Consider the following 57,004-nt stretch of genomic DNA (forward strand, 5'->3'; position numbering starts at 1 on the left):
GTCCACACGTGGTTTTAAATAAAGTTTCAAAGAGGTTAATCTAAGCGCTTTGTGGAGTTGTATGTAGCACCACGTGTCGACACGTGGTGCTAAAGGAAGTTTCAAAGAAGCTAGTTTAAGCATTTTGTGGAGCTACTTGTAGCACCACGTGTCGACACGTGGTGCTAAAGGAAGTTTCAAAGAGATTAGTTTAAATGTTGTGGAGTTGCATGTAGCACTATGTGTCAACACATGGTGCTAAAGAAAGTTTCAAAGATGTTAATTTAAGCGGTTTGTGGAGTTGCTCGTAGCACCATGTGGTGCTAAAGGAATTTTCAAAAAGTCTAGTTTAAGCTGCTTGTAGCACCACGTTGTCGCGGGGTAATTTGTGCGGTTAGTGATCCGGGTCAGCACATGGCTGCTTGCTGTGAGAAATAGTTAGAGAGAGATGCACAACACAAGAGAATATGGAACAAAAGACGCTTATGGAAACCTTAAACTGAAATATTGAATAAACTCAAAAAATGAATACAAAAGACTTGACCGTCGCAATAGGCCCATTGTGCTCTTAAAGCCGTCGAGATCTTGAGCGGAAGCACAAACACCAAAGCCTTATTTGCTTCAGTTTCCTTCCCTTGCTCTTCTTGACCACCTTCACGTGCATTCACTTTGCCGTCGCTTGTTTTGGTCTTCTTTTAACTCAAACAATTCTCTGAAACTGCTAAAAACTTCTTAAAGCCAACTTCTCTATGAAATAGCTCTCGTTTCTAAAACACCTTCACCAAGGTATGATTGTCTCCATCTTCAAACACATCCCCAATCACACACAACTTCGGTTGTGGACTGTCAAACCGTTGCCGTATCCACTGAAAACACTGAAGCTCGGCCACTTCAGTGCCTCGGCAACCTCTTGCAACTCGTACTCGACAGCAACACCCTCGTCAAAAGCTTGTTCGATGACTGATCTCCCTGCACGCTCCGTGTCTACTGATAACGACCATCTTACGATGCTGCTCTTGGCCCTCCACTCCTAGTGCTCGACAGCTGCGGATCCTTGCTTCATGGCAGCCCACTCTCACTGATCAATCTCTTCCTCTTCTCCTCGCGGGCTCGTCCCCGGCTCTCTGATGGTTTTTTTCTGCAACTGACATTCTTCTTTTCAACAGCGCGCCATCTTGATTACCTCCCCAACTCGCGCTCGCTCTCCTTGCACGACGGAGGTTCCTACTGCTCGACCTCGCCAAAGCTTCCTTCTCTCGCTGCTCTCGGCCCTTGGGTCTCGTCAACCTGCACACCCTCGTCCGCCAAAAGCTCCTCCCCTTTGCTCGACAGTGCCTTGCTTTCTTCTCTCTCTCCAGACGGCGCTCTGCCTCCTTGCCGGGTCCCCTCAGGCTCCCCTCTGCCCTCACGTGCCGACCCCTTCTCGACTTCTGCAATTGACGCTCCTCCCTGGCTGCCTTGTCTGCTCCTACCAGGCTCCCGGCTCACGGCCCTCCTCTCCTCGCTGCCTTCTGCACGTCACGCGCTTTTTTTTGTTTCTTATAAACGGCCAACACACCTTATGTAATTAGCTTTGATTTTTTCGATTAATAACAACATGCGGCCATTCATATTGGCCCTCCTGCATGGCCGACACACTTGCTCTCAGCAGCAGATGCGAGCTCCTCAAAGCTGAAGCTCCACAGCCCTGGCCTCGGCATGAAGCCAGCTATGTTTCTCTCCTCGCTCCTCGATGACGACCACACCGTCTTGCTTCTTATTACTTTAAGCGGTTGGTCACACGGGTCTTGAACATCGATTAAAATATTGCCGATCTCCACCTTCAAGGCACACGTATAGGTTAATGCATTGGAGATAAGTCGTCCCTTCCATCCAATAGCTCCAAGCTTTATTAAGCCATGTCGCCAAACTGACCTCGGTGGGCAACAAGCTCCTCAAACACATTTTAAGATTCTTTGAAGTACATCACATTGGAATACTTGAGAGCTGAAACATCACATAGCACTTCTGTTGGTTTACATGTCAACCAAATCTTCGCCAAGCACAACCCGATCGTTCATGAGTGATTAAACTCCTCTTGCATCGGCATAAGTGATACTGTCAGTCGAGGTCAAAGCCCATAGCATAATCTTCACTCTAGAAACTTTTAACATTGACGACTTCAGACTTCAAGTTATGATATAAAAAACCATTCCCACGCCATATGATGGCCATTGCAAGCTTTCCATCGTGCGAAAATGCGATACTTCCAACCATATTCCGAGCACTCATAAAAAACACTGATTATGTGACTCCTGCATGAAATTCTCCATTTAGACGTACAACAGCATGACATCGACCCCCTCTGAACCTGCACATCCTCTGGTATGTGCCAACCATCCTCAAAATTTGTAAGTATAAAACTAGTTGGCATACAAGCAGTGGTCCATTGTAAGCCTGCTACCAATAACCTTAAAATTTTTGACCACACAATCATAAGCCTCCAGGATCAAAGGGAAAACTCAAAAAAATTTCATCAATCAAGTAGTTCCATCCAATAAAGTATAAGCATGATCCAATGCAAAGTCGGTAAATCTCTTGCCATAACCTGTAAGCATGATGAACACCACCAGGGTCATATGGTCTATATATCAACTGCCATAATCCATTCTCATAAACCTGTCCTCCTGGATCAAATGTCTTAAGAGGATATTGCCCAATCACTAGAGCTGCATAAAATCCACATGAGCATATATTATCGGTCTCAATCGACATCAAAAACCTTGGTGTAAGCTTGTTCTTCCTAGATCAATTAGCAATCGATGACATTTTGCACCTAGAAGAACCCAACCATATTCAATCTGCTTCTTAAGGACCTCAAAATCTCTTGGGTCGAATACCATAGCAAGCACATAGCATCTATGAGCCTCGTAGTAAAGTAAAACTTCCCTTAAATCATTATGCAATACCCAGTTCTCGTAAACATCTGACAGCTTTTGCTCAGCAAGCATATAGGAACACTGCATACCTTTTACCGGTAACCATAATAGCACTGACATAAGCATAAGTAGAAAGAGTATGTGGATCCAACCATAGCTAGAACCTCGTCGAAGAAACTGAAGAAGCATGTGCATCCTTTGCTTAATCGATAGTGATTCACCCCCTCTGACTTCATAGTTATCACGAACCTCTGAAAATCTTGCATCAGTGTCAGAGTCATCATACTTGGAACTCTAGCCTGCTGACCATGAAAAAGAGTTGTAACTTGTGAATTTGCATCCACTTTTGGATCAGTAGAGCAGTGAATACTCTCATAATCTGTCAAAGAATTGTGGGTTGCTTCCTCTTGTAGCTCGTGAGAAATAACAGAAGAAGAAACTTCGCGTCCGTTATCTTGTACTTCAGTCATGTCAGAAATGTCAAGCACACAAAGAACATCATCTAAGCAATCTTCAAAGATCTCTTCATCCTGATCCGCTTCACACACTTCTATGGTAGCCAAAGATCCATCGATACTCTGTGAAGACTCTTCATGCACCTCCACGGAATAGGTATAGCAGTAGAGAAATCATCCATAATATGTTGCTCATACATAACACAATCAAATAAAACAACATCAATAATGGCATTCTCTTCTCTCAACCCTGACAAGGAAGCATCACTAGTCGCATCATCATCTTGCTCTGTGATATCAAAGCCTGTAAACATAGCGTCAGCATCAATTGTAGACTCATGTATACCCTCATGCACATCCATAATTTCTTGTACTTCATTTTTTATACTGTATAAATGTTTTTATCAATGCAATCATCTTCAAGAAACCTGTTGTTTTGCTTGGATTCACATGCTTCCATTGTGCTGAGAGGACCATCAACACCTTGTAAAGGATCATCTTGAACTTCTTGAGAACAATCCATGCTGCAAAGATTACTAGTATGTGGAACACTAACAACACAATTTTCTCCTTCGTCTAATTCTTCACAAGAATCAATGATAGAGGCAGCTACCATGTGAACAAGCTTTGAAAATTTTTCATCAATAGCTTTAGTCTGAAATTCATTATTTACCTATGCTAGATTTCCTGAAGCATGATCCTCTGGGACAAAATCTGGTACTTGCAAAGCTGCATCTGCTTTAGCTTTACTTCTTGCATGAATCTGCTCCCAAAATTCATCATAGTTGATTGTCTACAATTGAGCTCCATCACCTTTACTGAAAGTAACTTGCTTCTGTTGATTCATCTTCTCTATTTCCAAGACTATGTGCCGGTTACCCACTTGTACAATCGCTTCTTCAAATTTAGCCCAATTGCCTACGTACTTGTCGATAAGCTTCTGTATCTGATCACGCAATTCTGGAGCTACTAACCGGTCAAACTCCTTGATCATATGCTTAGTTGGAATACCCATAAGCTCCATCTGTGACGTGTAGCATGCAAAATATCCATCACTATCGTAGCCATCAAAAATACCTCTTTCAAAAGAGACTTTATACAATGCTTCTTCCATTGCTTCATCTCGTTGGGCTAATCCTCGTAAAAACTCTTCTCGGTCCAAACCAAATTGCTCATAAGTAACCTGCTGTTGTTGCTGTTGCCGCCGCTGCAAGAAAGCATCAAATAGTTGCATCATTTGCTGCATCATTTCTACTTGAGACGTCGTCGTCATCCTCTCTGCCAAAATTTCTCACCCCGGCTCACTTTACGTAGGGTTCACCAAAGATGTCGCGGGGTAATTTGTGCAGTTAGTGAGTCGGGTCAACACAGGGCTACTTGCTGTGGGAAACAGTTAGAGAGAGATGCACAACACAAGAGAATATAGTACAAAAGACGCTTATGAAAACCTTAAACTAAAATATTGAATAAACTCAAAAGCTGAATACAAAAGACTTGACCGTCGCAATAGGCCCATTGTGCTCTTAAAGCCGTCGAGATCTTGAGCGGAAGCACAAACACCAAAGCCTTGTTCGCTTCAGTTTCCTTCCCTTGCTCATCTCGACCACCTTCATGTGCACTCACTTTGCCGTTGCTTATTTTGGTCTTCTTTTAACTCAAACAATTATCCGAAACTACTAAAAACTTCTTAAAGCCAACTTTTGTATGACATAGCTCTCGTTTCTAAAACACCTTCACCAAGGTATGATTGTCTCCATCTTCAAACACATCCCCAATTACACAAAACTTCGGTTGTGGATTGCCAAACCGCTGCCCTATCCACTGAAAACACTGAAGCTAGGTCACTTCAGTGCCTCGGCAACCTCTTGCAACTCATACTCGGCAGCAACACCCTTGTCAAAAGCTTGTTCGATGACAGATCTCCCTGCACGCTGTGTGTCTGTTGATAACGACCATCTCACGATGCTGCTCTTGGCCCTCCGCTCCTAGTGCTCGACAACTGCGTATCCTTGCTTCTTGGCAGCCCACTCTCACTGATCAACCTCCTCCTCTTCTCCTCGCGGGCTCATCCCTGGCTCTCCGACGGCTTTTTTCTGCAACTGACGTTCTTCTTTTCAACAGCGCGCCAGCTTGATTACCTCCCCAACTCGCGCTCGCTCTCCTTGCACGGCGGAGGTTCCTACTGCTCGACCTCGCCAAAGCTTCCTTCTCTCGCTGCTCTCGGCCCTTTGGTCTCGTCAACCTGCACACACTCGTCCGCCAAAAGCTCCTTCCCTTTGCTCGACAATGCCTTGCTTTCTTCTCTCTCTCTAGACGGCGCTCTGCCTCCTTGCCGGGTCCCCTCAGGCTCGCCTCTGCCCTCACGTGCCGACCCCTTCTCGACTTTTGCAATTGACGCTCCTCCCTCGCTGCCTTGTCTGCTCTTGCCAGGCTCGCGGCTCATGGCCCTCCTCTCCTCGCTGCAGTCCATGACCTTCTGCACGTCATGCGCTTTTTTTTGTTTCTTATAAACGGCCAGCACACCTTATATAATTAGCTTTGATTTTTTCGATTAATAACAACATGCGGCCATTCATATTGGCCCTCCTGCATGGCCGACACACTTGCTCTTAGCAGTAGTTGCGAGCTTCTCAAATCTGAAGCTCCACAGCCCTAGCCTCGGCATGAAGCCTAGGTTTCTCTCCTCGCTCCTCGACGACGACCACACCATCTTGCTTCTTATTACTTTAAGCGGTTGGTCACACTTGTCTTGAACGTCGATTAAAATATTGCCGATCTCCACCTTCAAGGCACACGTATAGGTGAATGCATTGGAGATAAGGGTCCCTTGCATCCAATAGCTCCAAGCTTTATTAAGCCATGTCGCCAAACTAACCTCAGTGGGCAACAAGCTCCTCAAACACATTTTAAGATTCTTTGAAGTACATCACATTGGAATACTTGAGAGATGAAACATCACATAGCACTTCTGTCGGTTTACATGTCAACCAAATCTTCGCCAAGCACAACCTGATCGTTCATGAGTGATTAAATTGCTCTTGCATCGGCATTAGTGATACCGCCAGTCGAGGTCAAAGCCCATAGCATAATCTTTACTCCAGAAACTTCTGACATTGACGACTTCAGACTCCAAGTTATGATATAAAAAACCATTCCCACGCCATATGATGGCCATTACAAGCTTTCCATCGTGCGGAAATGCTATGCTTCCAACCATATTCCGAGCACTCATAAAAAACACCGATTATGTGACTGATGCATGAAATTCTCCATTTAGACGTACGGCAGCACGACAACGTGTCGACACGTGGTGCTATAGGAAGTTTCAAAGAGGCTAATTTAAGCACTTTGTGGAGTTGCATGTAGCACCACGTGTTGACACGTGGTGCTAAAGAAACTTTCAAAGAGGCTAATTTAAGCGCTTTGTGGAGCTGCTTGTAGTACCACGTGTGGACACGTGGTGCTACAGGAAGTTTCAAAGAGGCTAATTTAAGCGCTTTGCGGAGTTGCCTATAGCACCACGTGTCGACACGTGGTGCTAAAGAAAGTTTCAAAGAGGCTAATTTAAACCATTTGCAAAGTTGCTTGTAGTACCATGTGTCGGCACGTGGTGCTAAAGAAGTTTCAAAGTGGCTAATTTAAGTGCTTTGTGGAGCTGCTTATAGCATCAAATGACGACACATGGTGCTAAAGGTTGTTTGAAAGAGGTTAGTTTAAGCGCTTTGTGGAGCTGCTTGTAGCACCACTGTCGACACGTGGAGCTACAAGAAGTTTCAAAGAGTCTAATTTAAGCGCTTTGTGGAGTTGCATGTAGCACCACATGTCGACACGATGTGCTAAAGAAAGTTTCAAAGAGGCTAATTTAAGCTCTTTGTGGAGTTGCTTGTAGCACCACATGTCGACACGTGGTGCTACAGGAAGTAGGTTAATTTAAGCGCTTTGTGGAGTTGCCTGTAGCACCACGTGTCGACATGTGGTGCTAGAGAAAGTTTCAAAGAGGTTAATTTAAACGCTTTGTGGAGCTGCTTGTAGCACCACATGTCGACACGTGATGCTAAAGGAAGTTTCAAAGAGGCTAATTTAAGTGCTTTGTGGAGTTGTATGTAGCACCACGTGTCGACACTTGGTACTAAAGGAAGTTTCAAAGAGGCTAGTTTAAGTACTTTGTAGCACCACGTGTCCACACATGGTGCTATAGGAATATCCAAAGCGGTACCGTGTGTCGACACGTGGTGCTAAAGAAAGTTTTAAAGAGGCTAATTTAAGCGCTTTGTGGAGTTGCATGTAGCACCACGTGGCGACACATGGTGCTCAAGGAATTTTCAAAGAGGCTAATCTAAGCACTTTGTGGAGTTGCTTATAGAACCACGTGGCGACACGTGGTGCTAAAGGAATTTTCAAAGAGGTTAGTTGAAGCGCTTTGTGGAGCTGCTTGTAGCACCACGGGAAGTTTCAAAGAAGCTAGTTTAAGCGCTTTGTGGAGTTGCATGTAACACCACGTGTCAACATGTGGTGCTAAAGAAAGTTTCAAAGAGGCTGATTTAAGCGCTTTGTGGAGCTGCTTGTAGCACCACGTGTCGACACGTGGTGCTACAAGAAGTTTCAAAGAGGATAATTTAAGTGCTTTGTGGAGTTGTCTGTAGCACCACATGTCGACACGTGGTGCTAAAGAAGTTTCAAAGAGTCTAATTGAAGCGGTTTGTGGAGATGCTTGTAGCACCACGTGTCGACACATGGTGCTAAAGGAAGTTTCAAAGAGGCTAATTTAAGTGCTTTGTGGAGTTGCATGTAACACCACGTCTCGACACGTGGTGCTAAAGTAAGTTTCAAAGAGGCTAGTTTAAGTACTTTGTGGAGCTGCATGTAGCACCACATGTCGGCACATGGTGCTATAAGAATATCCAAAGGGGATTTAAGCCATTTGCAAAGTTTCTTGTAGCACCACGTGTGGACACGTAGTGTTATTAGAAGCTTCATAAGGGCTAATTTAAATGCTTTATGAAACTTCTTGTAGCACCACGTGTTGGCACATGCTACTCTAGGAAGCTTCAAGAGGTTAATTTTAGTGCTTTGTGGATCTATCTGTAGCACCACGTGTCGACATGTGGTGCTAAAAAGAGTTTCAAAGAGACTAATTTAAGCATTTTTGGAGCTGCCTGTACCATCATGTGTCGGTATGTGGTACTACAGGAATATTCAAAGAGACTTTAAGCCATCTGTAGAGTTTCTTATAGCACCATGTGTTGGCACGTAGTGCTATTGGAAGCTTCATAAGGGCTAATTTAAGCAATTTATGGAGCTGCTGATAGCACCATATGTTAGCACATGGTGCTATAAGAAGCTTCAAAGAGGCTAATTTAAGTGATTTGTGAAGGCACCGTGTGTCAACACGTGGTGCTAAAATAAGTTTCAGAGCAGTTAATTTAAGCACTTTGTGAAATTTTCTATACCACCGCGTGTTGGCACGTGGTGCTGTAGGAATATTCAAAGGCAGATGCTTGTAGCACCATGTGTCGGCATATGATATTTTAGGAATCTTCAAAGGGGCTTTAAGTCTTTTGCAAAGTTGCTTGTAGCACCATGTGTCAGCATGTGGTGCCATAGAAAGCTTCATAAGGTCTAATTTAAGCACTTTATGGAGCTGCATGTAGCACCATGTATCGTCATGTGGTGCTATAGGAAGCTTCAAAGGGACTAATTTAAGCGCTTTGTAGAGTTGCCTATAGCACCACGTGTCGGCACTTAGTGCTATAGGAAGCTTCAAAGGGGCTCATTTAAGCAATTTGTGGAGATTCTTGTAGCACCACGTGTTTGCCCATGGTGCTATAGCACCACATGTCGTCACATGGTGATGTAGAAATCTTCAGAGGGACTAATTTGTGAGTGCGTGATGCTTGCATGCACGATGCATAAAGGGGAAGAGGAGAGATGACATGGGGAGTGGATGGGTGACCTCTCAAAAGTGAAGTGAGAGTACTCCTTATTTCTTGTATACGTTCAATCAATAAGGTGAAACAATGGGCATCCAGTGTTTGGCTCGGGGTAAGGCACCCGCCTTTACCCTACCTTAATAAAGCCCCTACAAAGCTTCATACAACACCAAATGCCAACACACGGTACTACAAGCATCTTTGAAAGGGTATAATTTCCTCTTCCAAGATATTTGGCCCTTTTGGACTAGAGAAGAATTGGGCAAAACAAACTCCTATGTAGTTCCATGTATCACCATGTGACAACATCTGGTGGCAAGGGTTTAATTCTCCCTTTGCAAGGGCTTGATATTGGTTCTTAGACACTTGGGTCATTGTGGACAAGACAAGAATAAGGGAAAAAAGAAAAAAACATTTCACCCGTCACAATATAGAGTGCAATACATATCACAAATTGGGTCCTAACCATTTAGAAATTTGCTAGGGTTTTAGGTTGCTCGAAAAATATTGCTCGGGCTATGGTAAGACTCGTTGAGAGATGGATATAGCCTTCTTAATCTTTTGAAAAGATTCTTGCAGGTCACGGCTATACTCATCGGGAGCGAAGATCTTCCCATGTACTTTAAGTAGCAAGGGACTTTTAGGTCCTCCCTCTATTATTTTAAAAGGTGCTTTTCCCGTAGAAGTATGTATAGTATTATTGTAGGCATACTCTATAAGAGGTAAGTACTTTTCCCAATAGTCAGGGTCAGTAGCATACTCATCTATCATAGAAGATAGATCATTGTGAGTAGCTATAGACACCATCGTGAAAGTGTATTAGCCACTTCATTGTGCTTACCAACAATGTGAGCAATATGGAAATTAAATTATGAAAGAAAATTTTCCCACCTCATTTGTTTGTTGGAAAGCTTGGTTTGCGTCATGAAGTACTTGAGACTTTGGTGGTCAGTTTGTAGAATAAATGGAGTCCCCAATAAATAATGCTTCCATGTGTCTAGGGCATGTAGAACAACTAAAAGCTCTTTCTCATAAATGCCTAAGGCACCTTCATCTGTATTGAACCTTTGGCTCTCATATGCTATGGCATGTCCTTCTTGAAGCAAAACTGCTCCAAGGAAATCACCACAAGCATCACATTGGACCTCAAATGGCTTTGAGAGATCCGGAAGCATGAGGGCTGGTTGGGAGGTAAGCTTCTCTTTGAGCTTGACAAAAGCATTTTGCTCCTTAGCAATCCATAAATACTTAACGTTGTTCTTAGTTAAGTCATGTAGTGAACCTGCTATTTGAGAAAATTTTGCTATGAAGCGTCTATAGTATGCACGCAGCTCATTTAGTTTTCTTGGATTAGGCCATGCTTTTATTACCTCTAACTTCGAGGGATCGATATGGATACCATCTTGAGAGATAATACGACCTAGGTATTGAATCTCTCGAAGAAAAAATTTGCTTTTCTTTTAGTTGAGAAAAAGCTTGTTCTCCCTCAGTGCTCGAAAAATCACTTGGAGATGCTGCTTATGTTCCTCCAAAGTCTTGGAGTAGATGATGATATCATCAAAGAACACTCCAATGACTTTGCAGTAGGGTCTAAAGATTTTGTCCATTAGACGATTGAACGTAGCTGGTGCATTAGTCAAGCCAAAAGGCATGATTAGATATTCATAAAGACCAAACATTGTGCGAAACGGGGTCTTTAGGATATCTTTATCCACTGTCCTTATTTAATGATAGCCACTTTTAAGGTCAATCCTACTAAAGTAGGTAGAGCCTTGTAGCTTATCAAACAAATCTTCTACCCGAGGCACTGTAAATCTATTTTTGATAGTGATATGGTTTAGTGTTCGATAGTCCACACACACACATACGGTATGTACCATCTTTCTTTTGCACTAAAAGGATTGGAGAACAAAAGGGAGAGGAGCTAGGCCTCGCCATCCCTTTGTCAACCAATTCTTGTACTTGCCTCATGATATCCTCTTGTTGAGCTTGAGAAACTTAATAAGGAGGCTTGTTAGACGGTGAGCCTCCTGGTAGTAGCTCAATTCGATGGTCATCATCTCCTCGTTTTGGAGGTAAGTCCATAGGGATATCATCGATGAAGACATCTTGGAATCCTTTTAGAAAATTAGACAAGTCTAACTCTTCTTGATTCCTACCATTTACATTTGATGGAACATTAGGATCTTTTAGGGATTCTTTGAAAAAAATCATGTATGCAGAAACCGAGCTCTTCATTGATTTATCAAAACCAAGAGGATTTACAAGTGGTATAGTATGACCACACTCACTAGCATTTATATACATGTTCTTTCCCCTGCAGGTGAAGTAGATTCTCCTTTCAGGGAGCTTCATGTTGGCAACCATGTGATCAAACCATGGCACCCGTAGGATAGCATCCTCATGTTGGAGAGGAGAGATGAAAAAGTCTTCTTTGTCGACATAGCTTTGGACATGAAGTCTCAACTTCCCAATCAAGGGAGTAACGGAGGCTTGTTGTCCCTTGAAAGCTGTGTCAGTCGTTACAATATCTCCCATCTCAAAAGCTTGAATGCCCAACTTGGTGTCCAACTTCGTTGATATGAAGTTGTGAGTAGAGCCAGGGTCAAAACAGGATGAAGACATCATGCTCCCTTACCTTTCCCCAAGAATAGGAGAGAGATGATCCTTTGCAATGAGCATCCTCTTTTGGAGCTTCGATGGTGGAAGCCCTAGGAGTCTCATTGCAAGCATTTTTCTTGGGGCAAGAACAATAGCCATGTCCTTGCTTCCCACACCTAAAACACTTATGGTCCTTGCGAAAAGCTTCACGCTCTTCAGGAGAGAGTTTTTTTTTGCCTTTGTGAACTCCCTTCTCCTTGGACCAATTGTTGTTGAAGTGCCTTGGGAAGAATTTAGGGAATTGGTTTTCCCCTTTGCATCATTTTTGTCTTTGTTTTCCATGGCCTTGACATTTCATCTAGTCCCTTGTTGGAAATTGATGCGTGAAGCAACCATGGTGTGATGGATTACTTTGGTGATAGAACCAGACCGTTGAGAGTTGCCGTATTCGGCCAACTCTTTAGGTAATCCCGCTCAGAATTGTTGAGGTCTATTATTTGGAAGACAGTAGCCTTGATATGTAAATCCCAAAACTTCTCTACATATTTGTGGATAGACTCATGAGAGAGAAGCTTCAAACTGCACCATTTGGTGAGCACTTTGTCCTTTGCATGGCTTGCAAGGAATTGCTTCATGATGGAAACTCGTAGAGTTTTCCATGTCTTTGGGGCTTTGCCGTTGCCACGAAGGCTAGCCCACCATTGACGAGCCGATTTTTGGAAGTGCATAGCTACATGTGTGTAGCTTGGAGGACTCTGTGAAGCCCTTGTCTCCAAAGGCTGCATCAAATTGCTAGATGAAGGCCAACACTTTGTCGGTAGCACCAAAGGTGCCATCATAGGTGAGAAAAGAGATACTCTTTCCTCCCTCTTTGAACTTTTTTAACTTTTTTGACCTTCGCCATGCGGGGTATGATTTGTGATGTCCTCCCCTCTTGTATTCTCTAGGAGAGTAGTCATAGCTTTTCCCGGGGGATTCACCATTGAAAACTTACCGCACCATGTAAGTGCAGGGGAGGGGGTTTTTTTAACAAGTTACATAAGTGTATAAGTTAGGGGCAGGCCCTCAATAATTTATCTCCCAAGCTTAAAAATAAGGGAGGAGGTATCATATTTATTTGGGACGGTGGGGGAGGGGAGGGGGAAGAAGTGAAAAAAGGGAAAAATGAGAGGAAGTTTTTGTGTTTCAAAATCATGGCTTCCCAAAAGGGTCTGCCCTCGAACTTGTGAGTCAATAGCTACAAAGATACATGCAAGAACTAACATTGCTTTGTATCAATTGGTTGTTTTGTGATTATAATTCATTTTTTGAGGGATGAAAGTTATAAAGAGTTTGAATAGATGCAAATTTACATAAAGAACCTAACACAACTTTATAACCATGTTTTTTGAGTAATTTAGATGGGTTTGAATTGGACAAGTAGCCAGAGTGCAGGTTGGTTGAGCACACAATTTGAAAGTCAAACCTGAGACACATTGAGGGTACATCTAGTTATCAACAAAAGTGGTTCCTTAGTACGTTGCCAGTCACTATGCTACATACTCTTTGACTAGTTTTTACTTAGTTAGATCATGTGAGACCTAGATTTTATTTGTAAGATAGGGGTATGATAGTTTTCTTCATTGATTGTTGTATAAACATAGAAAGGGGGGTCATATTCCCTAATATGAGTCGTATATAGGGGTTTTATCAAAGTTATCCGCTCGCAAGTGGCGTTCCGTTTTGTATATAGAGTGAATCCCCCGCGTAGCTTTTGTAGGAAGAGAAGGAAGGTGAAGAAGAAGGACAAGAGGGTGACCTCTTTCTTGCCCTTTTCTTCCTTTGTTTCCTCTCTTCCCTTTTGAAGTGACGAGGAGAAGGATTGTGAGTTGAACGTTTCCTCTTGGGAGGACTTGGCGATCGTCTAGACCACCATCTTTGTGGAGTGACATCTTCAGAGGAACTTAAAGTTTCATTGCTTTCTTGCTCTTTGGATTCCTCCTCTCGTATGGGAGAGAGTCTTCTTTTGGGGGTCTCTTCAAGAGGCCTCCTAAGCTCTCTCTCCTCTTAGAGAGGAAGGGAAATCCCATAAGCGTGAAGTTGTTGAGTAACTTCAGCTTGCAAAGCAGGGTTTCCCATAGCTTGATGCAACCATGGAGGCATTATCATTAGCACTTTCATGTACAAAATCAAAGCTATCTGTGTTCATTCTATTCTCTTGGTTATTGTCAGCCATGTTAACAAAATTTGTGTACTTACTATTGTATGCTTTGGCAATTCAAGACCTTAGTTGCTACTCCTCTTAGCCTTTGAAAATTAGCACTTAAGTATCTACACCCATGGCTCGAAGTGGTTAATTATAGAGAGTAGTGGAGTGGGTCTTATATTGCAGAATTTTCGAGGGCTAGCTCCTTTCAGACTTCTTATGGCTCAATAATGGTAAAGCCGTAGGAAAGTCTAAAAAGACCCCATTATGAAGTCCAAAGCTCCCTAGGTGTGGACCATATCCCACTTACCCTAATATAATTAACAAAATCAACCATTTATAGGCTACTTAAGGACCTCTCTTCTTCAGCAAGAAAAGAGAAACCAAATGCTATGATACCAATGTAATGGAAATGGCCTATTAACTTTGAGAGTAGCGGAAACTAGAGAAGTAATTTTAGGAAATTACTTTGTGAGCATAGCGGATGAACTCAATTGATGGTAGCAACATAAACACAACATTTAGTTAACTTGGCATAAACAATACTTTTGCAAGAGAGAGAGTTTAGAGAACATGACAACAATTGAGGACCGGATTTATGTGGAGCCGGTGGTCTCCCCACCAATAGGCATTTATATTATAGTTTCTCTTATCAGGAGAGACTTATTACAATACAATATTTGTGTTCCTTGTGACCTAGGTGATGCAATGAAGATGGAAAGATTCATGCATCACGAGCATAACATAAACTTCATGGAAAGCATTAACTATCTCAAGCCTCAGTCTCAAGACCTCAAACACCTTCGGAGGTGGAGAGAGATAGCAGAGAATAAGGGTAGGGAAGAGGAAGAAGAAACATTTCATAGGAGAAAGAATTAGTTCCTCACTTATCATCACTCTTCTTGCTAGCATACATAATAGCATAGTAATGAAGATGGAGAAGATGGCAAGCTTAAGCATTGAAGCATGGCTCTTGGTTGGATTTGCATTCCATAGCCAAGAATGTTGGTGTAGGCTCTCAACCTCTCTACTTGCTTGGAGAAGGAGAGGGAGCTCTTGCACTTTGCACAATGCACAATCAATGTGTGTGTGTGTGTGTGTGGGAGAGTATACCCCCCAAGCATGCCCCTAGCTTCCTTGGTCGACCCCCATTTGTAGCTCATGCTTAAAGCTCAGTAGACTCCTCCAAGCCTAGCCAATCACAAGTAGGAGGCATTACAAGCAACAAGGGTAGTCTTGGGACAAGTATCCTCCTTTCCCCTTTGAGAGAGAGGACTTGATAAATGCAAAAACAATTAAATAAATTTTCTAAATTATCATTGGACCCCTTGGGTGGCCAACCAATAGGCTTTAGGCACACCATGAGGAGGAACTTCACAAGTGTCCCTTTTGCTTTCTTTGTACCAAGCTTGCCTTGAGTGAGGGTGTGCGTGTTCTCTCTCATCACCCCTCTTGTAGGGCTCGCCCCCTCCTTGTAGGGATCATTCTTGACTTTTGCACACCTTATCCCCAAGCACCTTAGTCAGCAAGCATGACAAAGCACCTCAAGCTTGGGTGGTGTTCCCACAAGCACCTTAAGCTCCCTAGTCGGCAAGCACGACAAACACCTCAAGCACCTTAGTCATCAAACACGACAAGCACCTCAAGCACATTAAGCTTGGGCCGGGTTCCCACCTCAAGCACAACCCTAGCTTACCTAAGGTCAAAGGACTTTTAACACTAACTATTGGAGGTCTTCAATGAAGTTAACCCTAAGGCCCCACTGGTTAGCCTTGCTCTTTGATAGACCATCTCTCATTTGGGCCCCTTTTACCATTGGCCCCGTGTTGAGATAGATCTATAAGAACATGTTTATATCCTAACCCTTGTTCCCATTTATTTTTCCCATTAAATGATCAATTTAATATGAGAAAATCATTTAGGTTGGTTAGATATTAGATTTTATGACAATGTTCAAAAAATGTAAAGGCTGAGTTGGTCGAAGTAGAGATGGACTAATCAGTACTAGTGAGAGTGACCACTAGGTGTCTGCCCTATCCGTTTCACCATCTGCTCTTTAAGGCGGTGCAGGACAGAGCAAAGCGTTTTGGATCGAAACAAAGGGGAAGGCTGAGAGGTTTAATTGCATTAAAGCTCCCATTATGTATTAGGTAGTGCAAACTATGCAGCAGAAAGTGGATGCAACTGCAGTCTCCAATCCGCAAGATGATGCCAAAGAGCAGTCAAGTCCATCCACGGTGCCCAAAGGGAAAGGCACTTTACGCAAGAGGGCTTAAGTACAAAAGGACTCCATTGAAGAGCTAGTAACATTACCATTCTCAGAATCACAGGTTAAAATCTTTGAATTCAGGGCCGCAACTCCAACAAATGTGAGCGTGAACACTTTCGTGGCCACCTCTACCTTTACAATACCTATTGTTAGTGTTGCAGGCACACAAACACACACTCCAGTTGTGTCGGCAGTCCCACCTACTCCTACTCCTAATGCAGGGGCACCTAGGAGTAGTACAGGAGCACCTAGCTCTGGGAAACCTTGCTAAACCTAAGCTCACCCCATATGAAAAAGTTGCACAAGGAATCATAGGAGGATACATAACGGCCGAAGAACAAGTCATTTATTCTAAGGAAGGTCGATGTTATCACTGTCACGTCAAGGGTCATATACAGAAAATGTGTCCTAAGAACCCATCCAACAAACCTAAAGAACCCACAGAACCCACATCCTCTATTAATGCCATAAATGGGAACACTCGTGACGTGTCCCAAGTTTCTCATAATCCTCTCATTGATGAGTCTCTCATGAAGTGTTATGGTCACGTGAATGGTCAACACATGGTAGTCTTGTTCATCAAGTTGTAGACTGTTCCATCTAGACCTTTGTAACGTCTTTGACCTAGTTCTCCAATTAGATTAGCTTATATTGGCTGATCTGTTGGATCTGGCAATTTTGGCTCTCGATTATAGATCTGACCACTATAATCCATGTACAATGACCCTGATTACATATGCACCAAATGTATGTTTTGTTGGCTTGTGCAGATTTCTGGATAAACACTTGGGTTGATTTTTTGCATTCTATCTGCACTTCATCTTTGAGCTTGCACTACCTGGCTCCATTGAAATCTGTGAACATCTGGGAGTTCTCTGAATCTGGCTTTACTCTACTCAATAGGATCTTGGCTCCTGTGCTGCTTTTGTTGCTCATCAAGTATCTATGGCCTTCTGAATTTGCATATAAGACTTTATCTCCATTATAGCCATATAGTTGTAAAATTTGCTCCGTTGTAGTTGTACATGTGTTGCCACTGCTACTGGTTTGCTCTGTTGTACTTGAATTCTCAGCTTGATTTGAGTCCATGTTGACTAGTTCTGTAAAAACTATCTCCTAGCAGATCTTGGTATCGATTACCAGAATTTCTCTTGCTTGGTTTTGATAAAATTGCTTATGACAAAGCAATTTTGCAATTGACTGCTCGTTCAAAATCCCTAAGCTTTAAGAAATCTTGTGTTTTGGAGCATGAGATACTAAGCCCGTTTATCATCTCTTGACCTAAAATAATGATATTTTTCAACTTTCTTGTGATACACTAGTTGTAGACACTATGAATAGGTCACTTGACAAGTTTCATGAGTAGAGAAATTTATAAAAAATCACACGTAGAAGGAACCTGAAGCAATGACAATGGACTAGTTAGACATTAAAGATGATGAAGTGCATACAAATTGATTACAAGTTAAAAATGGGAGTCATTTTTTAGAGTCATATTGGATCTGGAATCTAAAACAGAGTCCAAGATCATTAAAATCAGTAAACATTTGAAACCATCAATCAAGCATTAGGAGAAAGTTGGACTCATTTTTGGGCCTAGTAAGAAGTTCCACATCGACTTAGAGAGAGAAAATGAAAATGTTAAATTGTGCATTTTATGTGATACTTTTTTTGCGCGAACAAAAAGCCAAAATGACATTCTTTGGTAGGTAGCCGCCGTCTTTATCATTCTTATCCTTCGTTCTCTTGTTAGGAATCCAACTAACCATATGACTAATGATTTGAAATGCCACCTTACAAGCGTTCTCTCCAGAAACATAAGCCACACGAACTCTATCAACTCTAAACATGAGAATATGGCCTTCCCTCCCAAAACCTGAGATATTTCATGAGTTTCGAGTGTCTGTCTATTTGTCTATCAACTCTAGGAATGGAGAACGCTTCTTTTTCTGATGAAAACACCAATTTGAACTTGCAATCCTCAACCCCTTCATCTTTAACACTTACCCAAAGAAAGAACACACATCATCTTCATTTTGATGTATTGCAAGAGTATGCACCGTTGCAGAAACGTAGAAGGGAGTCTTTCTTATCTCGCATCGTTGCAGAAACGTAGAAGGGAGTCTTTCTTATCTCAACGGGAGAAAGAACTTAGAAGGACAAACAAGGAACATCATTTGGATTTGTGGACCAATGGGTCTATTTATCCAACGACAAATGCGCCACCTCCCTTTGCTAATATCACTAACCTCTTACATTTCAAAGGCGATGGCAAGGATGGGCTAATGGGATACACCGAACATTTGGAAATGAGAGGATTGAATGCAGAAAGACAAAGAAACTTCCTAGCGATGGACATGCAGTTGAAGAAACTTAATGAAGCATGCTCTCAAAAGATTTCATCAAACAAAGAGGCAATCCAAGGCCTTGAGAAGAAGATCACAAGTTTGCGAGAGAAAGACACCGTGCTTGGTAGTCGGAAAAGAAAACAAGATCTGTGCAACATTGAGAACATGAAGATTGGTAGTGGTGGCCTAAAAAAATGAATACGAGCTTTAAGGTAACTCGAAGTTTGTTTCTGCTTTTGTATCTTTAATGTGCTTCACTAAGAAACGGATACACTTTCCTATACATGATTATAACGCACAATCCTTTTTTGGCAAGTCTTTACTGCATCCAAACTCGAATGGTGTAGGCTTCAATGCCGGAGTGCATTATTACAGCCGTCTAGTTCCAAAAGAAGTAGTTGAAGAGATGATAACTCAGAAAAAAATTTGTAAGTAGAAAGGGAGGCTCCTTACCTCCTTCATGAACGAGAATCGGTTGGAACCAATGGAAGTGCAAGCAATACTTGATGAGAGTGGCATCTCGCAGATGGGATACATGGCTCTCTTCAAAGCATTAGCTAAAAAGTCTCAAAATAAACTACAAAGAGGATCATTGCTGCCAAAGCCATCACATGTAAAGGCTGCTCGCCGGCACGTAAATGATGAGGTGTTTGAGAAACTTGGGTCACCATGCCATATTGAAGCAACGTTCTTAGGCAAGGGTGGCAGAGAGGTACAGTTTAACGAGCACAACAACCTCTTCGTTGATCTTGAAGCATTGCAAAGGTATGTAGTTCACTTCTTTGACATCAGTCGAGAGGAGTGCGATGGGGTTCTCAAGTTTGTTTTGAAGCTAGATGAGTGCGAGGTCCTGAAGAACAAGAAGCTGGAGAGAGTCACCATTACACTCATGAACAGAGCTCTGGATCCATCAATAACGAAAGAGGATCCACGATACTTCAATGTGCAATCCGAAAACAATATTCTAACTCTAGGATCATTTTAGGTATACTTAGTTCACTTTATAATAACAAAAATATTGATTATTTGGTTGTTGATTTTGTGTTTTCGTTTTTCATTGCAGGTTGATAAGGAAAATTTTAAAATCCTCGATTGGGTTTTTAATCAAACCCAAATTATTCCTTCTATCATCAGTGAACAAAGAAACGGAGTCGTTCTTTCAGTGGAAGGATTTGGTGACTATACAGTGGAATGACACATGGCAGATGACTTAAAGACTCTAAAGTGTATGTACAACGTAACACACGGAGCAACTGTGGAAAATCCATGCTTATATTGCATGGCTGATGCACAATCTCTTGAGAGTGTGCAATGGAATAGAGCTCCCAACAAGCATCTTCAAGATAAAACTTTTAGGCCAGTGCTTGATATTCCTCTGAGTAGAGTTCACGTGTGTACACTTCATGCACTCTGTCAAATAATCGAAAAGGTGGTTCATTTGTACATATGTTTGGCATGGACATTAAAGCCAGAGAGTGACTCAAAAAGAGTGATAAAAGCATTAGAGGGAGTGCTCTCAGACATTGGTTTGCATGGAGGCAATGTCAAAATCGAAGAGGACCCTAAGATGTCTCAAAGTCATTACAAGGTACCTAGGAAAGCATCGATAGGTGGCGATAAGGCCAGAAGGTTTCTTGGGTTTAGCCTCAAAGATTCAAATAGAGAAGAGAGGAGAAACCTGTTCAACAAATGGAAACAGCTACATAAAGTGGTTAAAGACAATATTGATGGTGGGGCAATCCAAAATCACAAGGCGAACGTGTGGAAATCACTAGATAAGATTTTCCACTACGTTGAGCAACATTCTTGGGACCAAAGTAAGCTCACGTCATTTTAAACAACCTTGCTGGATTGGAAGAAGGCTTACCTTACAGGGTGGGGTGGGCAACATATCACACATTACATGGTGGGTTAGCATTCTACGTATACAACACAAAATTTTAAATTGTACTCTACTGACCATTTTGTTTTATTTCAATGCAGCACATACTATTCAACCATGGTCCATATTTTGTCAAGACATACGGCTCACTATCAATATGGTCCACACAAGGCATGGAAAAAACCCACTACATGGCAAGGACACATTACTTTAAGCATATTAGACATGGGGGAGGAAAGGATAAGGCCAATAGCCTATTAGAGTTACACCAGTGGACTTATAGACGACTAATTCATAGAGCAAGGCAGAAGGAGCTTCTTAAGAGTTTAGAAATTACACGGTCTTTACAACACATCCGCAAAGAGAAGAAATGGATGGCTTGGGGAAATTCAAATGTGGGGGAGTTCCATGCGAGGTGGCGACAATCACGAGTCAGGAGCGGGAGAAGATGGACATGAGCCCGTCGTTTTTATCCTCTTCGATGCACCTCCTTCTTCCTCACTTTGTACCTCTTCGATGTGCAAGCTCTGTAGACGAGCTCGTTCCTCTGTTGATGGCAGCATCCCTACGGGCATCAGGCATCTTCTTTCCCTAAAAAATAGCCGCTTGTTGTATGGATCTAAGCTCTCCGGGTCTTCAACCCCTGCAACCAAAGCCTGAGTTGTGTAGGACATGAAATAGGGGGCTCTGAGTGCTTGGCACCCATACCCAATGCCAAAGACGCGTAGAGAAAACTGTTTCTCAATCAGAATTAGTCTTTCTGCGTTTAGTGGGAGGGGGTGCCCACCACACAATCTTGTAATAACTTTCATTGCAAATAGTGAGAACTTTGCATTGTCCTCGGAGTATTCCTTGTGGTATATTATGATCTACAAAACAATAGTAAAACATCTATGGGCCGTAAGCGATATGAGTACAATTGCCAAGTACTTGAATTGTTTCTACAAACCCTTTTGCGGTTGAAACGCCCGATGTAGTGAGACAATGCCGCATCCTTGCCTTGTACTCCAGTGACAAGCCCTTGCCATGAGCCTCCCGCTCTTCTAAGGAAACTATCGTCATACACTAGCACCTGTGAATAAAAAGATTGATCATGATATTTTATCAATGCGCCATCTCCAATACCATCTGAATGCCTTAAAAAATTACCATCTGATTCTTGTCCATTTCCAACATCGACCTTCCCCATAAGCGAATAGACTGACTATTCATATACCTGAGCTCTAGGTGCCACGGGCCTACCCATGTTTTCCAAGCCAAGTTGTTGTTGTCGATTGAAACTGCTCATTTGTTGGCAAATTGGCCTCTCTGGACTTCGCTTCATTGAATGTATCTTTGATCAATTGCCACCCTGAAGTAAACTGTGAGTCGTGGATAGCTGTGTCAGCAATAAGATGTTGGTCCACTCCATCATCATCCACAAATCCCATGTCTGCCTCACAAAAATTCGCAATTACAGCTAGGCAGTAGTCCTCCCGTATATTCAGCTCATGCATGATATCTATGAGCAGAACGTAGTGGGCGTCGCCCGCCATAGCAAAGCTGGGAGCGCAATTCAGAGGCAAAGTCACTTCCTTATATGGGATTTCTTGCTTGCACCCTAATGCTGCATCCGCAAGAGAAGCAAGAGTTAAGCCCGCATCAAATGTTTCCTTTAATACCTCTACCCACTCTTCTTCTAGGTCAAACTGCACCTTCACATCCTCTACCTCTTCCTCCAGCGCCAATGGACAACTACCGAAAGTTGTTGAATGGGAAGTCTCTGACTCACCATCCGTTTGCAAGTACAAGTAACAGACAAACCCGTGGTAGAATTCCACTAAGCGACACTATTTTAAGTGCTTCATATACCTGTCTTGTACAAGCAGTGCATTGGAGGGACACTTTTCTAGATATCGATTCAGTCTCCTTGAAGCACGCTTGTCAGGGTCAAGGTCGGCTGGTCTCATGCCATCAATTGTCATGGAATTGTCACAAATGACTGCATCATACTGTTGCAAATGGGTTTATAGTTACTCAAATGAGCAATCTATGATCCTCTGTATAGAAAACTCTGCATTAAACATTCCTGATAGTTTTAGCGCACGGTGATGAGCACGGGCATTGTATAAGAACATGAATAGTTTTTCTTTACATGTATCCTCGCCCACATTGTGTGTCTCTAGGAATATGATCCCCATGACTGAAAGAAAAAAAAAATCCAAAACTACTATTCAAAATTGGTATGTATTTGGTGTCATAACCAAGCAAATATGAGCCTCGAGTATCCCTCAAGGTCTCTATTTTGCTTGGTTCTGTCCCGTGCGCTAATGTCATAATAGGTGATGTCACTTGAGTCAGAACCAGGTGAATAGGGGCCGCAAATATCTCCGAAGGGCCCTATTCGCTTGGTTCTGACCCAAGTTGAATTTATGTTGTACCCACGTCCATTGGGAACAAGTGGATTGGAACAGAGCATTTAATATTATCAGTAAATGCTCTGTATCCTCGCCCACATCATCTGTCTCCAGGACTATGATCTCCATGACTGAAAGAAAAAGCAAACCAAAACTACTATTCAAAATTGGTATGTATTTGGTGTCATCACCAAGGGAATATTGAGCCTCGAGTATCCCTCAAGGTCTCTATTCGCTTGGTTCTGTCCCGTGCGCTAATGTCATAATAGGTGACATCACTTGAGTCAGAACCAGGCGAATAAGGGCCCCAAGAATCTCCGAAGGGCCCTATTTGCTTGGTTCTGACCCAAGTTAAATTTACGCTATACCCATGTCCATTCGGAACAGGTGGATTGGAACAGAGCATTTAATGTTATCAGTAAAAGATATATAGGCCTACTCACTCACTATGCCCAAACATAGCATTGAATAACAACTCAGGCACGGTCACATAAGGAGTAATTATTCCAAACATGCGGTGCGAGACTTCTAATTTTACCCTAACGACCACTCTTGGCCCTTGGAGTGTTGTTCCCCTTGTGCTCTAACCTCGTAATGCAGTGGCTTCGGTGCACACACAGTTAACACACAGGCAAGGGAGAGAGAGAGAGGGAGAGTGAGGGAGAGAGAACTTGTCTCTGCAATATCCAATGGTCGCTGAAAGCAAGAACCAGAAGGTGGCAAGGAGGAAGAGGATTAAAAGGCGAAGGCAAGCGTGACACGGCAGCAAAGGACTCAAACCAGTGGAGGTCGCTCAATGCAGGATCACGAGAGGTGGCCAAGGGGAAGAGCACAGAAAAGGTGAAGGCAAGGGTGATCTGTTTGTTCTACTTGGAGATGGAGATGGCGACTGCAACGGTGATTTGCGTATGACTCTAAACGGCCACTCGAAAAAGGCACGTGGGCTGTGTTCACAAGGACAACCAGTAATAAACGGGCTCAGATTCCCATGCAGTACGATCTACCAACCACAATCTTGGGTGTAATCATGCGTATAAGTGAAGTTGTCACCCTCGCCGAGGTAAGAATTCTAAGTTTCAAGGCAGTACCCCCACCAAACATATTAACTATACCCTCGCCCCAGATGAGCACTCTTCTGCCTCTTTTCGCATCCTCTTCTGCCCAATATTTTAACTCTGCCCTCGTCGATGCTACGCAATGAGCAAATCATCTCTTTTGTGCTCCCAACCCTTTTTGCACATCTCCTCTTACTCTCTAGTGCTCCTCCTTTTTGCACATCCTCCTCTTACTCCTGTTCTGCAGTGCTTTAGTGACGCAAAACTCTACACACACTGAAGAGGTATGCTACTACACTATTGTACACTTGTATTTTGCGTGGTCAGTACCAAGTGAATAAGGGAAGTCAAACTCTGTTTGTTGCACGTGTTCGCTTGGTACTGACCATCGTCTTTATTAATGATGTTTTCTATTACACTTTTCTGAGGTCTGTACCAAGTGAATAAGGGAAGGCAAACTCTGTTCGTTGCACCTGTTCGCTTGGTATTGACCTCAGAAAACATTAATGATGTTTGCTATTACACTTTTCTGGGGTAAGTACCAAGCGAATAAGGGAAGGTAAACTCTGTTCGTTGCACCTGTTCGCTTGGTACTGACCTCAGAAAATATTAATGATGTTTGCTATTACACCTTTTTGAGGTCAGTACCAAGTGAATAAGGGATGGCAAACTCTGTTCGTTGCACCTGTTCGCTTGGTACTGACCTCAAAAAATATAAATGATGTTTGCTATTACACTTTTCTGAGGTTAGTACCAAGCGAATAAGGAAAGGCAAGCTCTGTTCGTTGCACCTGTTTGCTTGGTACTGACCTCAAAAAATATAAATGATGTTTTCTATTACACTTTTTTGAGGTCAGTACCAAGTGAATAAGGGAAGGTAAACTTTGTTTGTTGCACCTGTTCGCTTGGTACCGACCATCGTCTTTATTTATGATGTTTGCTATTATACTTTTCTGAGGTCAGTACCAAGTGAGTAGCGGCAATACAACCGTATATGGTGCACTTCTTCACTTCGTGCTGACCCTAGAAGTCTTAAGTCCCTTGTGCAACAAATGACATGTCAAATTCTGTTATGCTATTTGTAGAGATTCCTCGTGCAAAGGCCACGCCTAGAAGGGCAAGAGGTGACTCTTTTGAATGCTCAAGCAAGAAGACGATATGAGACAACATAGGTGTACTACAAGAGCTACGAAGGATCAAATGACACATGCAACCAGCCATTCCACGTCTTCCTTTCCAGCGAGTAGTGCGAGAGATTTGCGAGCAGTGGAGAGTCGGCATGCGATGGGCCAAAGTGCACGTCTCTGCCTGCAAGAAATTGTAGAAGACTACCTTGTTGAATTCTTCAGTGATGGATATATCCCGGCTGCCCATACACACCACGTTACTATCATGTCGCTAGATCTTCGGAGGCTGCGCTTCCGTTACGATGGACTGCTTTAGTTAGTATCTATCCGGGATAGTAGAACCATGGGTATTCTTAACATCCACCCTCTCCATCCTCGTGCACGACAGACAGAGCCTTCTAGGGATGGATTAAACAACAGAAGGACATGATCACGGGTCAAGAGGAATGACACAGATGGGCAGGCCAAGCCAGCCGATGAGGAGCATGAGCAGGCCAGGGTGGACCCTGAGGCAGTCATTGAAGAAACAGAGACAGTTATGGAGGAACCAATTATGAAGAAAAATGAGCAAGGCATGGAGGATCCGGAGCTTGTGCCTGTAAGGGAGGATCCTGTGCCTATAAGGGAGGATCCCTTGCCTGTTAGGCAAGAGCCTGTGCCTGTTAGGGAGGATTCAGTGCCATTAAGGGAGGAGAATGAGGCAACCATGGATAAAGCTCAAGAAAGGCAAGGGAAAGGCTCTGCTTCACAAGGACCATCCAACGAGGAGCCTTTATCAAAGGAATTTCTTATTTTAGAGCAAATCAATGAAGAGAACAAAGAGGAGTTGCAAGTTCTAATCAGCGCAGCGTCTCTGCCTGCACAGATACTTCTTCCTGGAAGGTCAGAGGAGGCCTGCATTTTCAACCTCGATCAACAAGACTTCCTGTGCATGCACAGTTTCTCCAACTCCAACACAACGGATGCGGTCATCAACATTGCTTTGTGGTACTTCTCAAGCTCTTTATAAGTCACGATTGGTTCATTAGATGGCTCACTTTCGCTAAGACATGGGTCAATATCAAGCGAGTCAGTGGCTTATGGAATTGGATAGTGATACCACTCGCTCAATATTGACCCATGTCTTCGCGGCAATTGTCAACTTTTCTATGTGTTACGTCTCAAGTTTTTCTTTATAAGGCACGCTTGGTTCATTAGATGGCTCACTACCACTAAGACATGGGTCAATACCAAGCGAGTCAGTGGCTTATGGAATTCGATAGGCCCTAATCGCTCGGTATTGACTCATGGGTTTGTGGCAGTGAGACAGCCCACTGAAATATCTTAAGTCTAATATATGCCATTGATTCGTGTTAGGCACGCTATCTCGCTTCTACCCGCTGAGGTTCAGAACAAAATATACGTAATAGATCCACTGATCTTGCCTATGCTGTAGAACAACGGAGTTTCCTTTTTTGCTATGATGGGCTGGTTTAGTAGAGTCAATTTTGATCTAGCACGTTTTTTGGTCACTGCATACAATCAATCGTGAGTTTCTTCTTGCCTTGTAAAAACCATGTTGGATTTACGATCTTTCTCCTCATCTTTGATGGTTTTGGTGTAGTGATCATTGGAGTCTATTGTTATTTGACATTGAAGATAAGATTATCTACTACGCAAACTCCAGGCAAAGCAGGTTGTTTCATGGTCGTGTAAAAACGTAAGGCACATCTGGGTACATTTGGAAGTAGTGTCTCTTTGTAATGTGTTATTGACTCAAGTGGTTACGTATGTAGTGCCGTGAAAAAACTTGTATGCTGTGTAGAGCATGTTTTGTAGAACATGATCTAGGGACTACTATCCGACACGAATGGGTAACTGTGCCCACGCAGGTTGATGACTATAGTTGTGGCTGCGAACTTGTTTGAATGCCTTGTTGCTCCTCAGTCAAATTTTGGATGTACCAAACGTAAGTAATCGTGGTGTTTCATTGTTTGTTTGCTGCAACGTTTGTATTAAAAGAAGAAACATCTTTACTTACTTTCCTATTATCACGCTTCTGCAAGAACTTCGACTACATAACTACACCTCCAACGATGTGTGACATTTTTCTGTAATGGCCATCTAGCATATTATAATCTTGGTAAAAAGACATACAAGAGAGGAAGGGGCGAGAGCTGAGGAGTTCGAACAGGCTCGCGTTGACAAAATGACGCAGCGCTACAATCAGACTCAAGAGGAGGTTTGAAATATGCAAGAAGCAATGAATCAATATTATGATGACGCCACAGAAGTAGAGGAATGGGCTACATGTCAGCGACAAGAGCAGGAACACAAGGAAGCTTCACAGGTGAAAGATGCATGGGAAGCCATGGAAGAGGCCCATGATTTCGAACGACGCGAAAGGATGCATGAGACCAGCGTCCCTTGAGGTAGAAGTAGCAGCAACCAGGGAAGAGGACAGGGTAGGAGTGGCAGCAACTGGGAGAGAGGGCAGGGGACCAGTGGCACCGGGGGAGAGGAGAGAGGACCAGTGGTACAAACCGGGAGAGAGGACAGAGGACCAGTAGCAGGGAAAGGGAGAAATAACTTGTATACATCTTGACAGAAACAACACAATTTGTAAAGTTTTGAGACAATGAAAAGTGTATATTTTTTAGACATTGTTTGAGGGGCGTCATTTTGAAGAGTACATCATGGTTTGCATGGCATCAAAGCTCATTGAGTGCACAAGGTATGTGACCTAGATTCCGGTGGAAGCAATTAAGTGAAGTGTATTTGAGAGTGACTCCTTGCACAATATTGTTTTCTCCTTGCGTCTTGGAATCTGAGAAGAAGAAAGAGTTAGATTGTATGTCTTGATGTATTGAAGACAACCAAAATTCATCCATTTAGTAAGCACCTTTCTATTTTTGAAACTGAATGCATACAATTCCGACAAAAGCGGAAGTTCTTCGCATGTAAGATCTACCCTGAGCTGTGCAAGAGTTGTGCATGACATTGTCTCCATCACAGTAAGTAGGCTGTCTAAAAAATAGAGCTCCATTGATAAAGGTTTGTTCTCGAGGCTAGACTGTGTATCTTGGTCGAGTGGAATAAGCTGCCCACTAAGAAGATGATATCTAAAATAGTAAAACGACACTATGAAATTTTGAGAGATTATAATGAACTTGCAAATTATGGACTTTTTTTGCAAAATACATATTTTGCCTTGTGTGACTGTTTCCTATCCCAATTATCATCTAAACAGCTTTTAGGCTTGCAAATGAACATTGTTGTGGTAGTTCTTATTTGCTCATCGAAGAAGAAATCTACAAACACTTCAAGAGGCATAAATAGTGCGAGATGAACTATTTTTGTGGCAACAAATACTTGAGGGACTTTTGTATATCCTAAAACAACCTATTCCTAAAGCTTTCACTAGTTTGCGAAGCTGGCAGAGACCAATCCTTGCTGTCAAAGGATGGAAGTGACAAAGGAGCTACACGATCCCAACCAAAGGAAGTTCTCGGTTCCAAATATGACATATCATAAAAGAATAATCCATTATCTGCAAGTTCCTTGTGTTATCTTCCTCGGTACATTTTCTCACCAATAAATGCATGGAAAGCATCAAAAATCCCAACTATGCTCTCAACTGGTTGCCAATCCATCCTATTCGATAAATAAATATTTGAAACATACCAAAGATGATATCCACAACTTAACCTTTGAATATAATCATGCACTAAGTGAGATGCTCAAAATAACTTACAGTTGGGTCGATGCCGTGAAAAACTTGGAGAAGATGTTTGCAACCTTAAGTCTGCATACTGGAAAGCATGTTGTATGAGGACCTCTTTCACCCGCTTGCTTTGTGCACACACTTTAAACTCTTTAACTTGTCCCTTGAAAGCCTCCACGAAATCATTGCGTTGCCTCCTCCTCCCCTAGTTTGCAGTAGAACCCAACTTCCGGTAGTTATTCGAGATGGAATCCATGCTTGATAATCTGTAGTATAACTGTTAAAAATGCTAATAGAGTGAATGGTAGTGCTAGGCCTTCGGGAAGTAGTCATGGTGTGCACTAGAATACACAGAAAGGTTAGCGCAAATATGAAAAAGGGAAGAAGTTTTGAGAGGAAAGTAGAGCTACTCAAAGTTATATTTGGGCGGGAACATAGATACTAGATAGAGTCTTCAATGAAAGTTCTGAAATTCGTCGGTACAGAGTTAGTACGACTTATGGCATTTATGCCTTGAAAGCGTGAATTGTGCAATTTGATGAACAAAAATAATATTTTCTCCCTTTTTTTCTAAAAGAGCTTGGCTCCAAAATGTTGATTCTTAACGTAACGTTAGCCTCTTCCTCATTGGTCGAGCGCCACTCTCTCTCTAGAACTGAAAGGCCCAATAGTGAGTCCAACTTTCTCCTAATGGAAAAGCTAAGAAACTTTTAAAAAAATATAGAGATGTTTTTGCCTGGGATCGCACTTATATGAAAGGACTAGATCCATAGATATGTCCACATCAGATACACTTGAAACTTGATGCTCGACTAGTCAAACAGATACAAAATGAATCCTAATTAAGAAAAGAAGGTAAAAGAAAGAATTGATGACCTCTTGAAAGCTGGATTTATCATAGAAGTAGAAAGCAGTGACTAGGTGTAGCGGAGATAATGTGTCGTGCCCTCTATAGTGGGTGCTCCTCAGTGCAATGTGTCTGATATCTCTCTCCACAGAATGCAAACATAGAAGACAATGAGCAACAGAGCAACAACAGTACGACTCAACAGAACCTGAACATGAATAGAATAAATATCGACAAACTCAAAGAAACCGATACAGACTCTGGCATGACAACACACTCAGCTCTAGCCCAGATCTCATAGGTACAGTGGGGACGCCGAGGCTCAGTTGTGCAGGGATGGTGCAGGCATGCTGTGTACAACTCAAGATGATAGAATCTAGATGGTTGACCACACAAAAGTAGATGATGCCATAAAATCCCAAACAAATACGATTATATATAACCATAAAGAGCCACCAACGGCTCACCAATATCTAATCCAGCTAAGACTATCTCAAAATTGTGGTCGTGGTGGTCTAGCCATGGTGTCGACTGGACCACCATTGGTATCCCTCCCATGTGTCACCAACTTGGCAAGAGAGTCCTTCTAGTGTGAAACCCGGCCAACTGTGACTAACTGCCTATCCTGTGCTAGTGACATTGTAGCCCTGCTAGTACAGGTTGCCCACCACAAAATCACTCATCGTCTCAATGAGAGAAACAATTGAAACTGCTAAAAGATTGTAAGACTGCAAAATAAACCACTACTGCACTGCATTGCCATGGTGAAATAACTATGCAGTCACCCAAGAGAAAGATTAGTCGCCACAACACCCGAAGCATCAGCCTCTAGAGGTGGAGCCATCAAATCAATGGGGGAACCCTGCTGCTGGTCTAGAGGCTGCTAGGCTCTACTGTCCACAATTGGGCCGCCTGTGAAGGGAGCAGCCACCTACTGCAGGGCAAAGGGTAGCACATGTTTGGTAGTGTACTAAGGACGTCGAGTAACACAACCATGGTGGTGTGCACCAGCAACATCGTTGCAGCAAGGAACTTTCTGCATATGAGGCAATGGCAACGACTGAAACCCTTGAGGATATTGTGGATTGTAGTACTAAACTGGAGGCGTGTGTATAGTCCCATGAATTGCCAAGAAGGACTTGTTGCGGCATTCTGCATTGGTGTACCTGATCCAGTCCATCAATACCCCAAGCCCATCATTGGAGTCTGGGTAGCCCTATTTTCATGTAGAAGCATTTCTCTAAATCCTTGTCCCTAAGCTTTACGGTCATCAATCATTTGGGACTTTATCCTCGAGGCTTGCTATAGTGAGAAAATAGTAGCATCCAGATCGGCAATGGCGCTCTTAGGGACTCACAGAGATCCCTCCATAACAGTGAAAGTAGTAGAGTGACACTAGTGTGTAGCCGCTAACTACTCTGTTCCTAATTCTATGGGAGCGATAGAATCGTGTAATAACTTCTCAGAAAGCACAAATAGAGAAGTAGAGTTCGCCATCGTTGAAGACGCAACAAGTGCATGAGGTGCTGGAGCATGAGGTGTTGGAGGACGCGCAGGACTAGGTGGCACTACTGGTGGGCTAGGATTAGGTATGGGTGAAGTGGTTACAATTGGTGTAGTGGGTACAACTGGGATGGTTGGTGCCGATGGGATGGGAGATATATTTACTAAAGGAGGGGTGAAAATGGGAGAGGAAGAGAGAGGATGCTATGAGGAAGAAGCGGCGGGATCGTTACGAGGAGTGGAAGTAGACACTGGCACAATAGAGCAAGGAATGGATGTAGACATAGAGCATCCCAGAAGATATGTCACCCTAGTTTGTTGGCTCTCTAACTTTGGCAATGAGCGTAGACACTGTACAGAGTCCTTAACCGCCTTGGCTTTGATCTTCGTTTTCTTCTTGATGTTTTGATCAGTCTCAGTAGTTAGAGATTTTCTTTTCCCGATTCGCAGTACTGGTTGGGTATCCTCATCCACCTAGGCATGGATTACATGAATATTTATCACCCATGCCAAAAGAGGTGCTGCAAAACATTTGAAGCTCAACTGCACAGGCTACACGTGGACCTGAAATTATTTGGCTCGAGATTGTAAGGATGTAAACAGAATCTGGTGGAATCCACAGGGTAAGGTGTGGATCAAACAGTACAGGCCGTCCAAGTGGGAGAATGTAGTGGATAAGTCACACTTTCCCTTATCTGCTTTTGCATCTCTCGCTAGAAAATAGTACCTAAAGATGGCCAAGAGCTGTTTGTTTCTTTCAAATTTGGGATGATCCATACTAAGAAAAGGTGCATGTAGTAGGTTTCACAAATGGAAAGCTGGTCATACCCATGGCATGGCCAAGCCATGTAGGAGTGAGTTTGTGGCCCCTTACCTTGGGAAATTTTTTGAAGAGCTCATGGATCATCTCAACAGGAACTGTGGTTGGTAGATCGCTACGAGCCATTGTTGTGAGACCTAGACTCTATAGCTGAGCATTGGAAAGGACCTTGCTCAAAGATGGTCAAGGCGACTGTAGAAACCTTCGATGTTTTGCGTGATTACTCCAAGCATTCGAATCATAGTCAGCTTCAGAATCCGACGTTGAGTCTGTTACCGAGGTGTTGTAGCTTTCATCACTAGGGTCACTTGAAGTGATGTCTTTGAGGCCTTTGCTACTATTTTCTAAGTCGTCATCACTCCCTGATTCTACAGCCCCAACTAGCTTTTTGCGCACTTGCTTGCTGGTAATCGAAGAGAGAGGGAAAGCGCTAGGAGTAAAGGCAAGGCCTAGGTGGTAGAGGTGAGATAGGTAGGGCTCTAATAGGAAGTGACTCCTTGGTTTGTAGGGGCGATGGAAAAAAAGAAAAAGAAAAAGGCCGTATCTGCTAATTTTTGTGTGGAGGACCTTCGATTGATGGTGAAGGGGTTACAGATATGGACGAGGAAAGTTGGGTAGGGGCTAGTGGGTTAGGGTAGGAGCGATTAGAGCGGGTAGGGTTGATGGGTTGGGGTAGTGGCAAGAGAGTTGGAAAGGGTGAGGGAGAGGGTTTGGAGAGGGGCGAGGGGTTTGGGTAGGGTAGGGGCGAGGAAATAGGGTAGAGGCAAGGGGGGGGTGAGTTGATAGGGTAGGGGCGAGGGGGTTAGGTGAGGGGCGAGTTGATAGGATAGGGGTGAGGGGGTTAGGTGAGGGACGAGAGTTGATAGGGTAGGGGCGAGGGGGTTAGGGTAGGGTAGGGTAGGGCGAGGGCAAGTGGATAGGGTAGGGTCCTTGGAAAAAATTAGTGCCCAATAAGGAAGTTAGATAGGAATATTAAAAGAGCTTTCAGGCAATTAGTGCCCACGAAGTTAGATAGGGAAGATTGAAAGGCTTTGGGTCAAGAGTTTAGATGTGAACAACTAAGAATATATAAGCTGGAAGATGCTATGTAATTTTGTATGATTTCCCTATGATGACATTGTACTGGTAAAGCAACACATGGTGAGAAAATAAGTAGCCTAAGCATCCTGGAAAGCAATGCATGGTGAGGAAATAAGTAGCCTAAGTATCCTGGAAAGCCCTGTTGAGTTGAGTTGAGTGGAGGAGAGGATGACATTGAGTTGAGTGGAGGAGAGGAGGAGGAGGAGAGTAGTGAATATCAGTTTGAACGCGGGGATGGAATATTTGAGAGAGCTAGATGGGATGGTACAACATTTGGTGAATAAACATTGCTAAGTGCACAGGGGAACAAACAAATACTGAAATCGTGTGCGAAGTGAAGACCACAATCTGGAAAAGAACAGTACGACAATGGCTAGGCATAATCCTTAAAAAAAGGACATCTAGAAGGGAAGTGGTAAATCAGATGAGAGGCTTTATGGTAAAGAGAGAAGTACTCAATTAAACAGATAGAGACCGCAATGCCACTGATTGTACAATCCATATCTCAAAGGGAGAGCATTGCATTAGAGAACACAATACATCTATTAACCAGAGCGTAATCAAGTGAAAAACTCTCAAGGCACAAGACAGATGTAGTCCTAAAGAACAATGTTGAAACAATGGGCCAAGAGAAAGTGAGGCAAGGACTGTGATGAAGACAATGATGAGGTGAAGTGTTAGCAGGTTGGTAGGAAACACACCTCACCTACTGCTAGATTGGGCGACACGCTGCAGGTTAAGTAGTAGTGGGGAGAGATTGCCAAGGTATGAAGAATGGTTTATGGTGAGAGGTGGTAGCGTTTGATCCTGAAGGCATTTACTAGCGGTTAGAGTTAGTAATTGTACTGCCCCCTGTGGTAAAATTTCATTTACTATGAATGGTCCTTGCTAGGCTAGAACCAACTTCTTTGATTTTTTTTGGTATCTCGCTTGGTACAGTAGCACGAGTGATCCTTAAACTGTTTTCGGCTTGCGAAGGTGGCAATCATGCCATGTTCTCGACGAAGTTTCTCTGCTTGCAGAGCTTGAGAAGGCAGTCTGCGATTTTCTTCCAATTGGGAGAGATGAGATAGGTTGGTTGAGGCAGTCCCAGCTGTGACCTGGAGGCTACCCACTCTAGATGAACCAGAGTTGAACTCAAAAGGAGCAATAGCTTCCAAACCAAAAGCTAGTTGAAAAGGAGTGTAGAGCATTGTTGCTTTGTAGGAAGTGTGATATGCCCAAAGGGTGCCGTGGATAGCTTGAGCCCAAGACGCCGGATGGAGATGACACGCTTTCCACAGAACGACTATCAGAACCTTACTAGTGCTCTTGGCCTTCCCATTTGCTCTAGGGTAATAAGAACAAGACTTACGATCAAAAATCTTGTAGTTGGCGAGCAAGGTTGAAATCATTTCATTAACAAAGTGATTGCCCCTATCACTGGTGATCTCCAGGGGACATCCAAACGTACACAAAATATTTTCATACAGGAACTTGGCTACAATATTTTTAGTGAGCTCCTCCATGGTTGTCGGTGCAGGAGCTTGTTGCACTGGGGCTTGCTGTAATACAATGGATGAGAAGTTTATTGATGGGGGTGACTGGGGAGGTGTAGAACTGGTTGAGGGGGAAGGTAGGGGTAATGGGGTTGGTGGACTTCTGCTTGGCACGAAGGGTTGACGCTTCTTGTGGTAGTACTTCAAAGGACTTAGTAGTGGGATTTGTTGCTCTTTTGACTGCCTTGTATGTGTCATGCAGTAACCACAAGCCCACCCAAGCCTTGAGCACAAAGATCTTTACTTGCTGCACAGTGGTCTAGACTCCACCAGACCAAGGCGAGTGACTAGACCTCCTGGTTAGCCCTGTATGAGAGAGTACTAGACCCAACCTACTTTGGCTAGACCTGGACGAGAGAGCACTATACCCAGCCTAGAGACTACTAGACTAGGACGAGAGACTTAGACCAAGACGAGCCAGGATGAGTGACTAGACTAGCTGGTCTAGTATTGAGCTGGACACACCAAGCTGGACTAAGCTAGTCCAGACCAACAAAGGCAAGAGCTTAAACGAGCTAGCTCCTGGAGCTATAGGCATAGTGGAGTGAAACTTCAGTTGAGGTCCCACCGAGCATGCAAAAAATGAGAGCACCTGTAGCAGAGATAATGTGTCGTGCCCTCTATAGTGGTTGCTCCTCAGTGCAATGTGCTTGACATAGCAACAACAATACGACTCAACAAACATGAACGTCATAAATATTGACAAACTCAAAGAAATTGATACAGACTCTGGCATGGCAGCACACTCAGCTCCAACCCAGATCTCACAGGTACAGTGGGGATGTCGAGGCTCAACTGTGCAACGATGATGCAGGCTTGTTGTGTACAACTCAAGATGATAGACTCTAGATGATTGACCACACAAAAGTAGATGATTCCATAAAAACCCAAATAGCTACGAATATATACAACCATAAAGAGCCACCAACGGCTCAGCAACATCTAGTCCAGCTAAGACTATCTCAAAATTGTGGTCGAGGTGGTCTGGCCATGGTGTCGACTAGACCACCACCGGTATCCCTGCCACATGTCACCGACCCGAAAAGAGAGTCCGCCGTCCAGTGTGAAACCCGGCCAACTGTGACTAGCTGTCTGTCCCGTCCCAATGACACTGTAGCCCTGCTATACTAGGCATTTGCTATTGTTGTTGTACCAAATGAAGAATGGTAAGCTAAGAGTCTGTGTGGATTATAAGAAGTTAAATGCCCAAACAATCAAGGATATATTTCCCTTTCCATTCACTGATATGATGTTAGATGAAATGGTTGGTCATAGGAGTATTGTTTTTAAGATGGATATATGGCTATAATCAGTTGAAGATAGCTCCAAAAGATAGAGAAAAGACAACTTTTATCACTAAATGGGGATCTTTCATGTATTCAGTAATTCTATTTGGATTATGTAATGCTTCAGCAACATTTCAAAGGTGTATGATGTAATTTTTTTGCAAACTCCTCCACAAGTTCTTGGCGATATGTGTGGATGACTTTGCTATCGTCCTAAAATTGTCACTGAAAAGAAAACAAGGTTCATCTGAACCAACAACAAAGAAGCAACGCACCATGACTAACTAGAAAGACCTTTGGAATTGATCAAAGGTAAAGGGATGGGAACATTAGATAAGCCTGAAGGCCCAAACACTCAAGTGCTAGCAGAGCTGGTGGAGAAATCGTCAGAAAGCACTGCCATCATTCCATTTACTAGTCGAAGTGTTGCTAGCATTGAAACAACAATAGAAATGTATAACCCAATGGAGTAATATAACCAAAGCAGTAGGGCATAGTCCTCTTGGAAAAGAGGAAAGAAAGGGATAAAAGTAATGCCACATTCCTTGTGAAACATGGAAAATAAGGAGAAGATGCTTGTAATGGAATTGGACTTGTAACATGGAAAGTAGCGGAATTGAAATAACTATAGTGATCATTTTTATAAGAATTCTACAAGAGCATAAAAAGAAGACTTGATGATAGGTAGAAACATATTCATTGTACCTAATTAGCTTGGCATGAACAATGATTTGCAAGAGAGAGAATTAGAGAAGTTGACAACAGTTGAGGTGAATTTACAAGTGGTATAGTACGAACAGACTTATTAGTGTCTATATACATGCTCTTTTCCTTGTAGGTGAAGTAGATTCTCCTTTGAGGGACCTTTATGTTGGAAGCCATGCGGTTGAACCACAGTACCCCTAGGATAGCATCCTCATGTTGGAGAGGGGAGATGAAGAAATCTTCTTTGTCGACATAGCTTTGGACATGAAGCCTCAAGTTCCCATTTAAGGGCGTGATAGAGGCTTGTTGTCCCTTGAAAGCTCCATGAGCAGTGACCGTACATCTCAAAATCTTGTATACCCAACTTGGTGGCCAACTTATTTGATATAAAGTTGTGAGTAGAGCCAGGGTTAAAGAGAATAAGGGCATCATGCTCCTTCACCTTTCCCCAAGCATAGGAAAGGGATGAGCCTTTGCAATGAGTATCCTCTTTTGGAGCTTCAACCATGGAAGCTCTAGGATATGGTGCCCCTAGGATAGCATCCTCATGTTGGAGAGGAGAGATGAAAAAGTCTTCTTTGTCGACATAGATTTGGACATGAAGCCTCAACTTCCCAATCAAGAGAGTAACAGAGGCTTGCTGTCCCTTGAAAGCCGTGCCAACAGTTACAATACCCCCCATCTCAAAATCTTGAATGCCCAACTTGGTGGCCAACTCCATTGATATGAAGTTGTGAGTAGAGCCATGGTCAAACAAGATGAAGGCATCATGTTCCCTTACCTTTCACCAACAATACGAGAGAGATGATCCTTTGCAATGAGCATTGGAGCTTTGATGGTGGAAGCTCTAGGAGTCTCACTGCGGGTATTTCTCTTGGGGCAAGAACGATAGCCATGTCCTTAAAACACTTATGGTCCTTGCGAAAAGCTTCAAGCTCTTTAGAAGAGAGTTTTTTTAACCTTTGTAAACTCCCTTTTCCTTGGACCGATTGTTGTTGTTGTTGTTATTGAAATTTCCTTGGGAGGAATTTTGGGCATTGGTTTTTCCCTTTGCATTACTTTTGTCTTTGTTTTCCATGGGCTTGACATTTCGTCTAGCCCCTTGTTGAAAATTGATGCGGGAAGAAACCATGGTGTGGTGGATTACTTCGGTGATAGAACCAGGCCGTTGGGAGTTGTCATACTCGGCCATTTCTTCAGGTAATCCTGCACAAAATTGTTGCTTTTGCTCTGCAAAGTCTATCTTTTAAAAACAGTAGCCTTGAGATGTAAATCCCAAAACTTGTCCACATATTTGTGAATAGACTCATGTGAGAGAAGCTTCAAACTGCGCCATTCGGTGAGCACTTTGTCCTTTGCATGGCTTGCAAGGAATTGCTTCATGATGGAAACTCGTAGAGTTTTCCATGTCTTTAGGGATTCACCGTTGCCACGAAGCTAGCCCACCATTGAGACGAGCCGATTTTTGAAAGTGCATAGCTACATGGCATAGGTTGGAGGACTTTGTGAAGCCCTTGTCTCCAAAGGCCGCATCAAATTGCTGGATGAAGGCCAATACTTTGTTGGTGGCACCAAAGGTGCCATCATAGGTGAGAAAAGAAATACTCTTTCCTCCCTCTTTGAAATTCTTGAGCTTTTGTGACCTTCGCCATGCAGGATATGATTTGTGATGTCCTCCTCTCTTGTATTCTCTAGGAGAATACCCATAGATTTTGTCAGAAGAGGAGGAAGGTGAAGAAGGAGAAGAGGATGACCTCTTTCTTGAGATTTTCTTCCTTTGTTTCCTCTCTTGCCTTTTGGAGTGACAAGAAGAAGGATTGTGTGTTGATCGTTTCCTCTTGGGAGGAGTTGGTGATCGTCTAGACCGCCTTCTTCATGGAGCCACATCTTCAGAGGAACTTACGGACTCATTACTTTCTTGTTCTTTGGATTCCTCCTCTCGTATGGGAGAGAGTCTTCTTTTGGGGGTCACATCAAGAGGCCTCCTAAGCTCTCTCCCCTCTTGGAGAGGAAAGGAAATCCCATAAGCACGAAGTTGTTGAGTAAGTTCGGCTTGCAAAGTAGGGTTGCCCATAGCTTGTTGCAACCAAGTCACAAGATAATTGACAAACATGGGGGCATCATCATTAGCACCTTCATGTGCAAAATCAAAGTTATCAATGTTCATTCTACTCTCTTGGTTATTGTCAGCCATGCTAACTATACTTATGTGTTTACTTAGTGTATTCTTTGGCAATTCAAAACCTTAGTTGCTACTCCTCTTAGCCTTTGATAATCGGCACTCAAGTATCTACACCCAACGACTCGTTTTGATTAATTATAGAGAGTAGTGGAGTAGGTATAATATTGCAGAATTGTCGAGGGCTAGCTCCTTTCAGACTTCTTATGGCTTAATAATGGTAAATCCATAGGCAAATCTAAAAAGACCCCATTATTAAGCCAAAGCTCACGAGGTGTGCACCATATCCCACATAATGGGCTCAACAAAACCTATAATAGATCCCAATCCCACTTACCCTAATATAATTAACAAAATCAACCATTAATAGGCTACTTAAGAAACTCTCTTCTTAAGCAAGAAAAGAGAAACCAACTGCTCAGATACCAATGTAATGGAAATGGCCCATGAACTTTGAGAATAGTGGAATAAAGAGAATTAGAGTGAGCATTTTTGTGAGATTACTTTGAGAACACAGAGGGTGAACATAATTGATGGCAGCAATATAAACATAGTACTTAATTAACTTGGCATGAAGAATACGTTTGCAAGAGAGAGTATTAGAGACCATGACAATAGTTGAGGATCGGATATACTTGGAGCTGGTCCCCCCTCCAAAAGGCGTTTGTATTATAGATTCTCCCATCAAGAGAGACTTGGTACAATACAATCTTTGTGTTCCTTGTGACCTAGGTGATGCAATGAAGATGGAAAGCTTCATGCATCACGAGCATAACATAAACTTTGTAAAAAGCATTAACTATCCCAAGCCTCAGTCACAAGGCCTCAAACACCTTCGAAGGTGGAGAGCGCTAGCGGGGAATGAGGGTAGGGAAGAGGAAGAAAAATCATTCATAGGAGAAAGAAATAGTTCCTCACTTATCATCACTCTTCTTGCTTAGCATAGTAATGAAGACGAAGAAGATGACAAGCTTAAGCACTGAAGCATGACTCTTGGTTGGATTTGCATTCCATAGCCAAGAGCGTTGGTGTAGGCTCTCAACTTCTCAACAAGCTTGGAGAAGGAGATGGAGCTCTTGCACTTTGCACTTCACACAATGAGTGTGTGTGTGTGTGTGTGTGTGGGAGAGTATATCCCCTATCATGCTTGGTCCATCTCTCTCTCTCTCTCTCTCTCTCTCTCTCTCTCTCTCTCTCTCTCTCGTCTTATTTTATTATATCATTGGGACATGTGTCCTCTTTTTCCTCTTTTAGAGAAAGAACTTAATTATATATTTTTATGCATCTAAATTCTCATTGGACCCCTTTAAAGCCTATCCAATAGTATTCAAGCACATCATGAGGGCCCAAATGGGGAAAATTTTGACATGTGTCTGCTTGGGTAGGGTTCCCACCTCAAGGTCAGTCCCAACTTGCTTAAGGTCCTAGGTCTAAGGACTTTTAAAACTAACCTTTGGAGCTCTATAATGAAGCTAACCCTAAGGTCTTCTAAGTTGAATTATATGCACATGTTTATATTCTACCTCTTGTTCTCATTCATCTCCCCCATATTAAATGATCAGTTTAATATGAGAAAGTCTTTTTGGAATATGTAGATATTATATTTTATGACATTATCTCTCTCTTGAAACCATAGTCGTCCTTGACTATGAGGTAGAAGAGACATTAGTTTACATTTCTTAGCGGGTAGAGGATCTCTTTTTACCCTACGACATTATTTTAGAATGGATGACTAATCCATTTGGTGCTTGGGAGACTTAGCTGCCGCAAGCATGTCTACTCTTTAGTCCATATCATACTCCCAAAGTAGAGTGACAAATTCTACTTGGTGTTTGAGTGACGTAATCATCACAAACATGATTCTATACGTGCATACTATTTAAATTCGTGCACAAAAGAGGATTAGTCTTATAATACAGAAACACGGTTCATTTAGAAATCATTTACATTTGCTTACTCTAGTGTAGCATTGTAAGCATTGACAAGGTTCATACTATCCTTAAGCTGTGTTCCTTGCATCCATCTAGCATCTTCAAAAGGATAGTTTTTTAAATTTAATAAGATACCGTCGGATAATCTTACCACATCTTAGTACCTTGTCTTCGTGTCAAAGAATCCATTCTGGCTGCAACACCTCTTCTTGATCTTCAATCTCTTGCAAGTCCTCAATTATTGGTTCTTTTGGTGGTTCGTCTTTGTAAGGCTTGAGTTGGCTCATATGAAAAGCATTGCGAATTAGCCAATGGTTGGGTAACTTGAGTTGATAGGCCATCTCGTTGATTGGTTAAGATTTGGAAAGGACCATAATATCTTTTTGCTAACTTAGCATAATACTTTTGGTGGCCCATAGGATTTTTGTCCGTAGTTTGCCTCAATCGAGCCTTGGGAAACTTGAGTAGGACCCAATCATTTTCCTTGAAGGCTAAGGCCCTTTTGTGCTTGTCAATAGCAGCCTTTTGGCTTTGTTGGGAGGTGGATATCGCCTCCTTAATCTTTTGAAAAGATTCTTGTAGGTCTCGGCTATACTCATCAGTGGCAAAGATCTTCTCGTGTACCTTAAGTAGCAAGGGACTTTTAGGTCTTCCCTCAATGATTTTAAAAGGAGTCTTCCCTGTAGTGGTATGGACAATGTTATTGTACGCATACTCTACAAGAGGTAAGTGCCTAAGTTGCATTGTACGTTATATGGTGTACGTATAATACGCCTTAATTCGACCATATTATACGGTGCCACATCAGCAAAAACACCGTATCGTATAATTTCTCAGCAATTCGATCAAAATATTATTACAATCGAAATATTAGTTCGATCGAAATCATACTTCGATCGAAATATTAATTAGATCAAAATAAATTTGTTTATATACACTGAAACGGACTGTTTTGCTCATTCCATTGATCTCTCTTCCCTCATCTCACCTATAGGTGAGCCTTACAAAACAAAGAAAAATCTAAACATGTTAGTTTAAATATGCATATTTTTTCTAGTGAAAATTTAGAGCTTGTATATATTTATTTTTATAGGCTTTGGAGTTTTGAGTTACCTGCTCTATGTGAAGTATATCTTACACTGAGAGGTAAGTTAAGTAAGATAGTTAATGATTACTTGCCTTGTGTAGAGGAAACTCACACTTGGAGGTGATTCAAGGCAGTTAAGTTAGTGGTTATTTGCTTTGTGTTGAACTATGTTCACACTTAGGAAATAACTTTAGTTAAATAGTTAAAATTAAGAGTTACTTGTTGTGTGTTGAACTATGTTCACACCTGAAAGTAACTTACGTTAGATTTATCTAATGATTGACAAGGCAGTTAAGTTAGTGGTTATTTGCTTTGTGTTGAACTATGTTCACACTTAGGAAATAACTTTAGTTAAGTTAGTGGTTATTTGCTTTGTGTTGAACTATGTTCACACTTAGGAAATAACTTTAGTTAAATAGTTAAAATTAAGAGTTACTTGTTGTGTGTTGAACTATGTTCACACCTGGAAGTAGCTTACGTTAGATTTATCTAATGATTGACTGTCATGTGTAAAGTAATACTCACACTACAGACAATTTAGGTAGATTAAATAATAATCTCTCTCTTTGTGTAAAGGTATTCTCACACCGAGAAGAGATTTACAGAGTAGTGAATTTTGATTGCTTGCCACGTGTAGAGTTACACTCACACTTGGAGGCAATTTAGATAGGTCTTTTAAAGATATCTTGCTTTGTGTAGAGTTTACTCACACTTGGAAGTTATTCAGATAGATTAAGCGATTTATTTATCATGATTCATGTGTAAAGTGAAAGCTCACACTTAAAAATTTATTTTTGGTATTTATAATTTAAAGAAGTTGAAAACGTTGATGAATAGAGTAATGTAAATGGTATTAGAGTTTGATTTTAGATGTGCGTTTAGTAAGTAGTTCTGTTTGAGTTTGCAGATCTGAAGAAGATGGTGAAGGGATACGAATGGAACTACGTAGATGAATTGGTCAGTGGGAAGAATGCATCAAAGCTGAGGTGTAAGACCTGTGGCCATAATTTTAGTGGAAATGCTCACAGGATAAAAGAACATGTTTTCAAAATCCCTGGAAACATGTTGGCTTGCAAATACCCGCCAAGATGTATTGCTGAAAAATTTCCCGAGTGGGCGCTCAAGGCAAAGAGAATTCTTGAGGGTAAAAAAAAGGGAGGTCCCAAAATGATGGCTCCATCTATGGCTTGGGACATCGAGATGACGCTCGAGAATGATCAGGTCAAGGAACAATTCAAGGAGGGTGCCATTCATCCTTTGCTGGGAATTGTAGCTCTAATCCTACCGGAAACTCAACTGCTAACATAAGCCGAAGTGAAGCATGGACTGGAGGAGAATTTGCACCAAGTGATCCTACTTTGCAATAGGCATTTGGGAAACAATGGCTGCTTGAACTCCATCTTAAGTGGTCTCAAGCATTTGTTGCATGTGGAATTCCTTTTAATGTCATTCGAAATCCTATCTTCAAATATGCTTTAATGAGCACGGCAAAGAACGGTTTTGTGGTTCCTGATTATAATAAGATGCGTACAGAATATTTAGATAAAGTAAAAACAACATCAGAAAATATTTTACAGCCACAACTCTTAATTTTGTGCCGGCGTATGGATGCAAAATTGCTCTAGATGGTTGGACAAATTGCCAAAAGAAACCATTGATTAATGTGATGTTGATTTGTCCAAGAGGTGCCATCTTTCTTGAAGCGATCGATACATCCCTGAAAGAAAAAACTAGTGGATATCTTGCTAGTGTTTATGAGCGTTTGATTAGAAGAGCAGGGAGACCTAAATATGTAACAACCATTGTCACAGATAATGCATCTAACTACAAAGCAGCTGGAAAAGCAATTGAAGCAAAGTATCCAGAGATTACATGGGTTCCATGTGTTGCTCACACCATTAATTTGCTCTTAAAGGACTTTGGAAAATTTCCTTCTATTAAGAAAACTCTTCTAGATGCAAACCACTTGGTGAATTTTATAAGAGAGCATTCATTTTCTTATGCTTTGTTTAGAACAAAGTCGCCAACAAAAACTTTACAGATTTTTTGTGCGACAGCATACTACGTTCTCTCCACACTGCAGCAGGTAAAAGCAACCCTTGTTGAAACAGTGGTAGATAGAAGATGGGACATTTGGCTTGATAAATATCCCAGGTATGAGCCTGCTGCTTCCAAATGCTATCAGTTTGTAAACTCTCCTGTTTTTTGGAGAAATGTAGACAAAATAGTTACTGTCACAGAACCTTTCACTCATCTGATACGGTTCGTGGACAAAGGAGCCTCTATCTTTGGACGGGTTTACTGGTACATGCATGAAGCCACTCACAAGTTAAAAGATAGTACATCTTATGCAGGAAAAGAGAAAGCCATGATGATGAAATTTGTCAAAAGACGATGGGAGCAATTGCTAACTCCTTTACATGGAGTAGGTTTTGTCTTGGATCCCAAGTTTCAGATGCATGAGCAATCTTCAAACAATGAAGTGATCAGTGATTTCAAGAAAGTGTGTGCTCAACTATTAGGCAATGTGGATGGACAGGTGGCATACACACAGAAGACGGCATACACTAATAGAGAGGAAACGTTTGGGGATCCTTGGCATATAGATGCTATCAAGACGATGAGCGCACCAGTTTGGTGGAAAGAGTACGGTGGAGAAAAAGTGGAACTTCAACATGTGGCTGTGAGAGTATTGTCTGTTGCCGCCTCAAGTGGTAGCTGTGAAAGAAACTGGTCTTCATTCGCTTTCGTGCATACTAAAAAACGAAATCGATTAAGTCCTAAACGAGCTGCGGACTTGGTGTATGTCTTTTGTAACATGCGACTTATGCATAAGCCTGCGAAGTTAGCAACGGGGGGCACAGAAGAAAGCTTTGGGAGCTTCCAAACACACAAAGCAGTTGCAAATGAGCTCAACTCTGATGATGAAATGGAATGGAACCCGAAAGATATTGATCCGGAATGTTCAAATGTCGAAGAAATTGATGACATGGTGCCTGTGATTGAGGGGACGGATGAGCTGTAAAGTTTGTACTATATTCTCAATTAATTTTGCGATGCAAAAATTATGTGGAGTTTAGCTTTACAATCCATACCTTCTCTCTCTCTCTCTCATTATTAAAAAGAGGGTAGTAGAGAGAACATATCTTACACAATTGCAACAACATCTGTCACGTCTATTTGTTCCAACAAACAGAGATTTACATATCAAAAAGAGGTTTTAATTACTAATCTTGAGATTTAAGATACAAAAAGAGCTATGCATTGTTTGGGAGATTTAATTTAAATCATGGGCTTGTTCTCCAAAGAGATCAGATACACAAAATTCTGAAGAGCCAACTGAATCACTTGCGCCGGCATTGCCCATCTCTTCTTCGGGCAGCACAGGCCCATACCTTGCCTCATACCATGACAACTTTCTTTCTAGCTCAGCTATACGAGCGCACAACATGGCTGGGGTCTCTCCTTGACTTGCCAAATCCACACCTTGGGTTGCAAGTTGCTCGATAACTGCAGTTTCTTCGGGCAAATATGTGTAACATCTCTTGTGAGGAGGGTCTTCTTGATTAGCTTCCCGTGCATGAATCTTCTCGGTTGGGCGCCCTTTCCCAACACCTCCTGTAGTGGGATGATTGTCCCAATCAACTTTGAGCTGCAATACATAGTAGCAATAACATTGTTGCACAAACTAAATTGCCACTTGATTATTATTTGGTGGCGATTTGTACACTTGGATAAATCTTGCAAGGATATTTCGTGCGAGGACAGTGTGTTGCAGATCTAAAACCTTCAAGGAAGCAGAAGCCTTAGCATTTCCACTGACTCCAAATAATGTGCTGCGTACGAAGTGATTCGGGCATAAGTGTCTGCATTGCCTATAATTCAGTGGCTCCCCTTGAAGTTCTGATTCGTCTTGTTGGGTCGCAGCCAAAGCACTGAAATCTCCTTGATCCACCCGAATCTCTTCCTCTTTGTAAATTTGTTGAGCAAATGCATGATTAAGCAAAGGATCATTAGGATGCTGTGCATTCTGGTCGGGAGCAATATCTTCCATAACTGAAATGCAAAATAATAAACTTTAGCGAGACAAGTTTTAGCACTTGAAAAAGAGAGATGGTTTAAAGAATTGAGCGATCTAACTTGAAATACTTTAAAACTTCAACTTGAAGAACTTTAAATAGGAGAGACTATATATATCAGATGCCTTGGTGAATGGAGGAGGATTGGTGCTGATATTTTCAGGGGCAGTCCATGGATAATCTCGCTCAAATTGAGCTCTACATTGAGAGGTGAGATTTGGCAGCTTGGAAAATGTTGCCAAAGTGTTTGATGATGTACTTTGTCCCCGGTCCGCAATGCCAGCATACACTCCTCGCTCGCCAAAATGGAGTAGAATGTTTCTAGTGTGTAGATCATTGTGAATAAATTCGTGACTATGCACGAATTTAATCATCTGTAGAAGAGCATTGCATATTGGCAAAATGTTGTCTGTGAACTGCTGTACAGTTCCAGATGTGTGTTGGAACTCTCTGATTGCAGGCTTGCTTCCATCATGATGACATGCCTGAATCCACTGCTCAAGTTGACCTCCATTCCAAAGCTTGAAGATCAACATAGGTCTTTTGTTATACCGAACAAGAGCACGGGGCAATATCATGCCACAATGCTAAACACTTGTAGCAGTTGCTCCTCTAGCACGATCTGTAATGTCGGCTTGCTTCCTATTTGGTCTTTGTATATCTTCACCGCATAGATGGGATCTTTGAAGAGAGGATGAGCCACTGATACTTGTTTCACATTTGCAAAACATCCTTCACCTAATTGGGGTGCTTGCAAGTGAAAGATGGAATGCTCCCCAAGTAAGTGTAGGACAGGAGGACACATCGTATCATCCAGGTTTACAGCGGACGACTGAGCACCCGATGAAGGAGATACATCCTCTTCTGTACTAGGACGTTTTGAAGAGCTTTCAATCTTATCTTTGCTCTTCAATTCTGAATGTAGTTGTGCTACAAGCTGCATTCGCTCTTTGATTCCAGGTTTGGTTTTGATTTCTGGATGAACCATACTTTCAAAACTTCTAGTGAGCTTTATTGTGTTATGCATCACTCCATTAGTGTGCAGATCTGGGTCAAACGAAACTGGGAATGCACTACACAGCTTCAGTCAACAATGTTCCACAAGTTCAATCACAAATCATCGAACTTTGCCTACAGTGGATCAAATGCTCATCGCAAATGATCGTCTGAAGCTCCATAGAGAGACAAAATAAACGCATCACTAATAATTTTGCGACGCTGACGCGTTAACTTTGTCTCTACCATGACTGAAGCCTGAAAATACATGAAGGAAATATAAGTAAGGTAAATCCGGAATAGATAAAAATTTGACATATATGATTGTTAGTAAACTAAACAAAAACATTTCATGGCCAATAATAACCTCCAGTAATAAAAGATCTAAACATTTCATGCATCATAATAACAACAGTAATGAAATACGCGATGGTTAAAGCATTCAGGATTGAAGAACGTATAATATATATCTTCTCCTTGCAGTGCGACACATGGTCAGCCAGCAATCAAAGACGAAGAATTCATTAAATCCAATCTCCTTGCAGTGCGACGCGATGGTCAGCAACAACCAAAAACGATGGATTTAAAAACTCAAAACCTCTCCCTGCAGTGTGACACGATGGTCAGCAACAACCAGAGACGAGGAAGTTATTGAATCCAATCTCCTTGTAGTGTGACGCGATGGTCAGCAATAACCAAGAACGATGGATATAAAAATCATAAACCTCTCCCTGTAGTGCGACACGATGATCAGCAGCAACCAGAGACGAGGAATCTGTTGAATCCAATTTCCTTAGAGTGCGACACAATGGTCAGCAGCAACCAAGGATGATGGATTTGACAACCCTAAACCTCTCCCTCAGTGCGACATGGTTGTCAGCAACAACCAAAGACGAGGAATCTATTTTTTTAAAATCCAATCTTCCAATAGTGCGATGCAATGGTCAACAATAACTAGGAAGAAAAGATGCATGATAGCTAACTCCTCCCTGTAGTGCGACTCGGTGGTCAGCAACAACCAGGGACAGAAAGTCTAATTGTACAACCTAAGCTACTCCCTGAAGTGCGACACGGAGGTCAGCAACAGTCAAAGACGAAGCGTCTAAAGTCTAACCCTCCTTGCAGTGTGTCACGAGGATCAACACAGCCAAGGACGGGTGTCTAAACCTGCAAACTAACACTGAGGTGTGAGCAAAGCTCCACAGCAATAGCACTAGCAAAAAAAAATACAAACTAACACTGAGGTGCGAACAAAGCTCCACAACAATAGTGTTAACAAATTAACTGCAAAAAAAACAGAAAAAACACTGAAAGAAAATTTACTTGCTCTGTGGCTCGCTCTGGATGTGCTATGCTCGCTGTCTACTGCTCTCTCTAAAGCTCTAGCAACTCTGTCTCTATCTCTCTAGCAATCACTATCGCAGCAGTTCGTTCGAACTGCCATGGCACCTCTTTTTTTATAAGTATAAATATATTTCGATCGAAATATATTTCGGTCGAACTCCTTTTTATTCAGATATGCGCGTATAATATGGATATACAACGTATAAATCCATAATATACGTACAATTTATAATATACGGCCGTATAAATGCAACTTAGGTAAGTGCTTCTCCCATTGGGCACATCGATCTACTTCTGTAACATAAGTCTTGAGTAGATCAAGAATCGTAAGGTTGGCTATTTCACTTTGGCCATCCCTTTGTGGGTGATAGACCAAAGAGAAATTTAGCCGTGTACCTAGATTCTCAAAGAGACCCTTCCAGATATTACTGGTCATTTGAGGATCTCTATCCGACACTATTGATGTTGGCAAGCCATGGCGTTTAAAAATTTGGGATATGAAGAGGGTTTCCATTTGGTGTGCCTTGATAGTCTTTTTGACATGTATGAAATGTGCTTGTTTGTTAAACCTGTCAACTATCGTCCATATTCCCGTATTCCCATGGATAGACTTGGGCAATCCAAAGATAAAATCCATGGATATGCTCTCCCATGGTGAATTAGGAAATGGCAATGGCTGGAGTAATCCAGGTTGCTTCCCCCTATTATACTTGGTCTTTTGGCATACCACACATTTGGAAACACACTCTTGTACATCCACTTTCATGGTAGGCCAATAGAAATACGTCTCTACTCCTCAAAGAATAGGTTGAATCCCTCTATGCCCCGCATAGGGAGGAGCATGGGACTCATACTTTACTTTCTCGCGAAGAGAGTGAGTAACACATGGCCGATTTCCATGGAGAAGATGACCATCCTGCAAAGTGAATGGTTCTTCATTCTTCCCTAAGGCAAGGGATTAAATTATATCTTTAAAATCGGGGTCAGTAGCATACTCATCTATCATGGAAGATAGATCATTGCGAGTTGCTATGGACATCGCATTGGCCCTTGGTCGTTGTGATAGTGCATCAGCTACTTGATTGTGCTTGCCAGCAATATGAGCAATTTAAAAATTGAATTGTGAAATAAAAATTTTCCACCTCATTTGTTTGTTGGAGAGCTTGGTTTGCGTCATGAAGTACTTAAGACTTTGGTTATCCGTTTGTAGGATGAATGGAGTCCCCAAAAGGTAGTGCTTCCATGTATCAAGGGCATGTAGGACAACTAGTAGCTCCTTTTCGTAGATGCCCAAGAAATGCTCGTCGGAATTGAGTCTTCGACTCTCTTATGCTATGGCATGCCCTTCTTGAAGCAAGACTGCTCCAAGGCAATCTCCACAAGCATCACATTGGGCCTCAAGTGGTTTTGAGAGGTCCGAAAGTGTAAGCTTTTCTTTAAGCTTATCAAAAGCATTTTGCTCCTTGGCAGACCATACGTACTTAATATTCTTCTTTGTCAAGTCATGTAATGGTCTCACTATTTGGGAGAACTTAGCTATGAAGCATCTGTAGTATGCGCACATGCCAATAAAGCTTCGTAGCTCATGTAGATTCCTTGGGTTAGGCCATCCGTTTATTACCTTTAACTTTGTTGGATCCATACGGATACCATCTTGAGAGATAATGTGACCTAAGTATTGAATCTCTTGAAGGAAAAATTCACTCTTCTTTGGATTAATGAAAAGTTTATTCTCCCTCAAAGCTTGAAAAATTACCTGGACGTGTTGCTTATGCTCCTCAATGGATTTGGAGTAGATGATGATATCATCGAAGAAAAATCCAGTAAACATACGGTAGGGTGGAAAGATTTTCTCCATCATGCGGTTGAACGTGGCAGGAGAATTTGTCAAGCCAAAAGACATGGCAAGATATTCATAAAGACCAAATGTTGTGCGAAACGCGGTCTTTATGATATCTTCATTCACTATCCTTATTTGATGATAGCTACTTTTAAGGTCAATCCTATTGGAGTAGGTCAGCCTTGTAGCTTATCAAATAGATCTTCTACCCGTGGTATAGGAAATTTGTTTTTGATAGTGATACAGTTTAGTGCTCGATAGTCCACACACATGCGGTATGTGCCGTTTTTCTTTTGCACTAGTAGGACTGGTGAAAAAAAGAGAGGAACTAGGCCTCACCCCTTTATCTACCAGTTCATGCACTTGCCTCATAATCTCCTCTTGGTGGGCTTGAGATACTCTATAAGGAGGCTTATTAGGTGGTGAGCTCCCAGGTAGAAGCTCTATGTTATGGCCATCATCCCCTCGTTTTGAAGGTAGCTCTCTAGGGATGTCTTTGATAAAAACATCTTGGAATCCATTTAAGAAATTAGACAACTCTAATTCCTCTTGATTCCTATCATCTTTACCTAAAACATAAGGGCCATTAGTGGATTCTTTGACAAAAATCATGTACGCAAAAATTGAGCTTTTCTGTAGTACATACATACTTATTGGCATCTATATACATGCTCTTTTCCCTATAGGTGAAGTAGATTCTCCTTTCAGGGAACTTTATGTTGACAGCCATGCGGTTAAACCACGGTACCCTTAGGATAGCATCCTCATGTTGGAGAGGGTAGATGAAGAAATCTTCTTTGTCGACATAGCTTTTAGACATGAAGCCTCAACTTCCCAATTAAGGGCATGATGGAAGCTTGTTGTCCCTTGAAAACTCCATCAGCGGTGACCGTATCTCCCATCTCGAAAGCTCGTATACTTGGCTTGGTGGCCAACTCCTTTGATATAAAGTTGTGAGTAGATCCAGGGTCAAAGAGAATAAGGGCATCATGCTCCCTCGCCTTTCCTCAAGCATAGGAAAGGGATGAGCCCTTGCAATGAGTATCCTCTTTTGGAGCTTCAACCACAGAAGCCCTAGGAGTGTCATTGCGTACATTTCTTTTGGATCAAGAACGATAACCATGTCCTTGCTCCCCACACTTAAAGCATTTATGGTCTTTACGAAAGGCCTCTAATTCTTTGAGAGAGAGCTTATTTTTACCTTTGTAAGCTCCTTTCTCCTTGGCCTTGTTGTTGGTGGTGTTTGTGTTGCCTCGGGAAGAGTTTTGACCATTGTTCTTCCCTTTAGCTTCATTTCGATCTTTGTTTTCCATGGGCTTGAAATTTCTTCTCGCCCCTTGTTGGAAATTGATCCTTGAAGCAACCATAGTGTGGTGAATGACTTCGGTGGTAGTGCTAGGAAGACCTTTTCCAAGCAGCATGGGACTTGCGATGTCCTCTCCTTGAACTTCTTCAGCTTGGAAGACCTTTTCCAAGCAACATGGGACTTGCGATGTCCTCTCCTCTTGTATTCTTTAGGAGAATAGCCGCTGCTTTCATCGGGAGAGGAGGAAGATGATGAAGATGGAGAAGAGGGCGACCTCTTTCTCGTCTTTTTCTTCCTTTGGTTCCTCCCTTCCTTGTCAAAATGCCAAGGAGAAGGACTATGCGATGATCGTTTCCTATGAGGAGGAGTTGGTAATCGTTGAGACCGCCGTCTTTGTGGAGCCACATCCTCCAAATCACTTCTTTCTCTTTCAATGGTTTACTCTTCTTCTTCCCGCACCGGAGAGAGTCTTCTTTTGGAAGTCTCATTAAGAGGCTTCCTAAGATCTCTCTCATCTTGGGGAATTTGAAGGACACCATAGCTGCAAAGTTGTTGGGTAACTTCGGCTTGTAGAGCAGGGTTGCCCATAGCTTATTGCAGCCTAGTGACAATGTAGTTCGCAAGCATGGGGGCATCTTCAGTAGCACTTTCATGTGCAAAATCAAAGTTATCAACATTCATTCTACTCGCTTGTAGAGCAGGGTTGCCCATAGCTTGTTGCAGCCTAGTGACAATGCAGTTCACAAGCATGGGGGCATCCTCAGTAGCACCTTCATGTGCAAAATCAAAGTTATCAACATTCATTATACTCTCTTTATTATTGTCAACCATGCTAATTTAACTTATGTAAGTAGTACTTTGTGCTTTGGTACCCTCAAAACCGTAATTGCTACCCTTCTCGACTCTTGAAAATCGGCTCTCAAGCAACCACACCCGTGGTTTAGAGATTGTTGAATGCAAAGAGTAGTGGAGAGGGTCTAGCAATACCCGATGGATTATGGTTCCTCCCAAGTTTGCTATTAGCTCAATAATGGTTAAGCCAAAGGCAAGTCCAAAAAGACTCCATTATTAAGTCTATCGTTCTCAACGTGTACCTCAAACTAAGTTCTTCCCACCAAGAAAATAGACCTCTGTCCCACTTACCCTCTTGCAATTAACAAGTCCAACATTTCGTGGACAACTTAAGGACCTCTCTTATTAATCAAGAAAAGGGAAATCAATAGCTCTGATACCAATGTCACGGAACTGGACTTGTAAACATGGAAAGTAGCGGAATTAAAATACCTATACTAATCATTTTTACGAAAAATCTTTAAGAGCATAAAGAGAAGTCTTGATGATAGATAGAAACATATTGATCATACCTAATTAGCTTGGCATGAACAATAATTTGCAAGAGGGAGAATTAGAGAAGTTGACAACAGTTGAGGACCGGATTTACTTGGAGTCAGTCCCCCCTCCAAAAAGCTTTTGTATTATAGATTATCCCATAGTGAGAGACTTGGTACAATACAAGCTTTGTGTTCCTTAAGACCTAATCGATGCAATGAAGGTGGAAAGATTCATGCATCAGAATTATGCCCTTAATTAGCTTAATGAAAGCATTAACTTGTCCCTGGCCTCAGTCCCAAGACCTCAAACACCTTCAAAGGTGTAGAGAGCTAGCAGGGAATGAGGGTAGCGAAGAGGAAGTAGAAGTAACATACAAGAAAGAAGTACCTTCCTCACCATAGATTACTATTGTAGCTTAGCTTAGAATAGTAATATAGATGGTAGAGAAGATGAGTATGCCATTGAAGCTTGGCTCTTGGTTGGATTTGCATTCCATAGCCAAGACTTGTTGGTGTAAGCTCTCAACTTCTCAAGCTTGGAGAAGGAGATAGAGTTCTTTGCTTCACACCACCAAAGAGAGAGAGAGAGAGAGAGAGAGAGAGAGAGAGAGAGTAAGAATGAAAATAAGGATGCCCAAATCAGTCCCCCTTCTCATGCTTGGTTGACCCCCCCCCCCCCCCCTCTCTCTCTCTCTCTCTCTCTCTCTCTCTCGTATTATTTAATTATATAATTTGGACAAGTGGCCTCTTTTTTCTCTTTGAGAGAAAGAGCTTATTATATATTTAAATGCATCTAAATTGTCATGGGACCCCTTTAAGCCTATCCAATAGGATTCAAGCACATCATGAGGCCAAAATGGAGAGGATCTTGACATGTGTCTTTATGCTTCTTAAGAGATCATGTTTGAATTGAACACTTCAAGCACCTTAGTCATTTAAGCATGAAAATCTTTTATGTCTCTTGAGAGATCATGTTTGAATTGAACACTTCAAGCACCTTAGTCATTTAAGCATGACAAGCACCTCAAGCTTGGGTAGGGTTTCCACTTGAAGGTCAGCCCCAACTTGCTTAAGGTCCTAGGTTTAAGAACTTTTAACACTAACCTTTGGAGGTCTTTAATGAAGCTAGCCCTAAGGTCTTCTAAGCTCCATTATATGCATATGTCTATATTCTACCTCTTGTTCCCATTCATCTCTCTCATATTAAATGATCAGTTCAATATGAGAAAGTATTTCTGGAGTAGGTAGATATTAGATTTTATGACAATGCTAGTCTAGAGTGCAAGGATGAGTATTGCCACAAAAGAAATATGAAAACAATGGATAAAACAACCACCGAGGAAAATGTGCATGGTGCTATGAGTAGCTAACAAACTTTTAGGTTCTAGTTCCCCTTGTCTTACATGAACACAATATTTAATTATTCCCTCTGGTTAGGACCCACTATGAGGTCATAGGGAACACCCTGCATGCAACAAATCATGGATAACTAAGTTTTGTGAGTGCGTGTGGTGAGTGCGGGAAAAAGAAGACACCCATAGCATGTGGTGGAGCATTGGATGAGAAGAAGACTCATCCACTCTTTATTGTTCTATTAAACCAACAAGTGAATTATGTAAGTGATGGGTTAGTGGGTGTCCCACCTAGTAGGCTTGAAACCCCTACAGTCTCCCACTTGAAGGCCAACATGGCCCAAGTGTCCTACGCATGCTTCACAAGTGTACGAACATGTACACTTGTGAAGCATGCATGTGGTATTACCCCATCTCCACCCCACACCCATCATCTCAATACAATTTGCAAACTTCTCTAAGGCTAAGCTCTTTGTGAGCACATCTACGGGGTTTCCATCCATATGGACTTTGACAAGCTCAATGCATTTACAAGCCAATACATATTGTATCACATGATACTCGACCTCTATGACTTAAAGTGAAACATGGAGTTCTTAGCTATCACTATAGCACTTTGACTATCACAATGCATCACTCGAGTCTAACGAATGCCAAGATCTTCGTTTAGACGATCTAACCATAAAATTTTCTTGCTAGCACTAAACAAGAATACATAGCCAAATGTAAGGAGTAAGCACTTGCTCACCATACCCCTAAGGTATCTCAAAATATGCTTCAGTTATTCCATTGCTTTTTGCCAGGAATGGCCATAAATCTATTAACCATTCCCACTGCAAATTCAATGTCTCGTATGGTGGCTACCATGCCATACATTAGACTACCCACTGGTAAAGAGGATGGAACCTTTGTCATTTGCACATCATCCTTGGTAAGTTTTGCATATGCTTGCATTGGGGTACTCAATGTAGCCTTCCCCCCTACACATTAAAACGCTGCAAGAATTTTTGGATATACATCCCTTGAAATAACTCCAATTTTCCATGCTTTTTGTTTGTCTTGATGTGCATACCAAGAAAGTGAGTTGCATCTCCCAAATCCTTCATAGAAAACTATGTGCTAAATGCTTTCTTCAAGATGACAATATCGTCCTTAGACTTCCCGACAATGAGCATATCATCAACATAAAGCATCAAGATGGTTAGCAAACCATCGTTCAACTTCTGGGTATACAAACAGTGGTCTTCTTGGCTCCTCACATAACCTTGGGACTGCATATACTTGTCAATTTTTTGGTACCACTACCTTGAGCCTTGCTTAAGAACATATAATGCCTTGCGTAGTCTACAAACTAGTTCTGTCTTGCTAGGCTTGTCAGGTTTAACTTCAAAACCATATGGTTGCTTCATGTAAACATCCTCTTCCAGATCCCCATGAAGAAATGTCGTCTTCATGTCCATTTGGACAAGCTCCATGTCCTTAGTGGCTACTAGTCCAAGCGCAAGAGTTCATGTAGTCATCTTGACTATTGGAGAAAAAATCTAAGCAAAATCCATGCCCTTTTTTTCACTTGAATTCCTTAGCAACCAATTTATCCTTATACTTAGGCTCGAAATTCTACCGTGTATTTCTTCTTATACACCCATTTGCAAGGCAAGGCTTGTTTTCCCTTTGGCAATTTTGTTAGTTCCCAAGTTTCATTTGCCACAATCAAATTGTATCAAATTGTATATTGATTGCATAGCATGCTTCCACTTCACACTATCTTCCATATAAATAGCCTCTTGGTAGCAAGTTGGCTCTCCACAGTCAGTGCTTAATAGATAGTGTAACCCTGTCTGAAAACATCTAGGCACATGAGAGACTTGTAGATATCCTTACTACCGTGACAGCTGGAATCTGCTCTCTCTATTGCTGGAATTTTCTCTCTCTAGAGCACTATTAGTGGTTGGAACTTTAGTAGTATACTGAGTTGTTGGTCTAATCTCAGTTGAGGTTACATATTTAAATCTAACCTTTTGATATTCCATCTCTTTGATAGGTTTCAAAGATAACATGCAAGCTCCAAATTACACATAGGGATTCTGAATGCTAGAGACCAATCAACACCATAACCAATGAAGATGCATTTGTGTGATTTGGGGTCTAGCTTTCTACATAGATCTTTAGGCACATGTGAGAATGACTCACACCCAAATACACAAATTCTGTCATAGTTTGGCTTCTTGCCAATCCACATCTCCTCTAGAATATTGTAATTCAATGGCGTACTAGGGTATTGTCGATAATGTAAACCGTTGTAAAAACAATCTCCCCCCAAAACTCAATGGGTAAGTTTTCCATAGATACCATTTGACTCTCTCATGTATGATTCTGTTCATATGCTTTGCTATATCATTTTGAGCAGGTGTGTATGGCGCAGTGTACCATTGCCTAGTGCCTTGTTTGCTACAAAAATCCTTGAGCTCTGTGGAGATATATTGTCCCGTTGTCACTGTGGAAATCCTTAAGATTGTTGTCTGACTAGTTTTTAACCAATGCAAGGAATTTTTTGGAAAGTAGCAAAGACTTCATTTTTTCTCTTGAATAGGTAGACCCACATCTTGCTAGTAGAGTCATTTATAAATGTTAAGAAATATAGTGCCCCCCTAGAAACTAGCTTTTAACCAACACAAGGAATTTTTGAAAATTAGCAAAGACTTCATTTTTTCTCTTGAAGAGGTAGACCCACACCTTCCTAGTGGAGTCATTTATGGAATGTTAGGAAATATAATGCCCCCCTTATAGATTTTTGTGGCACAGACCCACATAGATCACTATGTAGCAAGTCTAGAGGGTTCCCTAACTCTTTATTCAATGGCGAAGAAGTAAGCCTAGTTTGTTATACAGTGCTCACACAAACTAAAGTCAAAATAATTCAACACAAGTAAAT

At 42.0% G+C, this 57,004-nt stretch overlaps 1 protein-coding gene across 1 annotated transcript; it reads right to left on the reverse strand.

Annotated features, from left to right (window-relative positions):
• Window positions 1-486: 486 nt before the first annotated feature.
• LOC147420562 (uncharacterized) lies at window positions 487-5,833 on the reverse strand. Its single transcript, XM_086504221.1, has one exon. It carries the CDS (start codon window positions 4,623-4,625, stop codon window positions 4,146-4,148), a length of 480 nt encoding a protein of 159 aa, XP_086360347.1. The 5' UTR covers window positions 4,626-5,833; the 3' UTR covers window positions 487-4,145.
• Window positions 5,834-57,004: the final 51,171 nt, after the last annotated feature.

Source organism: Adiantum capillus-veneris, chromosome 28, assembly GCF_014529385.1.
Source record: "Adiantum capillus-veneris isolate H3 chromosome 28, ASM1452938v2, whole genome shotgun sequence".
In the NCBI taxonomy this organism is placed as follows: domain Eukaryota; kingdom Viridiplantae; phylum Streptophyta; class Polypodiopsida; order Polypodiales; family Pteridaceae; genus Adiantum; species Adiantum capillus-veneris.

Excerpts from the sequence above, each read along its gene's own strand:
- LOC147420562 (XM_086504221.1), bottom strand. The coding sequence starts at position 4,625 with ATGACGACGACGTCTCAAGTAGAAATGATGCAGCAAATGATGCAACTA.